This window comes from Nicotiana attenuata, unplaced genomic scaffold, assembly GCF_001879085.1.
Source record: "Nicotiana attenuata strain UT unplaced genomic scaffold, NIATTr2, whole genome shotgun sequence".
Taxonomy (NCBI): domain Eukaryota; kingdom Viridiplantae; phylum Streptophyta; class Magnoliopsida; order Solanales; family Solanaceae; genus Nicotiana; species Nicotiana attenuata.
Genome location: NW_017672870.1, coordinates 55,893 through 127,981, shown reverse-complemented (window position 1 = coordinate 127,981; position 72,089 = coordinate 55,893). Strand labels below are relative to the sequence as shown.

Below are 72,089 nucleotides of genomic sequence, written 5' to 3'. Positions count from 1 at the left end.
TTTAACAATCTTGGGCTAGCAGAAGGTTTCCAAATAATACTCTTCTTCTGTTATTCTTTACATGGTATCAGTGTCATAAGACGGCTTCTGGATTTCAAGGTCGGGTTAGTGGTTGATTCAACTAGTTTCTCTAAATTGATTTGGGTGGTCATGCTAATGGATTGGGGATTGAGTTATTGAACCAGTCCAACTACAAGGTATGGAAAACTTGTATGGAGTCATACCTTGATGGTGAGGATTTGTGGGAAGTTGTCAATGGGAGTAACACAAGTCCTCCTGCTGACGCACCGAAAAATGGCAATGCGCGTAAGAAGTGGAAGCAGATTAATGCTAAGGCGGAGTTTATCGTAAAGAGGTATATCTCTCCTAATTGATTTGATCATATTATAAGGTGTAAATCAGCTCATGAAATATGGAGGACCTTTGATCGACTGTTCAACAAGAAGGATGAAGCTCGGCTACAGATTCTGGAGAATAAGTTAGCTAACACCACTCAAGGTAATCTCTCTATCGCCGAGTATTTCTTGAAGGTTAAAAATCTGTGTTCCGAAATTTCTCCATTAAATCCGGACGAGGCTATCTCTGAAGCACGAATAAGAAGAATCATTATTCGTGGTTTAAAGCCAGAATATATTCCATTTGTTACATCGATTCAGGGATGGGTTCAACAACCATCTTTGGAAGAATTTGAGAATTTTCTGTCGTCACAAGAGCTACTAGCAAAACAGATGGTTGGTGTATCTATTAAAGAAGGGAAAGCAAATGCTCTTGTCGCCAATAAGAGAAACTATAAAGGGAAATCAAGAGATAGCATGCACTTTCAATCCTCAAGTGGTTCAAGCTCGCCAGAAAAGAAGGGGAGTCTTCTAGTAACGGTAAAAAGCTTTTACCGTTGTGGCAAAGTCGGGCATATAAAAAGATATTGTCGAGCCAAAGAGATAAATATGGCTCAAACCAATAAAGTTGCTGAAGAAGAAGAAAAAGAAGAAGACTGGGGAAAGTGCTTCGCAGTGGAGACTCGAGCAACAAATGCCATGACTTCCATAAATTTTGAAAGAGACTTGATCGTGGATTCAGGATGTGGGCACCATCTCACTGGAGATCAATCAAAATTCTCCACCTTTCGCGAATACAACGGACATGATGTCATTGTTACAGCAGATAATACAGTCCATAATATGGAGAAGAAGGCACTGTTGTGATCAACGAGAAGCAAAAAGATACTATCACCCTCAATAGTGTCTTTCATGTTCCAAGTATGAAGAAAACTCTATTTTCAGTTGCAAATGTTGTAGATGCTGGAAACTATTTGCTATTTGGCCCACGTGATGTGAAGTTCCTCCGAAATATCAAGGTGCTCAAGGCAGATATCGTTCACTCAGGTAAGAGAGTTAACAATTTATATGTCTTATATGCCTCTAATTCATATATTGAGAAGATGAGTAGCAATGATAATACACATCTTTGGCATGCTAGACTTACACATCTAAGCATGGATAAATTAAAAGCCATGGTAAAGTTGAATCTAGTAAAAGGTTTGCCTAACTTAAGAATTTTTGGTGGAGAAGAGGTTTTGTGAAGGATGTCAATATGGAAAGGCACATCGTCTTCCATTTGACAGATCCTTGTCAAGGTGCAATGCCCCACTAGAACTTATTCACAATGACTTGATGGGGCCAACGAGAACTCCTTCATTTTCAAGCTATTCTTATATGCTAAGTTTCATTATTGACTTTACTAGATTCACTTGGGTTTATTTTGTGAAGCACAAGTCAGAAGTTTTCAGAAAGTTTGTGGAGTCCAAAGAAACAGTTGAAGGTGAACTCGATTCCAGAATAAGACGGTTGCGAACTGATAATGGCGGTGAGTTCACATCAGATGAGTTTATTTCCTTTTGTCGTCAGCATGGCATTAAAAGAGAGCTGACATGCGCTAATACACCACAACAAAATGGAGTGGTTGAAAGGAAGATCTGACACTTAACTGAGACATGTAAGAGTTGGCTTCATGCCAAGAATTTACCTAGAGCCTTGTGGGCTGAAGGTATGAGATGTGCAACGTACGTGATTAACAGGATGCCGCTTTCTCCAAACAATATGAAGTCTCCCTATGACTTAACGTTTGGAGAAAACCCTAGCTTGAAACACCTCAGGGTTTTTGGCTCTATTTGTTATGTTCACATTCTGGATTCTCAGCGGAGCAAGTTAGATGCCAAGGCAAGGAAATGCATCTTTGTCGGATATGATGAAAAAAAAGGGATGGAAGTGCATGGATCCTAAAACTCATCTCTTTGTTGTCTCAAGGGATGTCATATTCGACGAAGTGTCTTTATATTATGGAGTTGTAGAAGAAGGGGCTGGTTCTAAACCCTTAAACCTTGAAGCATCAAATTTGCCCATCACAGGTACGTCCTTAGATAATGCAGTTATCGAGGAGCTAAGAGAAAGGGGGAGCCCGAGAACTCAAACAAATGAAACTCAGCAAGGAGATGCTTCAAGTGTTTTAGGAAGACCAAAATGAACTATTGTAAAGCCAGCTCGTTTTAGAGATAAACATTTCGTCAGCACATACTCATGTCTCTTTGCATGACCAACTGAAGAACCTTCAAATTTTGGGGAAGCAAGAGGAGCCGGAAAAATAGTGCTGAGATCTTCACCAAGATACGTCCTAAAGCATCGGTTGAGTTCTTCTGCAACAAGCTTGGGATTGCTTCAAAAAAATCACTTTAAGGAGAAGTGTGGAAAAAAAAGTTAGATTTTTTGGAAGAGTAAATTATAATTAGAAGAAGTTTCTAGAAAGTTATGGAGTAATATCTTGGATATTTGTTGTGCTTAAGAAATATCTAGATATTCTAGAGTCTTGGATTTTTTAGGAACATATTAGTAGAAGGTGATAGAATTCTCTATATTATTTTTGTATCCAGAATCATCCCTAGACAAGTATAAATAGGAGTAGCCTTAGGCATTTGTAACGAAGCCAACTTCAAGAAAGTCTTCTTCAATAACAAAGTTCTCCTTTCAAAAATCTCTCTTCTCTTTTCAAGCTTCCTCTTCTTTAGTTGAATCCTCCAATCTTATTTAACGATCTTGGGCTAGCAGAAGGTTTCCAAATAATACTCTTCTTCTACTATTCTTTACACTCGATGTCTCATATAATACTCCCTCCGGTCCATTTTAAGTGATTTTTGGCCTTTTTTTATGGTCCACAATATTTGATTTTTTCAAATATCACGAAGGAATTAACTTCTTCTTGAAATTACAAGAGGGGGGGTGAATGGTAGCCTTTTTAAATTTCTAATCGACTACTCTTCAGACCTAGTCAACTTATGCGGAGACAGCCTGCACAGAACTGTTAGTTCTTTCGATATAACCAATATTAATCACAATAAATAGTAAAGGAACAGAATATAGTACAAGAGCGATAAAGTAAATGACACCAGGAATTCTATACTGGTTCGGAACCAATGTGGTATCCTAATTCAGTCCTCTTGGGTTGCAAGAGTGTTATCTTTTAGAGCTCTTTGTAAATTGAATTGAGTACAGCCTTTGTGATTTTCAGCGATCACCACCAACGCTGACAGGGTTGGTTTTCACTCGCTCACCAACAATGACCCTTTGATTTTCACTCGCTCACCAAAGAAACGGACAATGACACAACCTCTAGGACACACTGCCTCTCCAATATTTTTCTGTCTCTCTTCTCTCTTTTGGGTACACAGTAAATATACTAAAGTGAATTACAATTCTTTTTAAGAGTAGAATAAAGAACTTGTAGTTAGATAGACAATTGAATAGAAGGCTGCGTGATTTTGCTGTTGCAAGTATCTTCTCTTTTATACTTGGTCGTTGAATATTCTAGCCGTTGCAGCGGTCTTTTAATTTTGGAAAAGGATTTTCTTTGCTTCTGTTCCAACTTTCCTTTACTGTTTCGTGCCCTTTTGAACATGATCACAATCTATAAGGCAGATTTGGATACCTTTTGTTAATGCAAACTTTCCTTTTGAATTGGACAATTTGAATTTCCAATCAATTCTCTCCTTAAATAGTTCCATGATTAATATTTCTCTGCAATATATAGTCTTTATGAATATCTACTTGAGAATAGTCATGATGATTCAATCAAAATCCCCGTGATTTACTTTTCCATGATTGTAGTAATTCTTGATTGATTCTAGTAACTCATGCTTCTTTCCATAAGAACAGTACTTTCCATCTCATCCGTAGTAAATAAGCTTCTTTGTGCAACATTCCTTAAATTCAAGATTTGGCCAATTCCTTGTAGTAAAATATCTTTCTTAATAAAATATTTCCTTTCTAATAGATCTCAATAAATCTTTGACTCCTTTTCTGATCTTGAAAAATAATCCCTTTCCATAATATAGAATATACTACACCCATAATATATTTTCTTTCCATAAAAATATGTTCTTCCTTTGTCTTGTAGTATCTCTTCCATATAGTATCTTCCTTCCACACGATAATAGATCTTCTCTATGATTTTAGCAACTTTCCTTTCAAGAAGTGGAAAAACATCCCATCCATAATTTTCATAGATTCCTCTTCTGATATTGTAGTAAGCCATTCCATATTTGAAATTTTACTTTCAAATATTATTCCTTTTATGGCGCTTGGAGATCAAATCTTTGAACATAATCTTCCTTGATAAATTCTTCACATGTGTGATGACCCAAAAGGTCATCACTTATTTTTAAAATGAATTCCGCGTTTCAAGGACTTAAAAAAGAACCCTTTCAGCTTCACCTCGATTTGCATGCGCAATTCGGGCGCGTAGCCGGAAAGTCTATATGTGAAAATCTGCGGAAAAAAATGATAAAATTTTGACTTAAAATGCATTTAAGTTGACTTCGGTCAACATTTTGGGTAAACAGACCGGGACCCGTGATTTGACGGTCTTGGAGGGTCCGTGGAAAAATATGGGACTTGGGCGTATGCCCAGAATCGAATTCTGAGGTCCCAAGTCCGAGAAATGAATATTTAACAGAAATTATTTTCTCAAAAATATAAAGGTTTTTGAAAGTGAAATGCTATGTGAAATCTGTGGTATCGGGCCCGTATTATAGTTCCGGAGCCCGGTACAGGTTCAATATGATTTATATGTGTTGTCGGTAAAGTTTGGTAAGAAACGGAATCCATTTGACGTGATTCGGACCTTAAATGAAAAATTTGATGTTTAAAGAAGTTTTGAGAAATTTCATCGATTTCGAGGTTTAATTCGTTATTTAAGAGGTTATTTTGGCAATTTGATCGCAGGGATAAGTTCATATGATGTTTTTGAGTTAGTAGGTATGTTTGGTTTGGAGCCCCGAGGGTTCGGGTGAGTTTCGAAAGGTTTTTGAACTCATAAAAGTTGCAGATTTTTCAGTTTCTGGTGTTCTGATATTTTCTTCTTCGCGTCCGCGGAAGGACTCTCACGAACGCGAAGGGTTTGGTCAAGCTGAAGGAAATCTCCTTTTACGCGAACGAGAGACACAGGACGCGAACGCGAAGCTTTGGGGGTGTTTCCCTTCGCGAACGCGGTCCTGCTATCGCGAACGCGAAGGCTTTGGGCCTGGCAGGGGGAAGGGAAGTTTGTGCATCGCGAACGCGGCCACTGGCCCGTGAATGTGGCCACTGGCCCGCGAATGCGAAGGCTCGAGGAGCCAATGCTCCGCAAAATCGAGCCTAATGCCGCGAACGCATAGGTCATCAAAGCTGGACTCATCTCGAACCCGACAGGCCTATCGCGAATGCGATGAAGGCCTGTCCAGTGATTTTAAAACATAAGCAAAACGGGACTTAACCAAAAATTTCATAACTTCTTCTTCCAAACTCCAAATTGGGCGATTTTATTAAAGGGGATTTCACCACCAATTCATAGGTATGTAATCTTAGACTCGTTTTCTTCAATTTCCATTAATACCCATTAGATTTCTAGGCTTAAATCATGTTCTTAAGGGTAGAAAATTAGGGATTTGGGTAGAGTTAGGGCTTTTTGTATATTTGGGATTTAGACCTCGTTTTGGGGTCGAATTTTGGAACTAATTATATATTCGGGCTCGTGGGTGAATGGGTGATCGGGTTTTGGTCCGAACCTCGTATTTTGACCAAGCGGGCCCGGGGTCAATTTTTGACTTTTTGGGAAGGATGATGGGAAAGCTATAATTAAGCATTGGAATTGGATTTTTTAGCGTTTATTGATGTTATTAATTCGATTATGTCTAGATACGATTGATTTGGAGCCAAATTCAAAAGGAAAATCGGTGTTTGAGGTTTGAGTTGGTCGTTGAAGTTCGAGGTAAGTGTTCGGTCTAACCTTAGCTTGAGGGATTAGGAGTTGTGTCCTATTTGATATTTGCTTCTTGTTGAGTACGACGTATAGGCATGGTGACGAGTATCTATACGTTTCTATCAAGCATGACCGTGAGTCTTAAATTGTGAATTATTGTGTTCTTAAGTAATACTACTGATGCTTAAATTGATGATTCTCGGTATTGAGCAAAGATTTAGATTGTTCTCGTGGAAATTACTTATGATTGAGTATTGGTGTTAGCTGAGGTAGCTAGATGTTGGAACAAGATTGGTTATAGCTATTTCTCGGACGTATTTGCTTATACTGTCGATTCCCTTACCGGGATAGTGTAGTTCCTTATTGATCCCTTGTCGGGACTCTTGTTATGATTGTTGTTGATTGTCATATTTGGATCGGGTTGCACGCCGAAACAATAATATATATGGATCGGGTTGCACGCCGCAACAATAATACTAATGGATCGGGTTGCACGTGCAACAATGATATAAATGGATCGGATTGCACGCCGCAATAGTGATATAACTGGATCGGGTTGCACGCCGCAACAGTGATATAAATGGATCGGGTTGCACGTCGCAACAATAATATAAATGGATTGGGTTGCACGCCGCAACAATGATATAAATGGATCGGGTTGCACGCCGCAACAGTGATATAAATGGATTGGGTTGCACGCCGCAACAGTGATATAAATGGATCGGGTTGCACGCCGCAACAGTGATATAAATGGATCGGGTTGCATGCCGCAATAGTGATATAAATGGATCGGGTTGCACGCCGCAACAATGATACAGCTGGATAGGGTTGCACGCCGCAACAGTGTTAAATGATAGGGATCGGGTTGCGCGCCGCAACAGTGTTATTATTGATTGTTGTAGATCTTAAATTGTTCTCTTATATTTCTCTTATATTACTGTTGGACTTGATATTTTCCCTGCAGTATGTACCCCCCCTCCCATATTTATTTGTTTATTTCTGTTTTATTTTCCGTTGCATATTATATAACTGCACAGGTTTATCTGGACTCTGGTCCTAGCCTCGTCACTACATCACCGGGGTTAGGCCACGCACTTACCAGCACATGGGGTCGGTTGTGCTTATGCTACACTCTGCACTATGTCCAGATCCCGGAGCAGCTTTTGGGTAGTAGTGCTTGGGGAGACTGCCTTCAGTCCAGCTAGAGATCCCGAGGTAGTCCGCAGGCCTGGCGTTCTCTTCTATCTTATTATGTACTCTATTTTCCTTTGATTTCGAGACAGATTGTATTTCTTTCATACATTGGTTGTAGTAATCATAGTCCGTCCGTGATATTGTGACACAGATTTCGAGTAGAGACGTATGTTGGCTGTGTCGTACTGGTTTTAGTTATTCTATCAGATTAAGTCTTCTACTTGATTTTCATTTATCGTTAATATTTCAATGTTGATTACCTGTTAATTTAAATGGTTAAAAAGGGTTAAAATAGAAGAGTTAGTGATTTCTATACTTCGCGGCTTGCCTAGCTTCTACGACTAGGCGCCATCACGACTCCCGAGGGTGGGAAATTTGGGTCATGACAAGTTGGTATCAGAACTCTAGGTTACATAGGTCTCACAATTCACGGACAAGCTTGGTAGAGTCTGAGGGATCGGTACAGAAACGTCTGTATTTATCCCCCAAAGGATACAGGGTTAGGAAAAACTTCATATCTATTCATTCCTTATCGTGCGATATTGATTCAGCTCGAAGCATGTAACTTATATCCCTTTACATCCACTCGTGTGTAATATTACGCTCTCGGTGTCCGCTATGCGCCAGTGGTTCGTGATGCTGCAAACAGGCTACGAGGGAGTCAGGGATGCTTAGACATTTTCTCAACGTGTTGTCCAGACTGGAGATATGGAGGTATTGAGAGACTATTCAGTTGTTTATATGGAGGCGCAATAGAAGCGTGATGGGTGTTGATTGAGGATAGTTGGCGGTATTGGAGTACCTTGTGATTTGTGTTGTAAGAGCTGTGAAGGTTAGCTCTGCGGATCATCAGATGTTGTTTTCTATGGCTTCTCGCCAAGTGGAGGAGTCCATCAGCGGTATTCAGATCGCATAGTCATTGCATCAGTTTCGGCCTGAGGTATATGTATGTGTGGTGTTGGTAGGTTCTCGGAATTTGTATATGACTAAGTTCTGAGACCTTGCACTGGACGATGTTGGGACTTTGATTGGGATTATTGCATATCGACTATCCGAAGAAATGGGTCAGCTCTATGGTGTTGGGTCAACATAGCAACGAGGTGATCGGTCCTTTGAATAGGAATTCTCTACTGGTATTTGTGGGAGCATTCTTGGATTGAATGATTTGTGTGACTCGGTTGAGTTGGGGAGGTGTAGTCCTGATGGCTTATTTGCGTGCGAGCGGATCTCGGAGGGTTCTCGATGGTTTGACTACGACTTGAGTTGGGTGTCTACTATGGGCGTAATGAATATTTGGTACATTGTGGCCTTCTCCTAAATAGGCATCAGAAATTAATGGGGTGTTGACATTGTTGGCTATCACATGTGAAGAGTGTGCATTTTGGAAAGTACCTTGAGGTTTGGTTTGTGGGTGCGTGGCTGGTAGTATAGTGATTACTGGGTTTGAGGCCTTCGAGGTTCACATTTTGTTACGCGGCCAGAAACTCCATATGAGTGCTTTAGCAGAATGATAGGGTGTAAGTGTTATATCAGCTATTTGGTTTGCGTAGTGGAGTTTAAGTATGGAAGTTTTGGTATTCCTGAGGTTTTGGGCTAGATGCCCTCATATGTGGACCATTTCCTATTGGCAGATTGTGAAGAAACGTTGAGGATGGGGTAATTAATAGTATGCATGATTTATGGGTCGCTGTGGATTTTCTTGGAAAGGATATTTATATATTTGGAAATAATCAGGATTTGGATTTGGGGGCTATTTGAAAGCTCCATGAGAATATGTATCTTGTATCAGATAAAGTTTGAGTGCTCCTGTGAGATTGTCATTATGATTATGTTACCGGGAAGAATGGATATTATTTATGCCCCTAGCCTATGTTATGTGCTACTCTTTTATGCTGTGTTAGGCGGTAAGGTTGTATGATTACTCCCCACGCATGTTGTAATTCTGTTCAGGCCTTATGGCGATGCGGGCAAGATAGCCCTCGTGATGTTGATTTGTTCATTGCACCTTAGTTGTGCTTGTTTCTTTCATGTTCTAGCACTTTCAATTATTTTCCCACAGTTTTATTTGCGCACTCTATAGTACTTGATATCAGTATTCATATGTTTAGTTAGCCCGAGCATTTTGGCTTGATGAGTATTTGGGAGCGGGCTGCACGCTGCAACGGAAGTTATGTGGGATACCCCTTTCCTTGTGTTATTTGGTGTTGTGTCTTCCCTCTGTGGGACGAGTTGATGCAAAACCAATACTTTTGTTGTCACATGTGTTGTACTTGTTAGATAATTCTTCTACTTTGTTTTTCTTTATTTCTGCTGCGTAATTGAGTTGTTGCTGATTTGGTGTACGAATTGTGTAGTGTAAGAATCTGTGGGGTTCCGTGATGACTTGTTAGATGGATTGCTTATATTGGCTGAGATGAGGTTCTTAGACCTGAGTTTAGTGCTATCATATTGGGGGGAGTGTTTGGAAGTGAGAGGGTGTTTCTGCTAAGATTCCGGTAATGGCCCTTGGTGGGCGGGAGAGCTTCGTGTGACGACCCAACTCGTCGTCTCATGAGTTACCGCTCCATTTTCCTCCATTTTTGCTTCTTTATGCTTCGTTATCCGTGTCTTATGTGGTCGAGTTGATTTGGTTGTGGTTGGAGTGGAATTGGTAAAGAAATAAGACACTTAGTCTCTTCTAAGAAGGCTTAAGTTGGAAAAGTCAACCAGACGTAGACTTATGAGTTAGATGGCTCGGATGTGAATTTCGATGGTTCGGTTAGCTTCGGGAGGTGATTTCTGGCTTAGGAGTGTGATCGGATGTGGTTTTGGAGGTCCGGTGTAGAATTAGGCTTGAATTGGCGAAATTAGTATTTTGGCGAATTCCGGTTGATAGGTGGGATGTTGTAGCTTCGTTATGTGATTGGGATGTGTGTGTAAAATTTCAGGTCATTCGGAGGTGATTTGGTTGGGTTTTTGATCAAATGCGTGTTTCGGAAGTTTTAGAAGAACTTAGGCTTGAATTCGATGTAATTTGATGATTTTAGTATTGTTTGAGGTGTTTTGAAGATTGGAACAAGTTTGGATGATATTTTAGGATGTGATGGTGCTTTTGGTTGAGGTCCCGGGGGCCTCGGGGTAGTTACGGATGGTTAACGGAAGTATTGGACTTGTGCAAAGTTGCAGATCCTGCTGCTTCTTGTATTTTCGCACCTGCGATTTGGGGACCCCAGGTGCGGTATCGCAGATGCGGGGTGGAGGTCGCAAAAGCGGAAAAGGCAAGGATAGGCTAGGACCGCAGATGCGGATAGGGAGTCGCACCTGCGGAGCCGCAGATGCGGCTATTGGACCGGAGATGCGGCCAGGCGTGACTTAATGAAGTTCCGCAGATGCAGAACATTAACCGCAGAAGCGGTACCGCAGAAGCGGATTTTGAACCGCAAATGCAGTTTTGTCTGGGCAGAATGTTTAAATGGGTCTTCTTCACAAATTTTGAAGGGTTTTTCATTTCTAACTTCGGACTTGGAGAATTGTGGGCGATTTTGAAGAGGGACTTCAAGGAGCTTTGATAAGGTAAGGATTTTGGACCTCAAAACACAATTCTATGATGATATTTCATGAATTAAGACTGAAAAATTAAGGAATTTATGGACTAAAAATGGTGGTTAGGGCTTGAACTTAAGAGAGCAAAAAAATTTGAGGATTTGAAAGGTCAATTGATCTCCGATTCTTGTGTTTTTGATATGTATAAACTCGTGGGGAGATAAGGAGTCTAATGATGTGAAAATTTCTGAGTTTCGAGAAGTGGGCCCGGGGCTCGGGTTTGGCTAATTTCGGGATTTTTGATATTTTTTGATTGTTTTTGATTGGATTTTGTTCCTTTAGCATATTGTGATGTATTCGCTCTGGTTTTGGCCATATTCAACGCGCGAGGAGGCCGATTTGAAAGGCAAGGGCATAGCGAGCTAGAGTTTTGGCCGGCTTGAGGTGAGTAATGAATGTAAATTATGTCCTGAGGGTTTGAAACCCCGGATTTTCACATCGTAGTGCTATATTGAGGTGAGACACGGGCTTGATGATGAGTGCGGGGTCGTTTACTATTGGGGATTTGGACTTGGTCCGTCCCGTGTGATGTTTTTTACTGCGTAATTGATTGAAGCTTATTTGATATCATCATTTTTGTGACTAATTGTCATATTTGGGCTTGTGCCAACTATTTGAACCCTTCGGGGGATTGCTATCACTGTTTTCTCACTTTTTTGACATATTACTTGAACTCAGTCCTATTGTTTCATACTGTTTTACAAACTAAACCACTTTTACTCATATTTGAAACTTAAATGATATTTCTAATGATGTTTTGGGCTGAGAACTACTATTTTACTATGGCCCGAGGGGCTTATGTGATTTCTGGACTGAGTATGGATCGGGCTGTGCGCCGCAGCAGCATTATATTGATATTGATATCAGGCCGAGGGCCTAGCTGATGCCACGAGATGGCTTGATATTGCACTTGGGCCGTAAAGGGCCCCTCCCGGAGTCTGCACACCCCTAGTGAGCGCCGTCGACGATAAATAAATGGATCGGGCTGCACGCCCCAGCGGGTACTAGAGAGTACCGTACTTTGTGCTGCATTCCTTTATTTAGTTATCATTTGTTTTGCTTATCCGTTTTAGCTTTTCCATGTTTCTACTTCATTGGTTTATTGATTTCATACTATTGGGTTTAAATTGCTGTATTATAGATTTCAATGTGTTTATCCGGGATTTCTTATTCTCAGCCTTTATTTATGTTTATTACTCACTGGGTCGAAGTACTCACATTACTCCCTGCACCTTGCGTGGAGATCCAGGTGCATCTGAGGTTGTCGAGGATTCTCAATTGGGCAGCGCATATCCGGGAGCATCGAGTTAGCTGCATGACGTCCGCAGCCCTGATCTCTCCCTTTTATCCTCTTGTTTCCTCCGCATTTTCTAGATTGCTATGTATTAGGTTAGTACTTATGTATTAGAGGCTCAGACTTGTGACACCGGATCTTTTGGGCTATGTAGTAGTATTGTTATTTTATATTCCGCACATCGAATTCACATTTTTAAAACTTCTAATATGTTGATTTGGTAATTTAATTGTGTTAGCTAAATAATGAACTGCATAATGAATTGGGTTAAGGTTGTTAATTGGTCGGGCTTGCCTAGCAGTGTGTTGGGCGCCATCACGACAGGGGTTGGGGTCGTGACAAGTTGGTATCAGAGCCTAGGTTACTAGGTCTCACGAGTCATGAGTCGGTTTAGTAGAGTCTCGCGAATCGGTACGGAGACGTCTGTATTTATCCTCGGGAGACTGCAGAACCTTTAGGAAAAACTTCATATCCTTGAAATTCTTGTCGTGCGACTTTGTTGACCCGAGAACTAACTTCCATTATTCTATTCTCTCGCAGATGGTGAGGATATGAGCGACCGGACGATGTGGACGACCACCAGTACCACCCACTGAGGCCACCAGAGGCCGTGGACGCAGGCGTGGTCGTGGTAGAGGCAGAGTAGCGAGGGTAGCACCTGTTGATCCACCAGCTGCCCCAGCTCCGGATCAGGCTCCAGCAGCACCAGTTCAGGCACCAGCTGTGCCCATTGTGATTCCGGGTCTTCAGGAGACTTTGGCTCAGATTTTGACAGTTTGCACTGGCCTGGCTCAGGCAGTATCAGCCACCACAGCAGCAGCTACTTCGCTGGCCGGGGGAGGCAACCAGACCCCCGCTGCTCGCACACCTGAGCAGGTAGTGCAGGGACTACAGACGCCAGAGGCACCCCCAGCTCAACCGGTTGCACCAGTACAGGAGTTCAGGGTTCCAGTTATGCCGGAGGATGAGCAGCATCGTCTTGAGAGGTTTGGTAGACTCCAGCCTCCGACATTCAGTGGTGCTGAGGGCAAGGATGCCCAGGGTTTTCTTGATAGGTGTCAGTGGATGCTCCGTACAGCAGGGATTCTTAAGGCTAGTGGTTTGGCATTTACCACCTTTCAGTTTACCGGGGCTGCTCTTACCTAGTGGGAGGACTTTGAGAGGCGTAGACCTGTCGGTGCAGCACCCCTTTCTTGGCAGCAGTTCTCCGCTCTCTTCCTGGAGAAGTATGTACCGCAGTCCCGCAGAGAGGAGCTACGTAGACAGTTTGAGTGGTTGACGTAGGGGGATATGACCGTGACCCAGTATGAGGTGAGGTTTTCACAGTTGGCCCGTCATGCTATTTGGATAATTCCGACAGATCGTGAGAGGATCCGGATGTTTGTGGATGGCATTAACTACCATCTCCGTATTCTGATGACTAGAGAGAGTATTGGGTGCTACGTTTGAGGAGGTGGTGGATATCGCTCGTGAGATCGAGTTAGTTCGTCGTCGAGAGTGAGAGGAGAGGGAGGCCAAAAGGCCTCGTGGATCGGGTAGTTACAGTGGTGCTCCTTCGAGGGGCTAGTTCCAGCATGGTAGAGGTCGTTCCTTCAGGCCTGCTCAGTCGGCCCGTCCAGAGTATTGTGGGGCATCTTCTGGCCATGGTCATCATGGGTCTCGGCAGGGCCAGTCTTCACTCAGCGCCCTCCTAGCTCAGAGTTCATCTCATGCCCCATCAGCTCAGAGTTCTTCTGCGCCGAGTGCAGCTGCTAGTCACTCCGGTGCGGGGGGTTCCATTCAGTCCCCATCTCCAGTACCGGGTAGTTGTTATGAGTGCGGAGAGTTTGGTCACATGAGGAGGCAGTGCCCTCGACTTCGTAGTGGTCAGCTTCAGCAGAGGGGTCAGCCCTCGACTTCTGCTCCAGTTACTTCACCACTCGCCCAGCCAGCCAGGGGTGGAGATCAGGAAGCCAGGGGTGGAGATCAGGCAGCCAGGGGTCTCCCCAGAGGGGGAGGTCGATCAGGCAGTGGCGAGGCTCATTTTTATGCTATTCCAGGCAGGACAGATGCCATTGCTTCAGATGTTGTCATTACAGGTATTGTTTCAGTCTGCCACAGAGATGCCCCTATATTATCTGATCCCGGTTCCACCTATTCTTATGTGTCCTCATATTTTGCTCATTATTTGGGTGCGTCCCGTGAGTTTCTTGCCTTACCTGTTCATCTGTCTACCCCGGTGGGCGACACTGTTATCGTGGACCGTGTGTACCGGTCATGTATTGTGACTATTGGGGGTCTAGAGACCTGAGTTGATCTATTGCTATTGAGCATGGTGGACTTTGATGTTATTTTGGTCATGGATTGGCTATCTCTGTGTCATGCTATTCTAGACTGTCATGCTAAGACAGTCACTTTGGCTATGCCGGGTGTACCGCGGATCGAGTGGCGTGGTGTGACTGACTATGTTCCGAGTAGAGTGATTTCCTTCTTGAAGGCCCAGCGTATGGTTGGGAAGGGTTGCCTCTCGTATCTTGCTTTTGTGAGGGATCTTGGAGGTGAGGCTCCTAGTATTGATTCCCTTCCAGTGGTGAGGGATTTTCCTGACGTATTTCATGCGGACCTGCCAGGCATGCCACCGGACAGGGACATTGATTTTGGTATTGACCTGGTGCCGGGCACTCGGCCCATCTCTATTCCGCCATATCGTATGGCACCAGCTGAGTTGAGAGAATTGAAGGAGCAGATTCAGGAACTCCTAGATAAGGGGTTTATTCGACCTAGTGTGTCACCTTGGGGTGTGCCAGTTCTGTTTGTGAAGAAGAAGGATGGCCCAATGAGAATGTGCATCGATTATAAGCAATTGAATAAGGTAACAATTAAGAACAAGTATCCCTTGCCTCGCATTGATGACTTGTTCGACCAGCTTCAGGGAGCGAGGGTGTTCTCCAAGATTGACCTCCGTTCGGGTTATCACCAGTTGAAAATCAGGGATTCAGATATTCTTAAGACTGCTTTCAGGACTAGATATAGTCACTATGAGTTTCTTGTCATGTATTTCGGGCTGACCAATGCCCCTGCAGCGTTCATGCATTTGATGAACAGTGTATTTCGGCCTTATTTGGATTCGTTCGTTATTGTTTTCATTGATGATATTCTGATGTACTCGCGTAGTCATGAGGAGCACGCGGAGCATTTGCGAGTTGTATTGCAGAGATTGAGGGAGGAGAAGCTTTATGCAAAGTTCTCCAAGTGTGAGCTTTGGCTCAGTTCAGTGGCTTTCTTGGGACACATGGTGTCCAGCGAGGGTATTCAGGTTGATCCAAAGAAGATAGAGGCGGTTCAGAGTTGGCCTAGACCGTCCCCAGCCACGGAGATTCGTAGCTTTCTTGGGTTGGCAGGCTATTACCGCCAATTTGTTTAGGGATTTTCATCCATTGCATCGCCCTTGACCAAGTTGACTCAGAAGGGTGCTTCATTTGTATGGTCGGACGAGTGTGAGGAGAGCTTTCAGAAGCTCAAGACAGCTTTGACTACAGCTCCAGTATTGGTTTTTCCGTCAGCTTCAGGTTCAAATACCGTATATTGTGATGCTTCGAGAGTTGGGATTGGTTGTGTATTGATGCAGGAGGGCAGAGTTATTGCTTATGCTTCTCGTCAGTTGAAGCCCCATGAGAAGAACTACCCTATTCTTCATTTGGAGTTGGCTGCCATAGTTCATGCACTAAAGATTTGGAGGCACTACTTGTATGGCGTATCTTGTGAGGTATTCACTGATCATCGCAGTCGTCAGCATTTGTTCAAGCAAAGGACCTTAATTTGAGGCAGCGGAGGTGGATAGAGTTGCTTAAGGATTATGATATTACTATTCTGTATCATCCGGGAAAGGCCAATGTAGTGGCCGATACTCTGAGCCGAAAGGCAGTGAGTATGGGGAGCTTGGCATACATTCCAGTTGGGGAGAAGCCATTTGCAGTTGATGTTCAGGCCTTGGCCAAACGGCTTGTAAGATTAGATATTTCGGAGCCCAGCCGGGTGTTAGCTTTCGTGGTTTCTCGGTCTTCCTTATATGATCGCATCAGAGAGCGCCAATATGATGATCCGCACTTGCTTGTCCTTAAGGATAGAGTTCAGCATGGCGATGCCAGAGATGTGACCATTGATGATGAAGGTGTGTTGAGGATGCAGGGCCGGATCTGTATGCCCAATGTGGATGGGCTTAGAGAGTTGATTCTGGAGGAGGCCCATAACTCGCGGTATTCTATTCATCCGGGTGCCGCGAAGATGTATGAGGATTTGAGGCAGCACTACTGGTGGAGAAGAATGAAGAAAGATATTGTGGGATTTGTGGCTCGGTGTCTCAATTTTAAACAGGTGAAATATGAGCAACAGAGACCTGGTGGCTTGCTTCAGCAGATGGATATTCCCGAGTGGAAGTGGGAGAGGATTACTATGGACTTTGTTGTTGGACTTCCTCGGAGTTTGAAGAAATTTGATGCTATTTGGGTGATTGTTGATCGACTGACCAAGTTCGCGCACTTCATTCCTGTGTGTACTACCTATACTTCAGAGCGGCTAGCAGGGATTTATATCCGGGAGATTGTTCGATTGCATGGTGTTCCGGTTTCTATCATCTCAGATAGAGGTACTCAGTTTACTTCGCAGTTTTGGAGAGCCGTGCAGAGAGAGTTGGGTACTCGGGTGGAGTTGAGCACAGCGTTTCATCCTCAGACGGACGGACAGTCCGAGCGTACCATTCAGATATTGGAGGACATGTTGCGTGCTTGTGTCATTGATTTTGGAGGTTCATGGGATGAGTTTTTGCCACTTGAAGAGTTTTCCTACAACAACAGCTATCAGTCCAGCATTCAGATGGCACCGTATGAGGCCTTGTATGGGAGACGATGTAGATCTCCAGTTGGTTGGTTCGAGCCAAGCGAGGCTAGGCTATTGGGGACAGATTTGGTTCAGGATGCCGTAGAGAAGGTGAAGGTGATTCAGGAGAGACTTCGTACAGCGCAGTCGCGTCAGAAGAGTTATGCAGATCGGAAGGTTCGAGATGTGTCTTTCATGGTTGGTGAAAAGGTTTTGCTGAAGGTTTCACCCATGAAGGGTGTTATGAGATTTGGAAAGAAGGGAAAGCTGAGTCCGCGATTCATTGGGCCTTTTGAGGTACTTAGGAGGATTAGGGAGGTGGCTTATATGCTTGCTTTGCCACCCAGCTTGTCGAGTGTGCATCCGGTATTCCATATTTCTATGCTCCGGAAGTATGTTGGGGACCCGTCTCATGTGTTGGACTTCAGCATGGTTCAGTTGGATGATGATTTGACCTTTGATGTGGAGCCAGTGGCTATTTTGGGTCGTCAGGTTCGAAAGTTGAGGTCGAAAGATATAGCATTAGTGAAGGTGCAGTGGAGAGGTCGGCCCGTGGAGGAGGCTACCTGGGAGACCGAGCGGGAGATGCGGAGCAGATATCCTCACCTATTTGAGGCTTCGGGTATGTTTCTTGACTCGCTCGAGGACGAGCGTTTGTTTAAGTTGGGGAGGATGTGACGACCCAACCCGTCATCTCATGAGTTACCGCTCCATTTTCCTCCATTTCTGCTTCTTTATGCTTCGTTATCCGTGTCTTATGTGGTCGAGTTGATTTGGTTGTGGTTGGAGTGGAATTGGTAAAGAAATGAGACACTTAGTCTCTTCTAAGAAGGCTTAAGTTAGAAAAGTCAACCGGACGTTGACTTATGAGTTAGAGGCCTCCGATGTGAATTCCGATTGTTCGGTTAGCTTCGGGAGGTGATTTTTGGCTTAGGAGTGTGATCGGATGTGGTTTTGGAGGTCCGGTGTAGAATTAGGCTTGAATTGGCGAAATTAGTATTTTGGCGAATTCTGGTTGATAGGTGGGATTTTGATCCGAGGGTCGGAATAGAATTCCGAGAGTTGTTGTAGCTTTGTTATCTGATTTGGGATGTGTGTGTAAAATTTCAGGTCATTCGGAGGTGATTTGGTTGGGTTTTTGATCAAATGCGTGTTTCGGAAGTTTTAGATGAACTTAGGCTTGAATTCAATGTAATTTGATGATTTTGGTATTGTTTGAGGTGTTTTGATGATTGGAAGAAGTTTGGATGATGTTTTAGGATGTGATGGTGCTTTTGGTTGAGGTCCCGGGGGCCTCGGGGTAGTTTCAGATGGTTAACGGGAAGTTTTGGACTTGTGCAAAGTTGCAAATCCTGCTGCTTCTGGTATTTTCGCACCTGGGTTTGGGGACCGCAGGTGCGGTATCGCAGATACGGGGTGGAGGTCGCAGAAGCGGAAAAGGCAAGGATAGGTTGGGACCGCAGATGCGGATAGGGAGCCGCACCTGCGAAGCCGCAGATGCAGCTATTGGACCGCAGATGCGGCCAGGCGGGACTTAATGAAGTTCCGCAGATGCAGAACATTAACCGCAGAAGCGGATTTTGAACCGTAAATACGGTTTTGTCTGGGCAGAATGTTTAATGGGTCTTCTTCGCGAATTTTGAAGGGTTTTTCATTTCTAACTTTGGACTTGGAGAATTATGGGCGATTTTGAAGAGGGACTTCAAGGAGCTTTGATAAGGTAAGGATTTTGGAACTCAAAACACAATTCTATGATGTTATTTCATGAATTAAGACTGAAAAATTAAGGAATTTATGGACTAAAAATGGTGGTTAGGGCTTGAACTTAAGAGAGCAAAAAAACATTGAGGATTTGAAAGGTCAATTGAACTCCGAATCTTGTGTTTTTGATATGTATAAATTCGTGGGGAGATAAGGAGTCTAATGATGTGAAAATTTCTGAGTGTCGAGAAGTGGGCCCGTGGCTCGGGTTTGGCTAATTTCGGGATTTTTGATATTTTTCGATTGTTTTTGATTGGATTTTGTTCCTTTAGCATATTGTGACGTATTCGCTCTGGTTTTGTCCAGATTCGACGCGCGAGGAGGCCAATCTGAGAGGCAAAGGCATAGCGAGCTAGAGTTTTGGCCGGCTTGAGGTGAATAATGAATGTAAATGATGTCCTGAGCGTTTGAAACCCCGAATTTGCACATCGTAGTGCTATATTGAGGTGAGACACGCGCTTGATGATGAGTGCGGGGTCGTTTACTATTGGGTATTTGGACTTGGTCCGTCTCGTGTGATGTTTTTTACCGCGTAATTGATTGAAGCTTATTTGATATCATCATTTTTGTGACTAATTGTCATATTTGGGCTTGTGCCAACTATTTGAACCCTTCGGGGGATTGCTATCACTGTTTTCTCAATGTTTTGACATATTACTTGAACTTAGTCCTATTGATTCATACTGTTTTACAAACTCAACCACTTTTACTCAGAATTGAAACTTAAATGATATTTCTAATGATGTTTTGGGCTGAGAACTACTATTTTACTGTGGACCGAGGGGCTTATGTGATTTCTGGACTGAGTATGGATCGGGCTGCGCGCTGCAGCAGCATTATATTGATATTGATATCAGGCCGAGGGCCTAGCTGATGCCACGATATGTCTTGATATTGTGCTTGGGCCATAAGGGGCCCCTCCCGGAGTCTGCACACCCCCAGTGAGCGCCGTCGACGATAAATAAATGGATCGGGCTGCATGCCGCAGCGGGTACTAGAGAGTACCGTACTTTGTGCTGCATTCCTTTATTTAGTTATCATTTATTTTGCTTATCCGTTGTAGCTTTTCCATGTTTCTACTTCATTGGTTTATTGATTTCATACTATTGGGTTTAAACTACTGTATTATAGATTTCAATGTGTTTATCCAGGATTTCTTATTCTCAGCCTTTATTTATGTTTATTACTCACTGGGTCGGAGTACTCACATTACTCCCTGCACTCTGCGTGCAGATCCAGGTGCATCTGAGGTTGTCGAGGATTCTCAGTTGGGCAGCGATATCCGGGAGCATCGAGGTAGCTGCATGACATCCGCAACCCTGATCTCTCCCTTTTATCCTCTTGTTTCCTCCGTATTTTCCAGATTGCTATGTATTAGGTTGGTACTTATGTATTAGAGGCTCAGACTTGTGACACCGGATATTTTGGGCTATGTAGTAGTATCGTTATTTGATATTCCGCACATTGAATTCTTATTTTTAAAACTTCTAATATGCTGATTTGGTAATTTAATTGTGTTAGCTAAATAATGAACTGCATAATGAATTGGGTTAAGGTTGTTAATTGGTCGGGCTTGCCTAGCAGTGTGTTGGGCGCCATCACGGCCGGGGTTGGGGTCGTGACACTTCGTGACTTGTCGACTTCATGGGCGGCTATGACTTTCCGCATGTCTCTTTATCACGGGTAGTATTGTGGAAGTCCGAAACAAGGTTGTATTCAATGTGGAGTACATTGCCGGCATCCAAGATGTTATTTGAGCAGCATCTGAGAGTAGTTTTTTTTCAGACTCAAAGAGATAGTCGGTTGTATGCTAAGTTTTCGAAGTGTGAGTTCTGGTTGAGTTCAGTTGCTTTCTTGGTTCATGTGGTTTCACCAGAGGGTATTAAGGTTGATCCGAAGAAGATAGAGGCAGTCAAGAACTAGCCTAGACCAGCATCAGCTACAGAGATTTGGAGTTTCTTGGGTCTGGCAGGCTACTACCGTCGGTTTGTGGAGGGATTTTCATCTATCGCAGCCCCGATGACCAGGTTAACCCAGAAGAGTGCCCAGTTTAGATGGTCGGACGAGTGTGAGGCGAGCTTTCAGAAGCTCAAGACAGCTTTGACTATGGCACCGGTATTGGTTTTGCCCACAGGTTCAGGGCCATATACAGTTTATTGTGATGCATCTCGCATTGGGCTTGGTGCAGTATTGATGCAGGATGGCAAGGTCATTGCTCATGTTTCGCGGCAGTTGAAGATTCATGAGAAGAACTATCCGGTTCATGATTTGTAGTTAGCAGCCATTGTTCACGCGTTGAAAATTTGGAGGCATTATCTGTATGGCGTGGCGTGTGAGGTGTTCACGGATCACAAGAGTTTGCAATACTTGTTCAAGCAGAAGGAGCTAAACTTGAGGCAGAGAAGGTGGTTGGAGCTATTGATAGACTATGATATCACCATCTTATATCATCCGGGAAAGGCCAACGTGGTGGTCGTTGCTTTGAGTAGGAAGTCAGCCAGTATGGGCAGTCTTGCGTATATCCCGGTCAATGAGAGACCGCTTGCTTTGGATGTTCAGGCTTTGGCCAATCAGTTCGTGAGGCTGGATGTTTTCGAGCCCAGTCGTGTGTTAGCTTGCACGATCGCTCGCTCTTCTTATTGGAGCGTATCCGTGATCGGCAGTATGATGATTCCCATTTGTGTGTCCTTAGAGACACGGTGCAGCACGGAGGTGCCAAACAGGTTACCTTAGGTGATGATGGAGTTTTGACATTGCAGGGCCGAGTTTGTGTGCCTAATGTGGATGGTCTTCGAGAGTTGATCTTAGATGATGCCCATAGCTCCCGGTACTCCATTCATCCGGGCGCCGCAAAGATGTATCAGGATTTGCAGCAGCATTATTGGTGGCGGAGAATGAAGAAGGATATAGTTGCATATGTGGCTCGGTGTTTGAATTGTCAGCAGGTTAAATACGAGCATCAGAGGCCTGGTGGTTTGTCCCAGAAGATTGAGATCCCTGAGTGGAAGTGGGAGCATATTACTATGGACTTCATTATTGGACTCCCACAGACTCAGAAGAAGTTCGATGCAGTGTGGGTTATTGTTGATAGGCTGACCAAGTCAGCGCACTTCATTCCTGTGGCAGTTTCCTATTCGTCCGAGAGGTTAGCTGACATCTATATCCGAGAGATTGTTCGTCTTCATGGTGTGCCCGTGTCTATTATTTCGGATTGAGGTACGCAGTTTACCTCACATTTCTGGGGAGCAGTTCAGCGAGAGTTGGGCACACGGGTTGAGTTGAGCACAGCATTTCATCCTCAAATGGACGGGCAGTACGAGCGGACTATTCAGATTTTGGAGGATATGCTCCGAGCTTGTGTCATTGACTTTGGAGGCTTGTGGGATCAGTTCTTGCCTTTAGCATAGTTTGCCTACAATAACAGCTACCAGTCGAGTATTCAGATGGCTCCTTATGTGGCTTTATATGGTAGGCGGTGTCGGTCTCCGGTTGGGTAGTTTTAGCCGGGGGAGGCTCGGTTGTTGGGTACGGATCTGGTTCAGGATACCTTGGACAAGGTCAGGATCATTCAGGATAGGCTTCGTACAGCTCAGTCCAGGCAAAAGAGTTATGCCGACCGCAAGGTTCGAGATTTAGATTTCATGGTCGGTGAGCGGGTATTGCTTCGAGTGTCGCCTATGAAGGGCGTGATGAGATTTGGGTAGAAGGGCTAGCTTAGCCCTAGGTTCATTGGCCCGTTTGAGATTCTTGATCGAGTGGGAGAGGTGGCTTATTGACTTGCATTGCCGCCTAGCTTATCAGCCGTGCATCCAGTGTTTCATGTGTCCATGCTTCGGAAATATCATGGCGATCCATCCCACGTGTTAGCTTTCAGCATTGTCCAGTTGGACAAGGACTTGTCTTATGAGGAGGAGCCGGTAGCTACTCTAGACCGGCAGGTTCGTCAGTTGAGATCGAAGAGTTTTCCTTCTATTCGTGTTCAGTGGAGAGGTCAGCCTGCTAAGGCATCGGCCTCGGAGTCCGACTCCGATATGCGGAGCCATTATCCCCATCTTTTCCCCCACTTAGGTACTTCCTTCTTATGTCCGTTCGAGGACGAACGGTTTTTTTAGAGGTGGAGGATGTGATGACCCAAAAGGTCATCACTTGTTTTTAAAAATAATTCTGCATTTCGAGGCCTTAAACAATACCCCTTCAGCTTCACCTCGATTTGCGTGTGCAATCCGAGCGTGTAGTCGGAAAGTCTACATGTGAAAATCTGTGAAAAAAATGATAAAATTTTGACTTAAAATGCATTTAAGATGACTTCAATCAACATTTTGGGGAAACGGATCCGGACCCGTGATTTGACGGTCCTAAAGGGTCCGTGGAAAAATATGGGACTTGGACGTATGCCCGGAATCGAATTCCGAGGTCCCAAGTCCGAGAAATGAATTTTTAACAGAAATTGTTTTCTCAAAAATATAAAGGTTTTTGAAAGTGAAATGCTATGTGAAATCTATTGTATCGGGCCCGTATTATGGTTTCGGAGCCCGGTACAGGTTCAATATGATTTATATGTGTTGTCAGTAAATTTTGGCAAGAAACGGAATCCATTTGACGTGATTCGGACCTTAAATGCAAAATTTGATGTTTAAAGAAGTTTTGAGAAATTTCATCGATTTTGAGGTGTAATTCGTTATTTAAGAGGTTATTTTGGCGATTTGATCGCACGGATAAGCTCATGTGATGCTTTTGAGTTAGTACGTATATTTGGTTTGGAGCCCCGAGGGCTAGGGTGAGCTTCGGATGTTTTCGGAAGGTTTTTGAACTCGTATAAGTTGCAGGTTTTTCAGTTTCTGGTGTTTTGATATTTTCTTCTTCGCGTTTGCGGAAGGACTCTTGCGAACGCGAAGGGTTTGGTCAAGCTGAAGGAAATCTCCTTCTACGCAAACGCGAGACACAGGACGCGAATGCAAAGCTTTGGGGGTGTTTCCCTTCGCGAACGCGGTCCTGCTATTGCGAACGCGAAGGCTTTGTGCTTGGGCAGGGGGAAGGGAAGTTTGTGCATCACGAACGCGGCCACTGGCCCGCGAACGCGAAGGCTCGAAGAGCCAAAGCTCCGCGAAATCGAGCCTGATGTCGCGAACGCGAAGGTCATCAAAGCTGGACTCATTGCGAACGCGACAGGCCTATCGCGAACGCGATGAAGGCTTGTCCAGTGATTTTAAAACAGAAGCAAAACGGGACTTAAACAAAAATTTCATAACTTCTTCTTCCAAACTCCAAATTGGGCGATTTCTGAAAGGGGATTTCACCACCAATTCATAGGTATGTAATCTTAGACTCGTTTTCTTCAATTTCCATTAATACCCATTAGATTTTTAGGCTTAAATCATGTTCTTAAGGGTAGAAAATTAGGGATTTGGGTAGAGTTAGGGCTTTTTGTATATTTGGGATTTAGACCTCGTTTTGGGATCGAATTTTGGAACTAATTATATATTCGGGCTCGTGGGTGAATGGGTGATCGGGTTTTGGTCCGAACCTCGTGTTTTGACCAAGCGGGCCCGAGGTCAATTTTTGACTTTTTGGGAAGAATAATGGGAAAGCTATAATTAAGCATTGGAATTGGATTGTTTAGCGTTTATTGATGTTATTAAGTCGATTATGTATAGATACGATTGATTTGGAGCCAAATTCAAAAGGAAAAGCGGTGTTTGAGGTTTTAGTTGGCCGTGGAAGTTCGAGGTAAGTGTTCGGTCTAACCTTAGTTTGAGGGATTAGGAGTTGTGTCCTATTTGCTATTTTCTTCTTGTTGAGTACGACGTATAGGCATGGTGACGAGTATCTATACGTTGTTGTCAAGCATGACCGTGAGTCTTAAATTGTGAATTATTGTGTTCTTAAGTAATACTACGGATGCTTAAATTGATGATTCTTGGTATTGAGCAAAGATTTAGATTGTTCTCATGGAAATTACTTATGATTGAGTATTGGTGTTAGCTGAGGTAGCTAGATGTTGGAACAAGATTGGTTATAGCTGTTTCTCCCTTGTCGGGACGTATTTGCTTATACTGTCGATTCCCTTGCCGGGATTGTGTAGTTCCTTATTGATCCCATGTAGGGACTCTTGTTATGATTGTTGTTGATTGTTATATTTGGATCAGGTTGCACGCCGCAACAATAATATAAACGAATTAGGTTGCACGCCGCAATAATAATATAAATGGATCGGGTTGCACGCCGCAACAATGATATAAATGGATCGGGTTGCACGCCGCAACAGTAATATAAATGGATCGGGTTGCACGCCGCAACAGTAATATAAATGGATCGGGTTGCAAGCCACAACAATGATATAAATGGATTGGGTTGCACGCCGCAACAGTGATATAAATGGATCGGGTTGCACGCAGCAACAGTGACATAAATGGATCGAGTTGCACGCCGCAACAGTGATATAAATGGATCGGGTTGCACGCCACAATAGTGATATAAATGGATCGGGTTGCACGCCACAACAATGATACAGTTGGATCGGGTTGCACGCCGCAACAGTGTTAAATGATAGGGATCGGGTTGCGCGTCGCAACAGTGTTATTATTCATTGCTGTAGATCTTAAATTGTTCTCTTATATTTCTCTTAAATTACTGCTGGACTTGATATTTTCCCCGCAGTATGTACCCCCTCCCATATTTTTTTGTTTATTTCTATTTTATTTTCCTCTGCATATTATATAACTGCACAGGTTTATCTGGAGTCTGGTCCTAGCCTCGTCACTACTTCGCCGGGGTTAGGCCAGGCACTTACCAGCACAAGGGGACGGTTGTGCTGATGCTACACTCTGCACTATGTGCAGATCCTGGAGCAGCTTTTGGGCAGTAGCACTTGGGGAGACTGCCTTCAGTCCAGCTAGAGATCCCAAGGTAGTCCTGCAGGCGTCCGCAGGCCCGGCATTCTCTTCTATCTTATTATGTACTCTGTTTTCATTTGATTTCGAGACAGATTGTATTTCTTTCAGACATTGGTTGTAGTAATCATAGTCCGCCCGGTGATATTGTGACACTAGATTCCGGGTACAGGCGTATGTTGGCAGTGTCGTACTGGTTTTAGTTATTCTATCAGATTAAGTCTTCCGCTTGATTTTCATTTATCGTTAATATTCCAATGCTGATTACCTGTTAATTTAAATGGTTAAAAAGGGTTAAAATAGAAGAGTTAGTGATTTCTATACTTCGCGGCTTGCCTAGCTTTTATGAGTAGGCGCCATCACGACTCCTGAGGGTGGAAAATCCGTGTCTTCACAACATGATGTCTCTTTTCCCATATTTGTTTGGATCTTTACCAGCATCTTCTTTCTTGAATAAACCTATACAAAAAAATAAGATTACCACAAGTAAATGTTCTTTGATTATTAATTGTATTGGTTTGTTATCATCAAAATTAATACGTGAAACGTTGAAGCTAACAATCTCCCCCTTTTTGATGATGGCAAACAATTGAGTACAAAAGAAGAAAATTTAATCAAAGACTTAATTATAGACTGGTTACTTCCCTGAAGTCTTCCTCTCGAAATGCATGTAGTACATCAAGTGTGTACTCCCCCTCACTCTATGCCCCCCTCACTCTATGCTTTCCTCAGTTATGCTCCCCCTGTCTCCTTACATTTTACCTTATTCGAAATTTTGTACACATTATTTTCTCCCCCTTTTGTCATCATCAAAAGGGTGAATTAACTTGTAGGGATTATGCAAATAAAAGTATAACTATAGCTTATAATCATCCAGGGAGTTATAAAAACATGGAGTAATAATTCCCTTTAAGGGTCGTAAACAGTAAGAAAAATCTAACAAAAGTTTTAAGCTAGTTGACAGCTTTTAATCCAACCAAGATATCCAAAGCGTTAACCCAAAGCAAAAAAGTATTGAACTGTCATTGTAGGTAGACTAGAAAGAAATTCTAGACCACAGAAGAACATCATTTCATATGATTGAAAGCTTAGCGGAGATAAAAAAAACTCACAGGATACTTGATTTTTCCAAAATATCATTTAGCATATAAGACGGTGTGATCCCACATAGTTACTTGAAAAAACGCTCGATGATTAAAAAGATTAAGAAACTTTTGATATTCTCACATGTTAAACTTTCAAGAAAAATTTGAGCAAAAACTTAAGACCCTTAGAAAGATTACAACATATTAATGCACACAAGAGTCAAGAAATGGTCATATATTCATATCACCAATAAAAATGGGATCATATCGCCAAAGAGAAGGATATGGGATCATTCTCATGAAAGTCTTTATCCTTTTCATGACATAAGAATGTTAAAAATTTCCATCCCATGTTTTATTTCAATCCACTTTGTTGCCTGCAAGGTTTACATTTGAAAATGTTCTACTAGATCAAAGCAATTAGTTCTTGCATACAATAATCCATAATTTAGAATCAACCAAAGATCCTTTGTGTCACTACAAAGAGATATTATGGGATCATGTATACCAAAATATATGTCATAAAGATGCAATAGAGAGTCGGTCATACCTTGGTACTTTATTCGATCGTTGGACTTACTAATTTTCTCCTTGGTTCGCATTATTTGGAATGTGAAGATAAAGGTAAATTCTCCATTATACTCATTTCCAACCCGATCATCCACCAGAGGCATAAAAATACTTGACATGCTTTTGGTTAGTATTACCAAAAAAAAATATGCTCTTGTAGATGCTTCTTTGGAAAGAATAATTGTCAGATGATAAACACGAATTTGTTCAAATGATAAATAGTCTTGGTCACGAGAATGTGATTAAAAAAACTTCAATTCCAGAGAGAGACTCGAGAAAATTGTTATGCAATTTTCAAACCAAAAATATTTCAACAACCACACAAAAATAGTTTACAAACTTTGTAATATGCACATGAAACATGATGCTCTAACAAAACACTCTAGGAAGAAACAAACCTTATTGTTGTGAAACCTTGGACTACAAGTTTACACATAATTTTCATAACCTTACCAAACTTATCAGGCTTTAGAAATCCATGATTGCAGCTCCTTTGCTTGGTACTGGATTTTCATACTTTTGATTCTTTCAGCTTTGCTCAACAAATCTTGCATTGCTAGAGTCCAGCATTCATCGTTTTAATGCTTCTTCATGACTGTCTAGTTCAACTAGTATAAATATGTCACTGGCAATTTATTGCAAGAATCCACTGCAAGTTCTCCATCCTTATTCACAATTTTCTTAGAAAAGTATTAGTGTAAAGAAAAGCGCGCATGTTGAGATTTCTCTGATATTCTAAATTTCATAAAATCGTAAGTAGTAATGAATAAGGAATATATCAAGAGTCTTACCAAGACAGTTGCAACCAAAGAAAATAAGATATCCATAGCCCATGCATAATTTCATTCAAAAAAAAAAATTAAAGCACATATAAGCCAATGATGACAATTTATGCAAAAATGATGCTTTCTTTTCAAGTCTGCTTTCAACTGAGGCGCCAAACTAAAAATGTGAAAGATCATGCTTGTTGCAAGAAAATGTCAAACAAACACACATCGATGATCACTGCAAATGCGTTATTTTCTTATTAAAAATATGACCTATGCAAAAGTAATGATAATCATCAACAGAAACATATATATATGTACCTCCCAAAATTTTGAGTCTTAGGAACAGTCGAGTATCTCCACATGCACAAGTTGCCGAGGCATCAAGGTTAAAAAACCTTCTCAGATTTGAATGAAATATTGAAACTTTCACTAAGAGAATGGATATAAGAAGTAATTCTCTTCGCAAATTATCATAAGCTCACAACTACATGAAAGGACTGCATGCATGAATACTTGCTTATCCTAATGCTTATACAAAAGGTATGGTTTATGCAAAATATGAATTCGTTCATTCAAGATCTCTAAGTCAAGGAAAATATTAACATTTAACACAATAGTATCATGTTGCAGCAAGTCGACTCCAGCAATAAGTAGTTGTACATATCATATTATATTAAACCAAAAAAATATTACTAGATATGTATCACCTTATAAAGCATCCGAAAGAACTTGAATAACCTTTAGTCATATCAATCACTTGAGCTTTACCATCATGTGTAATAGTTCCTTCATCATTTATAGAGAATGTATGAACTTTGAAGCATCTTTAAGCATGTTCCATGACCCACCATTATGCAAATTTTATTTATCCCTTTTTATGGCTGGACTCAGAATTCCTGCAAAACAGATAAATTTATTTTTGGTACCCAAATCTTTTTGGGTCCTTCATGGTTAGTAGATTGAATAATTCGAGATACATGTAACTGTTTTGGTCTCCAAACATATTTTGATCAAACATAGCTTTTGGCATAATTACATGCAAATACTTTATGTCCAGAATTGCCACAATAGTGGTATGTAATATGAGAAGAGGAGTGTTTACCTGCAGCTGCCTTATTAGTTGACTTGGAGCTTTCCTCAGTCAACTTGTTCAAAGTAGGACGTTTGCCAGTAGATCCCTTTTCAGTCGACTTATAGCTGTTAAGCCAAGGAGACGACTTTGATCGATCAGAGTAGTGGTAAGGGGATTTGTGCAAGCTGCTAATTCGTTTACGAAGCTTAAAATTTTCTTCTTGAAGTAAGTTGTTCTCCACCAGATATTCTTTAAGATGAATATCCCACTCATTCTTTTCATTTCTCAACTTGTTGTATTCTTCAAGTTGGATCTCCCAATCATTCTTCTCATGTGTCAACTTCTTATATTCTTCAAGTTGGATCTCCCAATTCTTCTTCTCCTTCCTCAACTTACGATATTCATTTAGAACTTTCTTAAAGTAATTGAGAACCAATTCCATATCATCCTGCAATTCATCACAATTATCGCAATACGTAATAGGAGTGTGACATACCTCGTTAATTTCTCCCATTACCATGAAACATTGATTCTCCATTCTTTCGTGATTGTTTTCTTCTTCAGATTCATCATCGTCGCTCCATGATTTGTGATTCTTTTTCTTGAGATCACAATCCAGAATAGCATTAAAGCACACCTCGTCAGTTTCCCCTCTTTACTTGACATATTTTTGTCATTTCTTCTTGATCATCCTCGTCGCTCCAAGTTGAGATTCTATGATTTTTCTTCTTGAGGCTGGGAAATTCTAATTTCATATGTCCAGGTTTACCATATTTGTAGCAGCATATGTTCTTTTGTTGTTGAACCTCATTCTTCCGATTCTTTTGATGATTCTGGATGGATTGAGATTTTCTATTTTGCTTCTTTCTACTCTTCCTTTTTCTCGTCCTGGGCATCACGGCCAAGTCTTCTCGATCTTCACCATTTTTGGATTCTTCAAGAGTTGACGTGGATTCAATTTCTTTAACTTTGTTGCCGTCCCCGTGGATATTTTCCAATCTATCCCATATATCTTTAGTAGTATCACATGTGGATATTCTCTTATATTCTTCTTCACTAATGCACAATAGAGCATGTTGATTGCTCTAGCATTTGTTTGTATAATATTCAACTGTTCTTTTGTGTAGTCAAATATGGATTCCCTTTTTACAAGCTTCTTCCCATCACTATTGTTTGGAAAAGGTCTTGGTCCATTCTGAATAACTAGCTAGGCTCGATAATCTATTGATTGGACATAAACCTTCATTCCTTCTTTCCAATGGCTATAGTATTGACTATTGAAGTATGGTGGCCTTCTTGTTGAGTATCCTTCTTGAAGTGTGGTTCCAATAATTTGATAACCTGCCATGGATCTTTTCTCACTTGTTGTTAAGCAAAAAATAAATATGTGAGACCTGCTCTGATACCAATTGAAAGTACAAGAGGGGGGATGAATTGTAGTCTTTTTAAATTTCTAGTCGACTACTCTTCAGACCTAGTCGACTTATGCGGAGACAGCCTGCACAGAACTATTAGTTCTTTCGATTTAAACAAGTATTAAGCACAATAAGCAGTAAAGGAATAGAATATAATACGAGAGCGATGAAGTAAATGACACCAGGAATTTTATACTAGTTCGGAACCAATGTGGTAACCTAATCCACTCCTCTTGGGTTGCAAGAGTGTTATCTTTTAGAGTTCTTTGTAAATTGAATTGAGTACAACCTTTGTGATTTTCAGCGATCACCACCAACGCTGACAGGGTTGGTTTTCACTCGCTCACCAAAGAAACGGACAATGATACAACCTCTAGGACACACTGCCTCTCCAATATTTTTCTGTCTCTCTTCTCTCTTTTGGGTACACAGTAAATCTACTAAAGTGAATTACAATGCTTGTTAAGAGTAGAATAAAGAACTTGTAGTTAGATAGAAAATTGTATAGAAGGCTGCGTGATTTTGCTGTTGCAAGTATCTTCTCTTTTGTACTTGGTTGTTGGATATTCTAGCCGTTGCAGCGGTCTTCTAATATTGGAAAAGGATTTCCCTTGCTGCTGCTCCAACTTTCCTTTACTGCTTCTTGCCCTTTTGAACATGATCACACTCTATAAGGCATATTTGGGTATCTTCTGTTAATGCAAACTTTCCTTTTGAATTGGACAATTTGAATTTCCAATCAATTCTTTCCTTGAATAGATCCATGATTAATATTTCTTTGCAATATATAATCTTTATGAATATCTACTTGAGAATAGTCATGATGATTCAATCAAAATCCTCATGATTTACTTTTCCATGATTGTAGTAATTCTTGATTGATTCCAGTAACTCATGCTTCTTTCCATAAGAACAGTACTTTCCATCTCATCCGTAGTAAATAAGTTTGTTTGTGCAACATTCCTTAAATGCAAGATTTGGCCGATTCCTTGTAGTAAAATATCTTTCTTAGTAAAATATTTCCTTTCTGATAGATCTCAATAAATCTTTGAGTCCTTTTCTGATATTGAAAAATAATCTCTTTCCATAATATAGAATATACTACACCCATAATATATTTTCTTTCCATAAAATTATATTCTTCCTTTGTCTTGTAGTATCTCTTCCATATAGTATCTTCCTTCCACACGATAATAGATCTTCTCTACGATTTTAACAACTTTCCTTTCAAGATGTTGAAAAACTTCTCATCCATAATCTCCGTATGTTCTTCTTCTGATATTGTCGTAAGCCATTCCATATTTGAATTTTCACTTTCAAATATTATTCCTTCTATGGCGCTTGGAGATCAAATCTTTGAACATAATCTTCCTTGATAAATTTTTCACATGATATCTCTTTTCCCATATTTGTTTGGATCTTTACCAGCATCTTCTTTCTTGAATAAACCTATACAAAAAAATAAGATTACCACAAGTAAATATTCTTTGATTAATAATTATATTGGTTTGTTATCATCAAAATTAATACGTGAAACCTTGAAGCTAACACTTCTTTCCAAAGTTGCCCTTGGAGTAAAGAGCCTATGATTAGTTCGTTATATTTCCAATTAGCAAATTAAGGTTAATATGGTCAATTTTATTCTTAATTAATGCTAAAAGGTAAATTTTTTAATGTGTAAAAAAACCAAAAAATTATTTAAAGTGGACCGGAGGGAGTAACAAATTGAAAGAATTCTATCTCAAAAGAATTAATATGACTTGATAGTCTTGAGGGACATTAATTAATTATAGAATAAGATCATAGTATAATCTGAAATTATCTTTATATAATCTGTTCCACGTACAATAATAAATTTCATCTAGCACTAGTATTAATTATAGAGTTGATACCAGCAATCTCAACCTCTCTATATATTCTGTTTCCTAGTAACAAGTTTCACATGATCACTAGAACTCAACTAATTAGCAATACTCAACATGAAGACTACTGAATCAATGATTATAATCATCTTCTTTCTTGTTTTCTCTCCATGCTTTAACTTTGGTGACTCTTCACTTAAAGACTCCCAATCACTAAAAGTGAAGGGGGTTGATGTTCAAACTCAAGAAAAGATTGGCAGCTCATTTCGTCCAATGATGTATCATAGGAGACTCTTAGAATATTGTCCTTGGTGGTGCTGGCCACCAGTACTTTGCTGTAAATCTAATGTTGTTAAAAAGCCTTAGTTTGAGATAGGTATGTAGCCTGATTACATGCTTATTGTTCTTGTTTAATCTAATGGAAACCTAATTGATAAATCAATTGTTCTCTTTGTGTTACAAATCTTATATAAAAGTGTTTGGCTTCTCCCATTTCTAAGTGGATTCATATAACAAGTTTAAATCCCATGGAATTATAAATATAAACAAAATATATCCATATAAAAGAGATCAACTTATTCATCTAAAGGACATTAACTTATCCATATCATATATGAAACGGTATACCATTTGATATACTTTGAATTTTAGTGGTCAAAATCTGTTTGGGCCAGGTATAACTTATTGTTGAAAATTGGTGAAGTTTTTGATGATTAACAAACATGGTAGATATACTGGGTTGGTCGAAGGACTTGGTGAAGGACCGCTCCTACTGGGTTGGTCTTGTATTTGCGTGAGATATTGTTTATTTCGTGATAAATGACCTAGTAGCCGCCCAAATAATAGAGAATCTTAGTAAATCTTTATTGCTGACTTAGAGACCAAGTTTGTGAAGAAGAAGAATCATAATTGGAATCTTTTTAAGGAAAGAAAAATATTTTCCTTACTTCCTTTATTCTCTAAGGTTAGGAAATATTTAAGGGATATATTCTGCAAGAAATTGGTGCAAATTAAAAAGGTTTCTTGCTAGAGAAGAATTATAATTGAAGTATGAAACAAATAGGAAAAATTGTGTGGTCAACTGGTCGTATATAGTTGTTTATGAAGTAGGCCTCTTGTTATTTATTTCTATTTATAATTTGGACTTTTTATGCAACAAATAAGGGTGGGCATACTTTGGGCAAACCTGAAACCCAATCGAAATCCAAAATTTTTGAACTTTCGGTTTGGATTTTTCAATTACGTATTGGATTATGGGTATAATTGTTAAAAATTTTGGATTTTGGATTGGATATTGGATTTGGTACTTGAACTTTCGAATATCCGAAATTCCGAAGTTTTTATACTTTATATTTAGTCCATTGTCCATACGTAAATAGTAATAAGTCTAACACCCTACCCATTAAATATTATCTCATATATTCAATACTACTTATTAAGTTACTGTCAAAATACTTTCTATTTGGACATGGTTTTACTATTGCTAATTCTTATTAGCCTTATTAATGTTTCTGTTGCATTTCCTTGATGATGATTTCATTACCTGAATACTTTATTTGGATGATTGCGGTGAGAATATGAAACTTTTTACACAATTTAACATGAATACCTCATTTGGATGTTATTTTTGTGAGAAGAAGAAGCACCTCAACTTATAGGCTCAAAACCGAAAATTCGAAATAACCAAACCGATTAGTTCGAAACCGAACTTAAAAGATGCGATCCAATTCGAGCTTATTTGGATTGGATATGGATTGTTATTTCTTCAATCTGAAAACCGAAATTTTCATATCCAATCCGAACTGCCCGAATGCCCACCCCTAGCTACTAATGTGTTACCTATATGTAGTCCAAGTTTACTTCATTGTAGGTATGTACTTCTATTATGTTTCAGAATAAACTGAGAGACAAGTAAGAAAAAACGAGTTCAAAATTCTGAACTAGTTATTGAAAGCTGGAATATGTAGAAGAACCAGTTCCTTGATACAATGTCAAATTCATTGTGTTTAGTCTAGTTCAATGTATTGGGCTTATTGAGTTGTAATCTTATTTGCTTATACAAGAAGCAATTCGAGGGGTTTTTCTCTGTGAGAGAATTCAAGTCTTAGACTAGAGTTAGCTTGAGCATTTTGCTACGATCAAAGTGGTTGTAGGTAATCAAGTGGCTAGGATTTAGTCTCTTAGGTTATACGAATTTTGTAACCTGAAACTGCTCCTTGTTTTAGTGAAGTTTTTGTGAAAAATTTCAGAGCTAGATCGTGGTTTTTACTCCCTTAAGCAATGAGGTTTTCCACATAAAAATCTCAACAAGGGAGCAGATATAAACATCAAGTTCTTATACGGATGTCTAAGTGGTGCACCAAACTATGACACTTATCAATCTGTTGCTTCGGCTCATTTGCTTTTATTTATGGGTTGATGTCGACCAAACGAGTGATTTTATGGTGTGTTATCTCACATATTTGTGGACCCATATTTTACATATTTGGATCAACAAAATTTTGAGACAACAAAATTATGAGACAAAAAAGATGGCTCATACAACTAATATCAGTTGTGCGAGGCACAAAATAAAATTTTTCTCAACCAAACCAATATGCTTTCTATCGAGTTTGGGAATGGGAAAAGCAAGAGCTGATGTAACGTATATTCCAGTACTGCATGTACTGCAAATAAACTGCCAATCATGTACTACTACTGACTATATTCATTAATCAAGCAGAAACGAAAACAAATTAAGACCACAAATATTTTATATTTTATAGCATTCTTCAATATACACGGTAATTAATTAGCTACTGGCGGAGCCAAGAAGTTTATATAAGAGGGTTTTTTTTTTTTTTTAAAAAATGCAAATTTGAACTTGTCTTTTATGTCAAAGGGATTCAATTACCCTAATTGAATTGAACCCTTTACCTATACCCAACTCCCTTGACTGTACATTAACCTTTAATATGTTCACATAGTGAAGCACCCTTTACTAAATCTTGTCACCGACTTTACTTCTGGTGCAGATTGAGTAGTAGTATAATCAACGGCTTCCCATCTCCGGCGAGTCACCGGCCTCGGTAAGTTCTCCGGCACGATGATTTCTAAAGAGTTCCCGTTCCACGGCGGGCACGATCTTTTCTCGCTCCATTTTTGTATTGGTTTTCCGGCAATAATTTGTAATTGCATGTCCCCGGCGATAGCACTAATTTCTTGATTTACTAATATTGAGCTGTCTAATTCTAATCCAATTACGATACATGCCATCCCTAATACACATTGACTTTTCCATGATTTTTCTTTTCGTTGCCTGCGTAAATTAAAAGAGAGCCAAATTATGACATTTTAAATAAATACCAAGGAAAAAGGTACATGCTTTTATGGAATTAGTAAATAAAATAAGGGAGTTCGTGTCAGACATAAGAAGATTTTTTTGGGATAATATAGATGGATGAAAAGTTAAAGATGTTGACTGTGTCACACGTTATTCATATTGCACAATAATGATTCTTGATTTTTAATTACTACAGAGTACAAAGATCAAGGGCACTCGGTATAATTAGTTTACAAGACTAATTCTTTGGCAGGATAATAGTTGCTTTTGAGATAACATTGACAATCTTCCAAATTTGCATAAAAAGGTAAGATTAAACATGTACTCTTTCCATTTTATTTTAGTTGTGATGTTTGACTAGTCATTGAGTTTACCGGAAAAATTAAAAAGACTTTAACTAGCACATTTAAAATATTTTTAGATTTGTAGTCGTAAACATGTCATGACATTTCAGTAGGTATAAAAACGTACAGTAAAAAGTTTAAAATATAGAGTGCCCAAGTATGATATATAGAAAATAGAAGAGTGTGCCACATATGATATAGTACAACGTAAGGAGAAATTGTACCAAGAAACTTGAGTAGTCTTTGAAGGTGGAGGAATTGAGTTAGAAGGAGGAGGATGAGGGGAGAGATTGAGGCACAACTTTGTTGCAACGGCCATCTTCTACGGCAAATGATCAAGAGAAGAAAACAAAGAGTAGTAGTAATTCTAGGTGCTTAGTTTTCTTTACGATCCCTTTTGGTAAGAAGAGTAGTACGTACTAGCTTCATTAGATATTTATAATTTGTACTTTGTTTTTGTTGAATGAGGTTTGGTGGATGGGAGTCATTGGTCAGTTTACGGTAGCTGACCAAAACTCATAAGGTGTCCCGTTTCCTTTGTTATGGACACGTGGCCTGTAGGACCCTTAATTATTTAGCTAATTCTATCAATCAATTTGAAATACTTTTGAGGAAGATACTTTAATATAAGTTATTTTCAAATACCTCCCCTGAGGTTAGTCTACTTAAAAAATGCTTTTTGAAGTTTCAAAAATTGTAAACTTCTATTTAATATATACTGAAAGGTTCTTAAAATGTCTTCATTTTTGAAGTTCTTTGGATGTATCACACCTTGAGATTTTCTCATATTTCTCTCTGCTTATAGCATTATAGAGTAAATTCCGTGCCTTAGCATCGACCTGAACAACTGTCATTTGCTCGTATGTGTACTCATCTATATCTACTGGATCAGTGGGTGGTTGAGCTGCTGCTGGTAGTGGATAGTTCCCCTTTTTGATAACGCGCCATACTTTGACATCATAGGATTTTGCATATATTTCCATACGCACTTTCCAGTGAGAAAAGCGTTGTCCATTGAAATATGGTGGCCTAACTTGCGATTTTCCTTCTTGAAAGAGTGCTCCAACAATTACTTGATTTTTCATGATCTTTTCTCACAAGTTGTTAAGCAAAAAGTGTGAGACTAGCTCTGATACCAATTGAAAGCATTGTGGGGGGTTTTTTTTGGGGGGGGGGNCCAGTGAACAGCTACACACAGTCTTGTCAACATGGTCGTTCATAAAGGGGGGATTGCCTATTTAAAAATTATATTATAAGTAGTTGACTAGTTTACCAATTAGTCGACTAGCGATAAGATCAGAAAAATAATAATGCAAAAATAAAATGCAGGAAATAAAGACACCAGAATTTTATACTAGTTCAGATTCAATGTGAATCCTACTCTAGTCCCCTTGGGTTGCAAAGGTGTTTTTCTTTCAGTGATCCAAGTTTCTTGAGTACAGAATGGTTGATGTAGCTTTACACCAACAATTTAATCTCTATATCACTTTTCTCTTCTTGATACAATGCCTCATTAGTGTTTGTCTCTTATTCTTCTCTTATTAATTACACATCAGATCTAAAAGAACTGCAATGCTTATTTGGAGTAGAACTGAAGGAGTGATAATGGTTCGTTCAAAGTATGTCTNAACATATATATATATATATATATATATATATATATATATATATATATATATATATATATATATATTTCGTGAGGCCTTCTTACTCTTGAACGACGTGAATCATAAGAGATTGCAAACCCAAGGGATTTGATCCTTGAAAGGAATCATAGATTGATTCTTTCCAAGAATAAAGTCAGTTTCCGTTGATCTTCCTTGATTTGTGGTCTTGATGAGCTTTTCATCCGCTAGGCATATCGTTTCGTTACTTTAGTGATTTGAAATAGATCCCTTGATTTCTGGCTTCCACGATCTCCAGTGCACCCCTTTGCGATCTCGATTTCCTTTGATTTGGGACCTTCCTATAATAGCTTCCGTCAATCATTTATAGAATTATTGATTGATTCTTCTTCTGAATTTCCGTTGCTTTTTCCTTTTTCAATGATTCTTTTCCTTGTGTTGCTTTTAGAGCTCCCGTTAATAGATTTTTTCCTTAATCTATTCTTGAATGGTATTGCTTCTTGATTTCTTTGATTTATTCCTTGTGATCCTGCACTAAATGTGATATAATATTTTTCATCATTGAAGCTCATAATTAACATTCTCTCCCTTTTTGATGATGACAAAAATAATATATATAAACAACAGTTTACTTCCTTGTAGTCGACTCCCCCTCAATAGGTACTGCATATACTTCAGGCGAATCCCCCTCCACAGGTAACATATACTTCAGTCAACTTCTCTTCAACAAGAGTTGCTATCTGTCCTACAATGTACAACTTCTTTCTCCCTCTTTTTGACATCAGCAAAGAGAGGATATGCATATATACAAATTATAGGCAAATAAAGTAGAAGTAGGCAACTATTTGCAAAATATAGGAATACAGAGTTTAGCAAAAGTAAAGAAAAACATCCAGCGACTGGTTATCTGGTCCAAAATAGCGAAATAGCAAAAAATGATTGTTTGAAACTTCCACAACTAACAACGCAAGAAGTAAGTAAGAGTATTGCAAATCGCCCCCTTCGGACGTTCAAAGCCGGCATTGGCTGAAACTGTCACCCCATCAATCCAGTCATGTACATTCTTGAAGCTTTGACTGCATTTTCTCCAAGTTTGAGAATTCTGACCCTTATTTTTGAAATATCAGACCCAGTCTCTTTGGAGATTGCATGGATGTCCCCAAAAGTGGATTGAGTTGCAGCAAGAAGGTCCTTTCAGATGGTCAACTTGTTGTCAATAGCAGTCAGTTTCTCCATAAGGTCAGGATCACCTACACTATGATGGGAAACGGAGGCTTTGATCTTGGGATCAGGCTGAACGTTCTTGACTTTACCTTCCTATTTCTTCACCTAGGAGTCGTTAGCACCAGATACCCTATACTAGCGAAAGCTCTAGAACTGTAGGACTTTGAAATAGAGACAAAGGGGTATTCAGAGATAGAGATGTTGTGGGCTTCCAAAATGTGGGTGACAGCCATACCATAGGGCAAACTGGTGGGATCATCAGCACTCTCAATCATAAAGTTTATGAACCATGAGGATAGTTTAACCTTAAGTTTGGTCACAAGATAGTAGACGAGAAAGGTATCTCGTTGAGAGAAGGTGGAGAATGATCCAGTATGTGGAATAAGAGCAGTTGCAACAATGTGGGCCAGAACTCGGGTTTCAAAACTAACATCACTGGGATCTAACTAGTTAGGAAGGAAATTAGATGGACACTCAGCAATACAACGTTTTGCTTGATCAAAAGAAATTTCAAAATCATCAGGCTAAATATTCTTGAAAAGCATAGGAAAACCGGAGCACTTACACTGAAAAATTGAGTCAAACATGGCACAATCAAGGACAATGCATTTTCCTAGAACTAGGGATTCCAACTTATCAAGCTTGCTAGAGCGAAGATTGGCATAAAATATTCTCACTAAAAGTTCATAGACTTTGGGAGGGGGTACAGAGAGGAATTTAGACAATCCTTAAAAAACAAACAGATCCTTTACCTTACAATTGAGGGACTCCATATCATCAAGGTTGACTATTCTACCATGAGCAATGGGCTTGTCTTTCAAAGCAACAAAGAAAGTCCTATTTGGGGTATCCCATAAATTGAGGTCAGATTCAAGAGAACTCGAGAGGTCTACTTTGGATTTCTTGGGGGTAAAAGATTCATGAGGGTCTTCCATAGGCCTTTTTCCATGAGCCTTTTCTCCTATTTGGTGAGAATGGTATGATAGTTCTGCCAGAGAAGAGGCAAACCCTTTTGAGTGGTCAGACCCTAGGTCTACTTGTTCTAGGGGCTGAGGAGAGGGTTTTTCTTTAGAATGAGTAATTTTTGTATTAGAGGTAGACGGATTCTTGGAGTGTTTAGCCATTGAAAATTTTGGAGGAAGAGGTTGAGAGATTTTTTAGGAGGGTTTCCGAGCGTTAGTAACAATGAAGAAAAAGAAAAGTGGTTTAGAGGATTAAAAGAGAAGGGATTTTGATGGTTGAGTGCAGGAAAGGAAAGAGTGTCAGTGAAGAGTCATGATGATTGATTTTCCTTTCTTGAAAGCTGCGATTGATGGGAAAAGAGAGGAAAATCGGAGGCGCTAAACTAATGCGTACTAATAGATAAAATAAAATTAAAAACATTAGACACACAAGAATTAAAACTAACACATAGGTCCTAATCTTTATGATCAAGCGAAATAATACCAAGTAGTTCTCTTAGGGAGCAGAATCTATCTTCAAGTAAAGGCTAAGGAAAATGTCTGCTAATTGATTAGTGGTGCCAACAAATGATAATTCTATATCTCACTCGAGGACATGATCTCTAATGAAATGATGTTTGATGTCTATATGCTTAGCCCTAGAATGATGCACATGATTCTTTGAGAGACATATAGCATTAGAGTTATCACAAAATATTTGAATAGGTTTAAAAAATAGTTCATAGTCACCTAATTGATGAGACATCCATAGTAACTATGCACAACATTGCCCAATGGCAATATATTCTGCCTCCGTTGTGGATAATGCAACTGAGCCTTGTTTCTTATTGTTCCATGATATTAATGCATTTTCCAGTAATTGACGTGTTTCGCTAGTGCTTTTTCTGTCTTCCTTATCACCTGCAAGATCAGTATCTGAAAAATATTCTAGCTTAAAATTTTTAGAACGTGGGTACCATAGTCCATATGAAGTAGTTCCGATGAGATAACGAATTATTCTCTTTATTGCAGTCAGATGCAATTTCTTAAAAGCTGACTGAAACCTGGTACATTTACATACACTAAACATAATATCTGGTTGACTGGCAGTCAAGTAAAGTAAAGAGCCAATCATTCCACGATATTTAGTTTCATCAACTGGATTTCCTTTTTTGTTCTTGTTAAGACTTGTTGACGGGCTCATTGGAATACCAATTACTTTAGCACTGCTCATGCCAAAATTCTGAATTAACTCCTTTGTATATTTTGTCAGGCACACAAACGTTCATTCTTCAGATTGTTGATTTTGAAGTCCAAAAAAAACGTATGATTTCCCAACATGCTCATTTCAAACTCACTTTGCATAAGATTTGCGAATTCCTTGCACAAAAGATGGTTAGTACTTCCAAAGATAATATCATCAACATAAACTTGAATAATAAGATTACCTCCTGATGATCTTTTGATAAATAGTATAGTATCTACTTTACCTCTTGTAAAGCCATGATCAAGTAGAAATGAACTAAGCCTCTCGTAACAGGCTCGTGAAGCTTGTTTGAGTCCATACAGAGCTTTAGTTAACTTATACACTTGGTAGGAAATTTTGAGTCTTCAAAACCAGGAGGTTGTTTTACATATACCTCCTCATCAATAAAGTCATTTAAAAGGCACCTTTCACATCCATTTTAAAAAGTCTGAATTGTTTAAAGGATGTATATGCAAGAAGAATCTATATAGACTCTAGTCGAGCTATTGGTGCAAGGGTTTCATCGTAGTCGACTCCTTCCTATTGCGAGTAGCCTTGGACTACTAATCTGGCTTTGTTTCTCACAAATTTTCCATCTTCATTGAGCTTGTTCTGAAATCCCATTTTGTTCCAACTACAATAGCATCTGCAGGCTTAGGTAGTAGTTTCCAGACTTGATTCTTATCAAGTTGATCGAGTTCTTCCTGCATTGCTTGTACCCAGCTGGAGTCTTTTAAGTCTTCCTCAACTTTCTTTTGTTCAATTTGAGAGATTAGTTCTATATTTGACTTCTTCTTGAGGGCTCTCCTACTTTTCATTCACTTGGATCTCCTATGATAAACTTTTGAGGATATTCCGGTTCACATCTCCACTAATTTGGATGTGTTTCAATCGTATGAGTAGTTGACTCCTTTTGTGATTCTGGTTGACTGTTGACAGGCTCATTAGTTGATTATGTGATACCATCTATCTTATCAGTCGACTTTTGAGGTTTGCTTGACTGTGATGTTTCTTGACTGATATCTTCAGCACTAGCAATAATTCCTTTATCGGCCGTAGTGTTATTTTCATCAAATATGACATGTACTGATTCTTCTACCGATAAAGTGCATTTATTATATACTCTAAAAGATCTACTGTTTATGGAATAACCCAGAAAAATACCTTCATCACTTCTTGGGTCAAATTTTTCAAGATTTTACTTATCATTGTTGTGGATAAAACACTTGCTGCCAAAAGGATGGAAATAACCTATGTTAGGCCATTTACCTTTCCATAGTTCATATGGAGTCTTCTTCAAGATAGGTCTTATAAGACATCTTTGAGAATATTCTGCCCAAAAATGGTTTGGCAAGGAATATTCCACTATCATTGTTCTAGCCATATTTTGTAAAGTTCTATTTTTCCGCTCAACTACTCCATTCTGTTGAGGTGATCTTGGAGCTGAGAAATTGTGAGTATATACTTGATCATTACAGAAATCTTCAAATGCTCTGCTTTCGAATTCTCCTCCATGATCACTTTGAATGGTTATAATAAGGTACCCCTTTTCTCTTTCAACTCTCTTGTAGAAAATCTCAAAGTACTTCAAAGCTTCATCTTTGTGAGATAAGAAAATCACACATGTAAGTCATCGATAATAACAAAAGCATATCGTTTTCCTCCTATTCTAGCAATTCTGGTGGGTCTAAACAAATCCATGTGGAGCAATTGTAAAGGCTTGGTGGTAGACACAATGTCTTTGCTTTTGAAGGAATTTCTGGTTTGTTACCAATTTGACATGCATCACATACATGATTTCTAGAAAAGTTGAGTTTAAGGAGACCAATAACTAAATCATGCTTGGAGAGTTTCTCAATAAGATGCATGCTTGCATGACCAAGTTTCTTATGCCACAATCATGGATCATCAAATATAGATGCTAAACAGATGTGACTATCTAGATTTTCAAAGCCATCAAAAATATAAACATTTTCATACCTTTTTCCTGGGAGTATTATTTTACCCGTCTCATCTTCAATGGAACAACCTGTATTGAATTTAACTTCGTACCCTGAATCACATAGAGGACTTATACTCAGGAGATTGTAGTTGAGTCCATCTACAAGATACACTTCAATAATATCACAATTGTTATCGAATGGAACTGTGCCAGTGCCAACTATCTTTCCTTTTGAGTCATCGCCAAATTTGGCACTTCCTCCATTTATCTTTGTAGCTTCTTTGAACAGGTTTTTGTCACCTGTCATGTGACTGGAACATGCACTGTCTAAGTAACATTTTCCATTGCGGCTCTTCCTGTGGTTTTCCTGCAAAACAGAATTATCACTTTTTTTTAGGTACCCAAGCTTTCTTGTGTCCTTGTTGGTAAGTTCTACTAAGATTAGGATTGTTTTTGGGTTTTCAAATCCATCCTGAAATATTAGATTTACAAAATCGACAGAAAGAATATTTATGTCAACTTTTGTTACAGTAGTGACACATAGGGGCTGATCCAATTTTTGATCTACCACTTGTGTTAGTACTTGTGGACTCAGTTCTAACCGATCCTTTTCTAGTTGAGTTGTAAGTCGCCTAGTTAGATTTGACAGAACTGTGACTGGTGGACTTGCGCATGCCATTAAGTTGCATTTGCAATTCCTGAACTTCAACTTGAAGTACATCTCTTTCAATTTCACATACTTCAAGCTTGAGTTTCCAGTCTTTCTTTTCTCTATTGAGTCTCCTTAGTTGATTCATCATTTTTTGAGACTCTTTTAGAGTAAGGTTAAGAATATCCTGCAATTCATTACATCTATCACAGTTATAAGATCTTACCTCGCTTGTTTCACCTCGTGCCATGAAACAATTGTCATTATCTTCTTTGCATTCATCGTCTAATGCATCTTTATTGGTCCGGCAACCGGAGTATTTGTTCATGTCATTTTCCAGAATGGTGATGAAGCATAGATTTGCTATTTCCTCGTGTTCAAAACTGTCTTATCACTCCAGCTTCTAAAAGATTTATTTTTATTTAATCCTCTTGAAACCTTTCTTTTAAGATCTGGGCATTTAGCTTGAACATACCCATATCTTTCATACTCATAATATTTTCCATCATTCTTGTCTTGCTCATTGTATTGCCTGGTTTGTCTGGGGGAGCATCCTACCTCTTCTTGTGTTTCTATATCTTCTCATTAAACCATCCATGTTCCTTGATACTATGGCAATCTATTCTTTAAGAGCTTCTGGGTCGTCATAAATATTATTTTCTGGTCTTTCAGTTGTAGCTTTGAAGGCAACTATTTTCTTCTTTTCTTCCTAGTTTATTTTCTTGAGATGAATTTTCTAGAATGCTATAATATCTCCTCGAAGCTCATCATATGAAAGTTTTGTTTAGATCTTGTGATTCGAGTGCAACTATTTTTGTCTGCCAAGTGGTAGCTAGATTCCTTAAAATTTTCCAAACTTGAGCACCACTGGAGTATGGTTTACCAGAAGCTTAGATTGCTAATAATTTTGTTGAACCTTGCAAACATTTCCTCAAAGTATTTTCCTTCTTTCATCTGGAAGAGTTCATAATCATGAACCAACATGTTAATGTGAGTTTCTTTCACTTTGCCGGTTCCTTCATAAGTAACTTCCAATTTATCCCATATTTTATTCGTTGTATCATAGCTTGAGATTTTCTCATATTCCTCTCCACCTATAGCATTATAGAGTAATTTTTGTGCCTCAGCTTGTCTGTGTACTCATCTATATCTTCTGGATCAGCGGGTGGTTGAGCTGCTGCTGGCAGTGGATAGTTCCTCTTTTTGATAACGTGCCATACTTTGACATCATAGGATTTTGCATATATTTTCATACGTATTTTCCAGTGAGAAAAGTATTGTACATTAAAATATGGTGGCCTAACTTGCGATGTTCTTTCTTGAAAGAGTGCTCCAACAATTACTTGATTTGCCATGATCTTTTCTCACAAGCTGTTAAGCAAAAAGTGTGAGACTAGCTCTGATACCAATTGAAAGCATGGGAGGAGGGGAGGGGGGGGGGGGATTGGCTATTTAAAAATTATATTGTAAGTAGTTGACTAATTTACCAATTAGTCGGCTAGCGATAAGATCAGAATAATAGTAATGCAAAAATAAAATGCAGGAAATAAAGACACTGGAATTTTATACTGGTTCGGATTCAATGTGAATTCTACTCCAGTTCCCTTGGGTTGCAAGAGTGTTCTCTTTCAGTGATCAAAGTTTCTTGAGTACAAAATGGTTGATGTAGCTTTACACCAACAATTTAATCTCTATGTCACTTTTCTCTTCTTGATACAATGTCTCACTAGTGTTTGTCTCTTTTTCTTCTCTCACTAATTACATAGCATATCTAAAAGAACTACAATGCTTGTTTGGAGTAGAACAAAAGGAATGATAATGGTTCGTTCAAAGTATGTCTTCTTTAATTCTGGAACATATGTGTGTGTGTTTGTGTGTATATATATATATATATATATACATTCGTGAGGCCTTCTTCACTCTTGAACGTGAATCTTGAGAGATTGCAAACCCAAGGGAGTTGATCCTTGAAAAGAATCATAGATTGATTCTTTCCAAGAATAACCTGAAGTTTCCGTTGATCTTCCTTGATTTGTTGTCTCGACGAGCTTTTCATCCGTTAGGCATATCTTTTTGTTACTTGAGTGATTTGCGATAGATCCCTTGATTTCTGGTATAACGACCCGGCCGGTCGTTTTAAGAATTAACGCCCCGATCCCCTATTAACTGCTTTCCCTGTGTTTGTTTCTACTATTGTGAGTTTCCGGGAGGAATTATTTAGAGTTTCGGAGAGTTTTGGGAATGGAATTCTGATGGTTTCGTTAGCTCCGTTGGGTGATTTCGGTCTTAGGAGCGTGTTCGAATTGCGTTTTAAAGGTCCGTAGCTAATTTAGGCTTGAAATGCCGGAAGTTGAATCTTTGAAATTTACCGGTTCGATAGTGAGATTTAGATCCGAGGGTCGGAATGGAATTCCGGAAGTTGAAGTAGCCCCGTAGTGTTGAATGTGACGTGTGTGCAAAATTTCAGGTCATTCGGACGAGGTTTGATAGACTTTTTGATCGAAAGCATATTTTGAGAGTTTTTGAAGTTCTTAGGCTTGAATCCGATGCTAATTGGTTGATCCGATGTTGTTTTAGGTGTTTGGAAGATTTGTATAAGTTTGGATGGTGGTATATGACTTGTTTGTGCTTTTGGTGGAGGTCTCGGGGGCCTCAGATGATTTCAGGTGGTTAACGGGAAGTTGGAAACTTAGAGTTGCAGCTGAAGCTCTTTGGGTTGCTGTCATAACCGCATCTGCGGTTGAGAGGCCGCAGATGCGACTCCCGCAGATGCGGAATTTAGCCACAGAAGAGGCCAACTGAGGAAAAGCAAGGAGCCGCAGGTGCTGAAGGGTTCACGCACCTGCGTGACCGCATATGCGGTGAGTAAGTCGCACGTGCGGATTTTGGGACTTTAATGAGTTTCGCAGGTGCGGTCGTTTTTTCGCAGAAGTGGGACCGCAGGTGCGGTCCCTTGACCGCAGAAGCGGAATTGCTGGACAAAAAATAGGGATTTCGAGGGTTTAGTTTCAAAACTTGGAAAAACTCAAATCGGAGCTCGGGAGAGGGCGATTTTGGGAGGAAGTTGAAGAGGAAATCATTGGGTAACAATTCTTTATCCCTTTCTAGTTGTATTCCATTAATCTATTGCTAGTTTTGTCATATAATTTCGGATTGGAGGTGGAAATTGGGGAAAAATTGGAAGAAAGTTCTTAGACCTAGAATTCGAATTTTGATGGGGAATTTGACCTTGGATTTGGATAATTTTGGTATGCACAAACTTGTGAGAGTACGAGGATTCTAAAAATATATATTTTACCCGATTCCGAGACATGGGCCCGAGGGGCATTATGGTCATTTTACCTAATTTTGTGTATTAGCTTAGAATTTATTTGTAGAATCAATTTCTTGAAGTGTTATTTATATTATGCAATTGAATTGAATAGATTTGGGCCATTTGGTGTCGAGTACTCGTGGCAAGAACGTGGTTTCGGGTTGATTGTGAGCCGGTTCGAGGTAAGTGACTTATCTAACCTTGTGTGGGGGAACTTCCCCTTAGGATTTGGTTTGTTGATAATTGAAATGCCTTGTACCTGAGGTGGCGAGTGCGTACTTGTGCTAATTGTTGAAAATCCATTTTTCTTTAAGTAACTATAATTTGATTCTTTTCTTTTTCATGTTCATACTGCGTGTAATTTAAGCATGCTATTAGCCTAGGAAAGCATGTTTAATTGACTTAATTGCCTTACTTGCTCAATTTGCCTTATTTGGATATATGTGCAGCATGCTAGGTTAGAAATATCTTTTTACTTTGGTATGGAAAATTGAATTGAATTGAATATTCTTCGTGCTGCTGTTGTGTTTACTTTAGGGACTACGGGCGATATCCCGGTAGATCCCCCCTACACATATACATTTGGGGACTACGGATCGAGATTCCGGTAGATCCCCGGCGCATTATGAGTTGGACTACGGGACGACACCCGGGAGAACCACTGGACATTTACATTTGGGGGCTACAGGACGGTATCCTGGTAGATCCCCGGTTTGCTGGTATTTACATTTCGAGGGTGACAGGACGGTATCCTGGTAGATCCCCAGTTGCTGCATATTTACATTTGGGGGCTACAGGACGGTATCCTGGTAGACCCCCGGTTGCCATTTCTGTGTTGAGTTGTATTCTTTCTGCGTTATTTTCTCTGTTGTAATTGTTGTTATCTTTATCACTATACTGTGTTACTTCATACTATTTCACTCTTGAATGAAACTCTGGGTACTTTCCTTGCTATTGTTGTCTTTCTTTTATTTTGGGGCTATGGATGGGTGTTTCGGGAGATCCCCTGCACATATATTGAATTTGAATGTAGTGCGGGATACCAAAAGATCCCCAGCACATATATTGAGGATACCAAGAGATCCCCGAGATACCAAGAGATCCCTAGCTCGTATATTGAGGATACCAAGAGATCCTCGGGATACCAAGAGATCCCCAGCACATATATTGAGGATACTAAGAGATCCTCGGGATACTGAGAGATCCCCGATTGTTACCTCTGCGTTGAGCTGTATTTGTTTTTCCGTGATTACTTGGTTTCTGTTAAAGTTACTGTTGTTCTTCTATCCCGTGTTACCTTTTTACTGTTGCACTTAAGTATACTGTCTCATTCTATACTGTTATTGTATCTTGTATTTCCTTTAACCTCAGTAGGGCCCTGACCTCCCTCGTCACTACCCGACCGAGGTTAGGCTTGGCACTTACTGAGTATTGTTGTGGTGTACTCAGTCTCTTCTTGCGCATGTTTTTCATGTGCAGATCCAGGTAATGCGACTCAGACTTACCATGCTTGAGGCGAGGCGCTTGTAGAGACTCTAAGGTATATCTGCCGCGTCAGCAGACCGAAGAGTCCCTTTCTAGTCTTGCTTTAAGTAATAGCCCTTATGTATTTCCTTTCTTGTTAGATATTCTGGAGTTGGATACTATTAGACATTCAAAAGCTTGTGATCATGAGATTCCGGTTTTGGGAAATGTTATTAGTTTCGAGAGTTGATATTGTGTATGCCGAGCGGCATTTCAAACACTGTTTTATTTTACCATTTTGGTTTTTTAGTTATTTCTTCCGCAAATGTTGTTATTTTTCGCATTGTTAGGCTTACCTAGTCGTAGAGACTAGGTGCCGTCATGATTCTTCATGGAGGTCGAACCGGGTCATGACAAGTTGGTATCAGAGCTCTGGGTTCATAGGAGTCATGAATCACAAGCCGGTTTATCAGAGTCTCACGGAACGGTACGGAGACGTCTGTACTTATCCACGAGAGGCTATGTAACCGTTAGGAAAATTCCACTTCATTTGATTTCCTTGTCGTGGGAGATTTTTGAGATCACAATCCTAAACTTCTACCTTCCATTCTCTCACAGATGGTGAGGACACGTGCTACTAGAGGTGACCGGACACCCGCGTCCCTTGCGAGAGCCGTCAGAGGTTGGGGCCGGGGTAGAGGCCGAGGACGCACATGCGGTGCAGCCAGAGCACCCGCACGAGCTGCTACAGAGGAGCCACCAGCAGTTCCAGCTGGAGCCCAGGCACTTAATACGCCTACTACTACTACTACTCCAGCACTTCAGGAGACCTTAACACAGTTCCTGAGCATGTTTGGTACATTGGTTCAGGTGGGATCAATTCGGGTTGTACCAACTACTTCACAGATCGGGGGAGGGACCCAGACTCCCAGCATCCCCACTCCAGAGCATCGAGTTCCCATTGGTCAGTTTCCAGGTGTCATGGCGATACAACCTGTGGTCCAAGTTCAGCGGGTGGTGAGGATCTCTCGCCGAGTAGAGGACAGGTGGGTCCAGGAGGGAGAGACCAGACGAGGTCAGGAGAGAGAGTATAGGGAGGTAAGGAGACCTCGTAGACCGGAGAGATCCATTGGCCCTTATTTTGGAGGAAGAGTACGGCATGGTAGAGGTTTTGTGGGTCAGCCAGCTCAGTTTGCATTTCAGGCTTCGTACAATGTTTCAGGTGTTCAGGGGTCTCAGAGTACCCGTACCGCACAGTTTCCACTGCCACGTCAGGTGCGAGGTGTTTTGAGTGTGGTGACATACGCCATGTGGTAAGGTATTGCCCTAGACTAGGGGGGGTGCGCCTCCACAAACTTCTCAGCCACAGCATGCTCCGCAGAGTTTCCAGGCAATGATTTCAGCACCAGTTGCTACCCCACTTGCCCCGCCAGCTAGAGGTGGAGGTCGGAGAGGTAGAGGTCACCTTAGAGGGGGAGACCAGGCCAGATACTATGCCCTTCCTTCCCGTACTCAGGTTGTCGCCTCCGATTCTATCATCGTAGGTATTATTCTTGTCAGTCATAGAGATTCATCGGTTCTATTCGATCCAGACTCCACTTATTCTCTGTGTACTCTCATTTTACCCCGTATTTGGGCATATATTGGGATTCTTTGAGTTCTCATGTTTATGTTTCTACTCTTGTTGTGGATCGCGTTTATCAGTCGTGTTTGATTGCTCTTAGTGGTTTTGAGACCAGAGCCGATTTGTTATTGCTCAGCATGGTAGACTTTGATGTTATTCTAGGCATGGACTGGTTGTCGCCCCATTATGCTATTCTTGATTGTCATGCAAAAAAACCGTGACGCTAGCTATGCCAGGTGTACCGCGAGTAGAGTGGAGGGGTACCTTAGACCATACTTCCAGTATAGTTATTTCATTCCTTAAGCTCAGTGTATGGTGAGAAGGGGTATGACGCATATCTAGCTTATTTGAGAGATGTCAGTATTGATACCCCCTCAGTTGATTCTGTCCCAGTAGTACGGGATTTTTTTGATGTGTTTCCAGCTGACCTTCCGGGCATGCCGCCCGATAGAGATATTGATTTTGGCATTGATCTGCTGCCGGGCATTCAGTCCATTTCTATTCCTCCGTACCATATGGCTCCTCCTGAGTTGAAGGAGTTGAAGGAGCAGTTGCAGGAATTGCTTGATAAGGGTTTCATTCGGCCCCAGTTTTGATATTGCCTATGTGTTCGGGGTCTTATACTGTCTATTGTGATGCATCGAGGGTTGACCGTGGAGCAGTATTGATGCAGGACGGTAGGGTGATTGCCTACACGTCCAGCCAGTTGAAGGTACATGAGAAGAATTATCCTGTCCACGATCTTGAGTTAGCTGCTATTGTTCACGCCTTGAAGATCTGGCATCATTATTTGTACGGTGTGCCTTGTGAGATTTACACTGATCATCGGAGTTTGCAGCATCTGTTCAAGCAGAAGAACCTTAATTTGCGCCAGAGGAGGTGGTTAGAGTTGCTGAAGGACTATGATATCACTATTTTGTATCACCCGGGCAAGGTCAATGTGGTGGCCGATGCTTTGAGCCGCCGGGCATAGAGTTTGGGGAGTTTGGCTTATTTCCCAGCAGAAGAGAGGCCTATGGCGATGGATGTTCAGGCCTTAGCCAGCCAGTTTGTGAGGTCGGACCTTTCAGAGCCCAGTCAGGTTCTAGCTTGCGTGGTCTCTCGGTCTTCCTTGTTTGATCGTATCCGGGAGCGTCAGTTTGATGACCCTCATTTGCTTGTCCTCAAGGATAAGGTGTTGCATGGCGATGCTCGAGATGTGACTATTGTTGATGACGGGGTATTGAGGATGCAGGGTCGAGTTTGTGTACCCAATGTTGATGGGCTTCGGGAGTTGATTCTAGAGGAAGCCCATAGTTCGCGGTATTCCATTCATCCGGGTGCCGCGAAGATTTATCAGGATTTGGGACAGCACTACTGGTGGAGGCGGATGAAGAAATATATAGTTGGGTTTGTAGCTCGGTGCTTTAATTGTCAGCAGGTGAAGTATGAGCACCAGAGACCGGGTGGATTGCTTCAGCAGATAGAGATTCCGGAGTGGAAGTGGGAGCGGATCATCGTGGACTTCGTATCTGGGCTCCCACGGACGTTGAGGAAGTTCGATGACATTTGGGGCTATTATGGATCGGCTGACCAAGTCCGCGCATTTCATTCCTGTGTGTACTACCTATTCTTCGGAGCGGTTGGCGGAGATTTATATCTGGGAGATTGTCCGTCTGCATGGTATTCCAGTTTCCATCACTTCAGACAGAGGTACTCAGTTCACATCACGGTTCTGGAGAGCCGTACAACATGAGTTAGGTACTCGGGTGGAGTTGAGCACAGCATTTCACCCTCAGACTGACGGACAGTGCGAGCGCACTATTCAGATTCTCGAGGATATGCTCCGTGCGTGTGTGATTGAGTTTTGAGGGTCTTGGGATCAGTTCTTACCATTGGCGGAGTTGCCTACAACAACAGCTATTAGTCCAGCATTCAGATGGCGCCGTATGAGGCTTTATATGGTAGGCGGTGCAGATCCCCGGTGGGTTGGTTTGAGCCAGGTGAGGCAAGATTACTGGGCACAGACCTGGTTCAGGATGCTTTGGAGAAGGTTAAGGTGATTCAGGATAAACTCCGTACAGCCCAGTCTAGACAGAAGAGTTACGCGGACCGGAAGGTTCGTGATGTTTCCTATATGGTTGGAGAGCGGGTTCTGCTTCGGGTATCGCCTATGAAGGGCGTTATGAGATTCGGGAAGAAAGGAAAGTTGAGTCCGAGGCTTATTGGTCCTTTTGAGATATTGAGGCGTGTTGGGGAGGTCGCCTATGAGCTTGCCTTACCTCCCAGCCTGGCAGGAGTTCACCCGGTATTTCATGTCTCGCTGCTCCGGAGGTATCACGGTGACCCGTCGCACGTGTTGGATTTCAGTTCAGTCCAGTTGGACAAGGATCTATCTTATGTTGAGGAGCCAGTGGCAATATTGGACATACAGGTTAGAAAGCTGAGGTCAAAGAACATCGCATCAGTGAAGGTTCAGTGGCGGGGTCAGCCGGTCGAGGAGGCGACTTGGGAGATCGAGCAGGATATGCGCAGCCGTTACCCTCATCTTTTCACTACTTCAGGTATGTCTCTACGCTCGTTCGAGGACGAACAAATGTTTAAGTGTGGGAGGATATAACGACCCGGCCGGTCGTTTTAAGAATTAACGCCTCGATCCCCTATAAACTGCTTTCCCCGTGTTTGTTTCTGCTATTGTGATTTGCCGGGAGGAATTATTTGGAGTTTCTTTGGGACACTTAGTCCCTAAATGAGAGCTTAAGTTTTGAAAATTTGAACGTAATCAGAACAGTGTGAAGACGGCCTCGGAATGGAATTTCGATTGTTCCGTTAGCTTCGTTGGGTGATTTCGGGCTTAGGAGCGTGTTCGGATGGTGTTTTGGAGGTCCATAGCTAATTTAGGCTTGAAATGCTGGAAGTTGAATTTTTGAAGTTCACCGGTTCGATAGTGAGATTTAGATCCGAGGGTCGGAATGGAATTCCGGAAGTTGGAGTAGCCCGTAGTGTTGAATGTGACATGTTTGTAAAATTTCAGGTCATTCGGACGAGGTTTGATAGACTTTTTGATCGAAAGCGTATTTTGAGAGTTTTTGAAGTTCTTAGGCTTGAATCCGATGCTAATTGGTTGATCCGATGTTGTTTTAGGTGTTTGGAAGATTTGTATAAGTTTGGATGGTGGTATATGACTTGTTTGTGCTTTTGGTGGAGGTCTCGGGGGCCTCGGGATGATTTCAGATGGTTAACGGGAAGTTGGAAACTTGGAGTTGCAGCTGATGTTCTTTGGGCTGCTGTCATAACCGCATATGCGGTTGAGAGGCTGAAGATGCGACTCCCGCAGATGCGGAATTTAGCCGCAGAAGCGGCCAAGTGAGGAAAAGCAAGGAGCCACAGGTGCGGAAAGGTTCACGCACCTGCGTGACCATATATGCGGTGAGTAAGTCGCAGGTGCGGATTTTGGGACTTTAATGAGTTTCACTGGTGCGGTTGTTTTTCCGCAGAAGCGGGACCGTAGGTGCGGTCCCTTGACCGCAGAAGCGGAATTGCTGGACAGAAAATAGGGATTTCGAGGGTTTAGTTTCAAAACATGGAAAAAATCAAATTGGAGCTCGGGAGAGGGCGATTTTGGGAGGAAGTTGAAGAGGAAATCATTGGGTAACAATTCTTTATCCCTTTCTAGTTGTATTTCATTAATCTATTGCTCGTTTTGTCATATAATTTCAGATTGGAGGTGGAAATTGGGAAAAAAATGAAAGAAAGTTCTTAGACCTAGAATTCGAATTTTGATGGGGAATTTGACCTTGAATTTGGATAATTTTGGTATGCACGAACTCATGAGAGTACGAGGATTCTGAAAATATAAATTTTACCCGATTCCGAGACGTGGGCTCGAGGGGCATTTTGGTTATTTTACCTAATTTTGCGTATTAGCTTAGAATTTATTTGTAGAATCAATTTCTTGAAGTGTTATTTACATTATGCAATTGAATTGAATAGATCTGGGCCATTTGGAGTCGAGTACTCGTGGCAAGAACGTGGTTTCGGGTTGATTGTGAGACGATTCGAGGTAAGTGGCTTGTCTAACCTTGTGTGGGGGAACCTCCCCTTAGGATTTGGTTTGTTGTTAATTGAAATGCCTTGTACGTGATGTGACGAGTGCGTACTTGTGCTAATTGTTTGAAAAACCATTTTTATTTAAGTAACTATAATGTGATTCTTTTCTTTTTCATATTCATACTGCGTGTAATTGACTTAATTGCCTTACTTGCTCAATTTGCCTTATTCGGATTATGTGCAACATGCTAGGTTAGAAATATCTGCTTTACTTTGGTATGAAAAATTGAATTGAATTGAATATTCTTCGTGTTGCTGCTGTGTGTTTACTTTGGGGACTACGGGCGATATCCCGGTAGATCCCCCCCTCCCCCTGCACATTTACATTTGGGGACTACGGATCGAGATTCTATTAGATCCCCGGCGCATTATGAGTTGGACTACGGGACGACACCCGGGAGATCCACTGGACATTTACATTTGGGGACTACAGGACGGTATCCTGGTAGATCCCTGGTTTGCTGGTATTTACATTTGGGGGCTACAGGACGGTATCCTGATAGATCCCCGGTTGTTGGATATTTACATTTGGGGACTACATGACGGTATCTTGGTAGACCCCCGGTTGCCATTTCTGTGTTGAGCTGTATTCTTTCTGCGTTATTTTCTCTGTTGTAATTGTTGTTATCTTTATCATTATACTGTGTTACTTCAAACTATTTCGCTCTTGAATGAAACAGTGGGTACTTTCCTTACTATTATTGTCTTTCTTTTATTATTGGACTACAGATGAGTGTTCCGGGAGATCCGCTGCGCATATATTGAATTTGAATGTAGTGCGGGATACCAAGAGATCCCCAGCACATATTTTGAGGATACCAAGAGATCCTCGGGATACCAAGAGATCCCTAGCTCGTATATTGAGGATACCAAGAGATCCTCGAGATACCAAGAGATCCCCAGCACACATATTGAGGATACTAAGAGATCCTCGGGATACTGAGAGATCCCCGATTGTTACCTCTGCGTTGAGCTGTATTTGTTTTTCCGTGATTACTTGGTTTCTGTTAAAGTTACTGTTGTTCTTCTATCTTGTGTTACCTTTTTACTGTTGCACTTAAGTATACTGTCTCATTCTATACTGTTATTATATCTTGTATTTCCTTTAGCCTCAGTAGGGCCCTGACCTCCCTCGTTACTACCCGACCGAGGTTAGGCTTGGCACTTACTGAGTACCGTTGTGGTGTACTCATGCCCTTCTTGCGCATGTTTTTCATGTGCAGGTCCAGGTACTGCGACTCAGACTTACCACGCTTGAGGCGAGGCGCTTGTAGAGTCTCCGAGGTATGTCTGCCGCGTCCGCAGACCGAAGAGTCCCTTTCTACTCTTGCTTTAAGTATTAGCCCTTCTGTATTTCCTTTCTTGTTAGATATTCTGGAGTTGGATACTATTAGACATTCAAAAGCTTGTGATCATGAGATTTCGGATTTCGGGAAATGTTATTAGTTTCGAGAGTTGATGTTGTGTATGCCGAGCGGTATTTCAAACACTGTTTTATTTTACCATTTCGGTTTCTCAGTTATTTCTTCCGCAAATGTTGTTATTTTCCGCATTGTTAGGCTTACCTAGTCGTAGAGACTAGGTGCCATCACGATGGTTCACGGAGGGCGAACCGGGGTCGTGACATTTGGCTTCCATGATCTCTAGTGCACCCCTTTGATTTGGGACCTTCCTGTAATAGCATCCGTCAATCATTATTTATAGAATCTTTGATTGATTTATCTTCCGGATTTTCGGTGCTTCTTCCTTTTTCATTGATTCTTTTCCTTGTGTTCTTTTAGAGCTCCCGTTAATAGATTGTTTCCTTAATCTATTCTTGAATGGCATTGCTTCTTGATTCCTTTGATTTATTCCTTGTAATCCTGCACCAAATATGGTATATCATTTTTCATCATTGAAACTCATAATTAACAGTTAATGTCTATTATAAGGAAATTCGTTATGGTCCTAAAATCAGCTACTTTAAACTTTCGGATTGACTTTGTAACGTCAGAAACTAGTGGGATGGTCTTCGTAGTTAGAAAAAATGTTGCTGAGATTTGTGTAATTAGTCCAATTCTTCTGGCGTGTCAGCTTGTAATGCTTCTTTCTATGCCTACTTCAAATTTCAAACCAACAAAAATCTGAAAGCTACGGCTTTTAACATCTTCTCATACCAATTGCTTGCACGCATTACACAAGAGCTCAAATTTAGAGGGATAACTCAACCAATTTTTTATTTTGTATGGACAAATTTCATGTGTAGAAAATTAATACAATTGGAGCACGCATTACACACGAGCAATGCAAGTTTAATGGAACCATACAATGTATATCAATATCGTAAAAAGAAACTATATTGAACTACTTCAAATGGTAAAGACAAATTTATTAAAAAAAATTCATTTAGTGGCGATTTATTTCAGTTAACTTTGCTATGAAAATTAGATCATATGTGAAAATTATTAAATTTTCAACAAGTATTAAATTCTAAACTCATAATCCTCAAAGTGAAACAAGTATCTGCCTAAGTATATTATGATTAACACTTACTTCTAATTTATAAAACTAAGGCTGGAACACAATAATTAATTGCAAGGGGCATCTATTATCAATAAATATTATCACGTGCTTACGTCGCGACTGCATGTGACTCCAAATGTTTGGGAGGGGTTCCCTTGCTTAATTTATTTTTCTTCTGAGGAAACTTCAACGTTAGACTATCAATTTCGTTTGTTGTACCTAAAATTCTAAACAACTTTCCTTTGAGCAATGTATTTAATTTTATGTGTATCTTGTTATAATTTACTGTATGTGCATTTTACATGGTACACTTTCTTTTTTATTTTACCTAAAAGAAAATATCTTTCTATACTATATAAAAACAATTTAACTTTAATATTCTTTTATCCACAAAATTTCAAACAATGCCCACTTTTCTCAGTTATTTAAGAAATACGCCTATACTTTCTTATTTTAGTTGTGGATTTCTCTCCTATAGAAGGCCACAAAAATTAAAATATAGCAGTAATTCCGATCTTCCCCAACTACCTAGTGTGTGAATTTTACAAGTAAAAGAAGAAAACGGAACTAGTACGTATGTTGTGTTCCTAAAGAAATCGAACCCTACTAGTGATTCGCTTCCTAGTACATTTTGTGGTTAAAAAAAAAAAGAATTAATATATTAATGAGTATTCTTGGTGAATCTTAGTGTAGTTCAGTTGGTAGGTTATATGACCTTTCACTTTGTTGGCAAAGGTTTGATTTTCCATCTTATAATCCCATCAATACTGAAAAAAGAAAAAAAAAAATACATATAGTTGGAAATCGAATCCTTGCCAATCAGGTGAAAGTTTTATGGGACTATTAAGATTCATCTTTTGCAGATTTAATATTAAACCAGAGACATCCGACAACTGCATGCTAAGATGTTTTACAAAAGAAACTCAAAACTTTTTCAATATATACGAATGTGTACAAGGTTGTTCTTAGATACAGGAAACATACTTTAGTTCTTCTTACTATTACAAAATTGAGAAAATCATAAAAAAAAAAGACAAAAGAGGAAAAAGAACATTACATTATTGCCTAAAATATACACATTTCTTGATAAAACTCTTTTCAGGTCTATACCTGGACCAACCTATCTTTTCTGAAAATTAAATGCTTTAATTGAATACGCAAAAATGAAGAGGAAAACAACGGATATTCCAACAAGAATTACTGCAACATATCCTACAAAATCATATTTGAAATCAAAGAAATTCTCTATGAATTCTTCCACTGTCTCATTTGTGTCAAGTTTGTCTTGTAGGTCTCCAAACTGTGAGGCAATTAGTCCATATAATGTCCAAGAAACGGGGCAAATGTAATAATACCATCTCCACCACACTGGCATTCTCTGTTATAAACCAGGAAAAAAAGAAGAGAAAGAATTATTATAGTTAACTTTCTATTTTTCAGATTTATCATAGAGCCAAAAAAGTTAGTCCAAAATTTCCAAAAAATGTTCCAACATGGAACTTACTGTTTTTGGAACGACGAATCCACAGAAAAGGTTCCATATTGCATAAAATGCAGATGAAATAATAGCTGCAATGCTGTGATTAGGAGTAACAGCTACTGTCATCATCCCATACAATGTGAAGTATAACAAGGTGAAATACATAAAGAACAGATACCAAAAGAATTTGGCAACTGTCCATTCAAATCCGATCATGACATATACTATAACTCCATATATGATCGTCTGGATGAAAAGGTACGGGAGCTCAATCATAACCTGCATAACAAAAATTTATTCAATGAGCCAACAGCCAATGTCAACAAGTTCTCAAGGATACAAATTTGTACCTGTCCGAAAGCATATGGAAGAGCTGAATACATTCCAGCCGCTCTTTCCCTATAGAAAACTGTCCTCTCAATGGCAATAACTGGCTGCACTGAAGTAGCATTTTGAACGCCAAGAAACAAGACAGCAACATACATTGAACCTATAGCATTCAAAAGATCTTGTTGCCTTTTCCTGGAATCGGTTCAAAACCATTAGACTTGTGACTTAAAAAACACGTCGAGGGAAATATATCTTGAAGATGAAAAGCAGTTTTTCTATTTACCTTATGGAGCCAAGATCCCAGAATATCGTTCCAAACATGAGAGCAATGAAGAACGTAAACATGAGCCTGACTGCTGTGTAAGGTGGATTTCGCCAGTATGACAAGTGTTGTTTCCAAAAGCAAGCCATGCATTGGGTGAAGAAAGATTGGGAATACTTAGTTGGAAAGTAGAGGTCTTTTGAACAAGGGGCTGGTACACTTAGTTCCTTGATTAATGCTTTGTTTCTCCTGAATATTTGCTCCATTTCAGAATTCAAGATTATGTATTTGTATAGCTCTATATATAAAGAATGTGGTAGCGTTCAACTCGATGATTCATACCTATACAATTCTGAGTTCTTGTATAATTCTGTAAAGTCAATTCCGCGAGCTGCTTCTTGTGCTGCTGAAGTTATCTCCAACATCCATGTTGCTGGATTATAACCATCTTTGATTTTTGGCACTCCATCAATTCCCTGAGGCAAATGGTAAAAAGAATCATTACTTTGTGTACTTGGCCAACATAATAGGATTTCTAGTTCCTTTATCTAACAGATTCCTTACCTCAAAATACTTAATAAGATGAGAAGAATGGCGTCCTAATGGGCCGACATATATTTCTTCACCTCCTCGTTTCAGGAGTAGGAGCTGCGAAATATTAGTAGACTGAGAATGTTTTTCTCCAAATGAAATTATACTAAACTGAAAGATTTTGGAAGATCAACTGTTGCTCACCTCATCGAAAGCATCAAATATGTCGATGCTAGGCTGATGGATAGTGCATACCACTGTTCGGCCTGTATCTACCGTGTTTCTAACTGTTCTCATCACTATTGCAGCTGCTCTAGCATCTAATCCAGAGGTTGGCTCATCCATGAATATTATAGAAGGGTTGGCAACAAGTTCAACTGCAACTGTAAGCCGTTTTCGTTGTTCAGTTGAAAGACCATTCACTCCAGGCAATCCAACAAGTGCTTCTCTTAGAGGGGTAAGCTCTACGAGTTCCATGACCTCTTCAACGAACATCTGCAATGCTACATTTTGATATAATATCCATTTTCATGTTATATAAGCAAACATAGCAGCCAAATTCCAGACTGATTTACCTTTCTGGTTTCAGTGTCAACTTCACGAGGCAGTCGAAGCGAAGCAGAAAACTGCAATGATTCATATACTGTAACATGAGGTGAATGAATGTCAGTTTGCTCACAGTATCCAGCTATCCGAGCAAACGTTTCTTGTTGCTTCGGGTACCCTGATATACTGATGGTTCCGTCAATGTATCCGCCGGTTTTCCTACCAGCTAAGACATCCATAAGGGTGGTCTTACCAGCTCCACTAACACCCATTAGAGCTGTCAAAACTCCTGGCCTAAAAGCACCACTCACACCTTTCAAGAGTTCAAGCCGGTCCTCGGCCACACCTTGAGCTTTCATTTCCTGAAGTCAAACCATAGATTTGAGAATTTAACTCAGACATGTATAGGTCAGTTAATTTTCGTAGTTCAAGTTTTGAATGTATACCTGTGGCATATCTACTGTGTATCTGATATCGTCAAAAGTAATAGAAAGGGGCTCAAAAGGGAGAATCATTCCCCTTCTCTTTTTTAAATCAGCCTCAGTAATGCTGCCTACCCTTGAGGACATAGACCTGGAAGATGCACTTCGCCGAATATCATTTCCTCTTTCTGCATATATGGCGTTGATAGCGTTAGTAGTTGGTGGAAAATCTTAAACTGAAACTGAAGCTCAAAGGGAAGAAAGTGTTACCGGAAGAGGGCTTTTCTATCGGAGCTAGTTCAATAACCTCGCCCCTTTTGCTTGCATTCCTCTCGGCAACAGTTTCTTCTGAAAGAACTGCCTGAGATTTACCAAATGCTGCACCAAAATTACCCACCTTGTTGATATGATGCGATTATCCTATAAAAGGAAATGAAGACTAGATTGCATAAATGAAGTTGGCGGATCCTTACGGTTGAGATAAGCTAAGGCCACCGTGAACAGGAAATTGAAGAGTAAAACATATCCAAGAAGAGCTCCTGCTCCAATCCAATACCATCTTGCTTCTGGAAAGATTCCACGCGATTTCAAGAATGATACCCCTAATGTCTCCGTCCCCGTGGAGTTAGGAGGAACCTGTAAAACAAAATCCAGATAAACTCTCAAAAGGTTACCTTAACAACCTGTCCTTCCCAAAACTGCAGAAGCTTTAACTTACATGTGCCCAACTCTTCCCTAGAAATTCATTCACAGCGATAGCATTCTGTGCGTACATCATAGGCGAAATCCAGTAACCCCATATCCACCACTTCTTCACATCATCTGATAGACAAATTGTTCCATGTTAAATGAAAACTAACAAAAGGCGAAGACTACATATACATGAGCATTTTCCTTGTGATTTTTTCCAAAGTTGTCAGTAATTTTACCTCTTGACACAATGAATCCACCCATTACAAGAACTGTGAGTAGTGCACATGATCCAAATGTATTTGCAACAATGACATTCCTTCCAAGAGCTCCTAAGAATCGAAACAGCCCCGAGGCCATCTGGTTAACACATATGAGCAGAAATAGCTGTTTGAAGAACCTGCAAATAGTAAATCAATCTATATCAGATTTAACAAACCACGAAGTTCCACGCCTAGAAAAAAGTTTAATCTGATCTTCTACCTCCCAACATCCGCCTCGAATCCAATAACATAATAAGTCATACACACCCAAATGGCAACTTCTACAAGTGTGACCGGTATCTTGAGGATCCAAGTAGGAAGAGCATATGCCCAAGCAGGAAAGAAAAGAAGATCACGTTGTTTGTAAAAGGAAGGAAGCTTCATAATACTGAGGGCAAGCTCTGAGAATCCATTGAACATAATCATGATAACTGCAAAGAACAGTGCACCCAAGAAAACAGCACCATCTGTTGTTGTATTTCTGTGCATCTCAGTTCGTAGAAATAGTGTCATTGTTATAGAAGCCATCAATGTTAGCTGAAATGGAAAAAGAGAGAGAATTGATTTATTTCTAAACAAGCATTTAGGAACTTGAAAGGGCAACCTGTTTTTGTTATTACTTGCTACTTACTTGTATCATCTTGAATATATAGACGAATGAATTCCTCTTCATAAGAAGGTATTCTCTAGCTGTGCAGGCTTTTAAGAGTTCTTTCTTGCTAACACCATACCTCTTTGTGGTTAGAGCGGCGGGGTGGCTCTTTGATTTATCAAAAGGAACAGCAAGCTCATCACCAAGCTTCCTTCCAATGTGAAATGATTGAAATGATTCAGAAAATTCGCGCACTGTGATAAACTTATATGGTTCATCACGACGTGCCCAGTATTGCTCTTGATCCTTCCTTGATGTCACCTTTTATTAACACATAGTAGTAAAAAGACTTAAATTAGAAACATGAAATGATCCACGACTAGAATGAGTTGAGGGAATAATATTCCAATGAGGTTTACTTCTTGTAAGAAATCAGCAACTCCTTTCCTCTCGGGACACATGAAGCCCATGTACTCAAAGAACTCAAGTACATTTTCCCTGGGACCTTGGTACACAATCTGACCATCTGATAGAAGAATGATATCGTCGAACAAGTCATAAGTTTCTGGTGCAGGCTGAAGAAGTGAGATTACAGCAGTTCCTTGAAGAATGTGGATTGATTGCCGAATTGAATTCACAATCTGATAAGTTGTTGAACTGTCTAAACCAGTTGATATCTCATCCATAAAAAGTGCTCTTGCTGGTCCAACCATCATCTCCCCTGTATTACAAATTATCAACAAGTTTAGTATCCTAAATTAAGCACGATAACTTTTTCGCCCAACTCTTTGTATATGCTTATGGTTTTTACAGTATCTATTACTATTACAGGTTATAAGATGTTTCTGTTTGACCTAACCTGTAGTTAGTCTCTTTCTCTGCCCTCCTGAAATTCCTCGAATCATTTCATCTCCAACGAGGGTATCAGCACAAATGTCAAGTCCCAATATCTGAAAAAAGTACACAGATAGAGAATTGTTGCATAGTTTTCTAGTTTCTGCATTAGTGTTCTTTAATGCAAAGCAATTACCTTGAGAGTATAGTCTGTTACAACATTAGCCTCCTGTCCTTCATTCCATGCTGACTGTTCAATAAAAACCCGTCGTCAAACCATGTTTTTTATCATAGTTCATAGAAAGAAAAAACAAACATCAATCTGAATTCCTGTCTACTTTGTTTTCACCTTCATAAAGATATCGACATCAGGATCTGGCTTAATATTTGCTTCCTTCTCTCTTCTAGACAGCTCTGCCAAAATTTCTGCACATTCATAAAAAATTAATAAAAAAGTACGCGATGTCCAAAACAGATTGGAAATGCAACATGTTCATTGTGTCAGATCCCAGAGATAAAGGGAATCTCACTGACCATATTTAGCTCCAACTCCTTGACATCTAGCAGAAAATGCCAGTGTTTCCCTAACTGTCATTTCTCCAATATGAAGATCATTTTGGCTTATATAAGCAGATGATCTTTGTGGTACAAACTCATCCATTCCATGGCCATTATATGTAACTTTCCCTGAAACCTGAAAATGCATAAAATTATCGACTGCCAATGCAAAAAACCTCAATAATCTGAAACTGTATTATATGACTTATGTGTCTTACTTTGAGATCTTTATCCAATTTTCCGGCCAAAGCTAATAACAATGTGGTTTTTCCAGAACTTGGTGGTCCTAAAAGCAGTGTCATTCTGCACAACAAGAATTGAAAATGAATGAATAAACATGATTTTTTTTTTTGATTTGTCTAAAAAATGACTCTTTTGACAGAAGTGTTTTTTCTCACCTTCCTGGTTTGATGATTCCACTAACTTCATGAAGGATAGGCAATGGTTTCTTTCTACTTGGAAGAATATGAAGATAATTCAAGAAATCCTTTACATACAAAGTGAAATGGAGATAGAAAATGAGTATATTGCATGTAAATATATGGCATAACTTAAGTTATTGATGATGTACTAGAAAAATCCTGTATATTATTACCTCTAAGATGTTAACTGTGAAGTTGAATATTGTAGGTAGAGCTCTACTACCAACTCTAGCTTCTGCATCTACACTCACATGCTCAAACCTGACTTCAATTGTAGGAAGATCAAGACCAACTCTGCATCATCCAAAAATCACAAAAAAATATCAAAAACATAATCATCAAAATTCAAAAACTAATCTAACAATTAACTTCTATATCTGTAAGAGTGTTTAATATAACGAAAGTCATTTTCTATGGAAAAAATTTTCTATGAAATTGTCAGATACTTTGGGGAGTGAAAATATTTTGAGAAAACATATAAAGATTAATAATAATAATAATAATAATAATAATAATAATAATAATAATAATAGCAAATCGGAGAGAGTTCTAATGAAATTTGAGTAATAAAATTTAATAATAACGTCTAAGTGCTGGTTGAAACAAGTAATACGAAGTCAAAAGTTAAGATAGTAGTAAGAAAATGACTTTCGCCGCTCATAAGTGAGTGAAGTCATTTTCCCTTGAAAATATTTTTTAATAACTACAATGTCAACTACAAACCCAGTAAAATCCCACAAGTGGGGTCTGGGGAGGGTAGTATATACGCAGACCTTACCACTATCCTGGGGAGTTAGAGAGGCGGTTTCCAAAAGACCATTGGCTCGAGAGGATGAATAGACACTAGAAAATGACTTTCGAAAAACATTTTCCTAGAAATTGACTTCAGTCATACCAAACACACGGGAAAAAATTTTACCTATCAATGCGCTTTTTGAGCTTCAACAAGAACTTCTCATTATCTTCATCAGCAATCTTGACAAGCCTCTCTAATAAATTCCTCCTTTCCACCAAATCAAGTTTAGTTATATCAACTTCTCTAGATTGACCTTCTTCTTCAGTGAGAATACCTCTCCTTATACGAAGATAAGTTGGTAGTTTCTCAAGAGCAGCCCATTTTAATGCCTCTTCATCATCTGCTTCTCTTGAAGATCTTGAGAATACGTCCATTGCACTATTTCTCCATACATTTGAGCTATTCAAACGTGCACTACTTACCCTAAAAATGTCTTCACCACCCTCCATTTTTCTCTTCTTGTTTTGTTCACTCACATTAAGCAACTGAATGAATGAGACCAAAATATATAAGTCAAGAAGAAACAAAGGTGGAGCTTTTGTAACTGCTCAATGAGACAAAAGACAAATTTAGTATTTAAGAACTTTGTGAGTATATCATAAAATGGGAATCTTTTTGCTCATTTCCTGCTCCTTTTCTGGTTAGAGGGTTCTTTGATTCTTGAAAGTTTTTGTAAAAGGGTGTCATTTATATATAATTATATACATGTAGAGAGATGTATATGAACTTCTGAACGTATAAAGAATAGAATAGAGTGGAAGGTCAACTTCGAGATACTATTTTAGTGATTTGACGTAAGAGTTGATGCAAACAAAATCAATGATGCCAAATTTGTTTGACCAAATACTAGCTATTTATTTCATAATTGAAAATTTTGAGTTATGGTTCATAATCATCTTCCCACTACTTAGGTCTTAGTGAACAAGAATAAGGTAAAATTAGAAAAGGTAATATTAAAAATGTAACATTAAAAAAATATATACTACTATATCTTTTAAATATTGAACAACGTACTTTTAGTGTGGTTTAATACTAAATGTTCCTTTCCCCTTAATCAGAGGTTCTAATACTACAATACGGTCCATTTTGATAGGGAGTGTAATACCCCTCTAATTAATAGATTATCGATGGTGTAAATCTTGAATTAGTTGGACCAACGAGTTTCAAATATGAACTAAAGGTATAGAGAATAAAATCTGCATAGGTTTGGGTAAATGATACTGGTTAGGACTAACCAATTAGGCATCCTCAACAACTCATGATCCTGTCTTACTTGCTTTTATCTCAACCATTATATTGATCATTACATGTAAATCCGATTCTTAAATGCAACTTGAATTAATCCTCATTAGGAATAAAGCGATATCAGTCTAAACTCCAAAGTAAAATAAAATCCTATATAAAGTATGATGTATCCTATAAGTTTAAGCAATGACAAGAAAGTAGAATAAAATTTTTAACCGCTATTATTTTATTTTATTTTTCTTTTAAGTAACATGTTGAGGAAAACGGAAAGAAAGAGCAAATGTAAGAGCTTGATATAAGGGTTTTAGCATTACGCGTTCGGATTAGTTGGGATTTGTTCTCTACTTTATTTCATGATTTGATAAATTCGGTTGAAGATTTTTAAATAATTAAATATTTGTAATATTAGATTTACAGCTTAAAATCTCTGTATTAAAATGGATCTAACCTTGTAAGGCACATGCAAAGCATCTTAATCTTGTTCTTGCATTTAAAATCAAGCTAACACCCCACCCCCACCCACCCTTTTCTTTTTGTGTGGTTGTCAATTCTGCCTGAATGTCATTATAAAAACAAATTTTAAAAAAATTCAAGACAGACCTTTTTTTCTCATAATTTCATAATTATATTGTCGTCGTCCATAACAATGAAACTAATAAGGCCACAACAATAATCATCTTCACATATTAATATTTTGGGAGTCGAACAAGGTTTTCTTTGACTATATTTTTTGCAAATAATTTTTAAATAGTTTCAATTATTAACTGTTGTTGCTTATAATACTTTAATATATGTAGTTTTTAAATATGTAAATGTTATTTCAAAAAACTTAAAGAATTTATTTCCGAATTCACACCAAAAATTAGTCAATTTAACTGTCGTATTCCAAAAAAGTTCAAATAAATTGAAACATAGAGAATAGTTGTGAAGTATAAAAGGTTTTTGGTAGGATAATTTTCCTCGGTGAAAATTCTGTTAAATGGAGTAATAATCGTAAACTTATTCGATACTTTCATTTTGATATTTGAACTACGACTAATACTATCTATTGCCCCTGAAATACTTATCCACCATCCATGTAATATTAATTCTATTATTTTTCAAGGGTATTAAAGAATGGCACCGCCCCTGAAAGACAGAAAGTTGGGAGTTTGAGGAATTCTTAGTATTTGTATCGAAATCACTGCATTAGAGTCAGTATGCCATTAATAAACTTATTGCCACAATTGAGGAAATCATGAGAATATTATGTGCAGTTGTAATAACCCCAGCTGTCAGTTTGGTTAAAAAAATATACTCGTATTACCTTTTCATAAAAGTAATTTTAATCTTTTTTAAATATTTGGTTACAATTTTTCTTGCATGAGACTGTACATATTTGTGGGGAAAAAACGTGCTGAACAATGCAGATAATTTAACGTAGTTTGTTAAAAAAAAAATAGTAATTTCGAGGGAAAAATATGTGGTTTTCTTTCTTCTGAAATAAAGGATGAAAAATTGGTGAAGTTGCACAAAATATGTAGGATTTTATCATGGTTAATGTAGAGAACTCTAGGTGTGTGGGTGTACAGCTGTCAATGAGCTGTAGTTAAGTTAAGAAAGGTCGGTGGTTAGTTGTATAAGTAGCAGTTAGTTAGTTAGTTATGTACATTGTACATATTTCATTTCTTACTATTCATCTAACGTAATAAGTTGGGAACTTCTCTTCTATTCTCTCTAATTTCTTCTGTGCATGCTCTCGTCGGACTTCATAGCTGAGCTCTTCAACATGGTATCAGAGCTGTGAGCTAGATCCTTCAGCTCAGCAAGTAGTAGACGAGCGTCAAACAGCAGTTGTTGAGTCGATTTCTCAGCTAAGAGCAAAAGTACCAAAATTAGGGCTTTTCAGTATCTGGCTGGAACTCAACGAACATCTTTGTTCCTTTTGAGAAATTGCGAGTACAATCCAGTGCTCGATTGTGATTTTATGAAGAGATAAGGAAGTGTTTCTACTGAAATTGCATCACAACGATGTCAATTAATGAAGAAGTGTTGTTTGCTCAAACCTCAGGTACACCAGTTGCTCAATCGCACAACACTCAGAATCTCGAGCTTGTTCATCACAATAATCCGTTATACATTCATCCTTCAGACAGTCAAGGTTCTATTTTCATCTCAATTCAACTTCAAGGTTCTGAAAATTACTCGATTTGGAGTAGATCTATGAAAATTGTTCTTCACGGTAAAAACAAATTAGAATTTGTGCTAGGAACCTGTAGAAAGGAGATGTATGATGTTAGTTGTAACGACCCGACCGGTCGTTTTGAGCTTTTGCACTTCGCTCGCCAGTTCTGGGGCATGAATAGCCCCGTGTGATGTATTATGACTTATGCAAATCGTCTGTTTTGGTTTTCAGGGTAATCGGAATGGTTTTGGAAGAACAGTTCTCAGTTTGAAGCTTTAAATTTAAAAGGTTTGACCAAGTTTTGACTTGTTAGTATATGATCTCGGATTGGGATTTTTATGATTTGGTTAGCTCCGTTAGGTGATTTGGGACTTAGGAGCGTGATCGAAATGTATTTTGGAGGTCCGTGGAAGGTTTAGGCTTGAATTGGCGAAATTGAAATTTGGCGTTTTCCGGTTGATAGGTGAGATTTTGATATACGAGTCGGAATGGAATTTCGGAAGTTGCAGTAGGTTTGTTGTGCCAAATATGACGTGTGTGCAAAATTTCAGGTCATTCGGACGAGGTTTGGTAGATTTTTGATCAAAAGCGGAATTCGGAAGTTTTTGGAACCTTAGGCCTGAATCCGATGTGGTTTGGTTGATTCGATGTTGTTTGAGGTGTTTTGAAGATTGGTATAAGTGTGGATAGTGGTATATGACTTGTTTGTACTTTTGGTTGAGGTCCCGGGGGCCTCGGGGTGATTTCGGATGGTTGACGGAAGATTTTGAGTTGGGTTTGGCAGCTGAAGTTTTTCTATTGCTGTCATAACCGCACCTGCGGCTAGGGGACCGCAGGTGCGGACTCGCAGAAGTGGCCTCAGGCAAAGTGAGAGAAGGCGCAGATGCGGGATGTGATCCGCACCTGCGGGCCCGTAGATGCGGAGCCTGGGTCGCAAGTGCGAAAATGGGACTTAAGTGAGTAACCGTAGAAGCGGTGCTTTGACCGGAGAAGCGGTAGCGCAGATGCGACCATTTAACCGCAGGTGCGGTTTTGCTGGGTCAGAAACTATAAATTCCACCCATCGCGATTTTTGGCCATTTCTCAATATTTCATCAGGGAAGAAGCTTTTGGGAGCAATTTCAAGGGAGATTTTCAGAGGGATTCATTGAGGTAAGGTCCTTGGCTCTTAAGCCCGTTATTATGATGATTTTTATCGTTGTTAGCATGAAATTTAAGGGAAAATCAGTGGTAAATTTGGGGGTTAGGGCTTGGTTAATAGGAGAGCTTTGAGTGGTGTTTTGAGGGGCCATTTGAGGTTCGATTTTGATACTTTTGGTATGCATGAACTCGTGCGGAATAAGGAGTTTATTGATGTAATTTTTATCGGATTTCGAGACGTGGGCCCGGGGGCCGGGTTTGGTCAATTTCGGGATTCTTGATGTAAATTGGTTATTTTTGAGTGGGCTTTGTTCCCTTAGCATATTTTGATGGTATGGTACTATTTTTGGCTAGATTTGGAGCATCCGGAGGCCGAGTCGAGAGGCAAAGGCATCGCAAGCTAGAGTTTGGACGAATTGAGGTAAGTAATGATTGTAAATACTGTCCTGAGGGTTTGAAACCCGGGATTTCACATCGTTGTGCTACCTTGAAGTGACGCACACGCTAGATGACGAGCGTGTGGTCGTGCACCGTTGGGGATTGTGACTTGGTCCATCCCGTACGACTATTAAGTCGCGTATTCTACTTGAAAACTAATTGATATTGTTATATTTTGGAAAAGATTATTGTATTTGGGGCTAAATACCGTGTCTGGGCCTTGTGCCGATTGTTTGGGCCCTTAGGGAATTTTTACTACTATTCCTCACTGGTTTGACTTCATATTTGTACTCAGTCATGTTGTATTCTTACTTCTTTCATAACTCGGTTTTATTCACTCCTTTTGATTTCATAAATAATTTTGAGCTGAGTACTTGTTTTACTTTCAGCCCGAGGGGCTTGAGTGAGATATGACTAAGTGAGGCCAAGGGCCTGTGTTGTGAGGATATCATGGGATCGGGCTACGCGCCGCATCATGTGGTACTGATTTGTGATATATGAGAGGCCAAGGGCCTGATTTATTATGCCACGAGGTGGCTTGTGATTGATATGAGGCCAGAGCCTGTTTGATTATGCCACGAGATGGCTTGTTATTGCGCTTGGGCCGTAAGGGGCCCCTCCCGGAGTCTGTACACCCCCAGTGAGCGCGGGTACCCAGTGTGAGTGATGTGATGTAGCCCGAGGGGCTGTTGGTGTTTCATATTGTTGCCCGAGGGGCTATTCTTGATCCATGTATTGCCCGAGGGGCGGTTCTTGATTTATGTTATGCCCGAGGGGGTGATTACGAGTGATTGTGAGGTAGCCCGAGGGGCTGGTTCTGTTGATATTGTGCCGCCCGAGGGACAGTTTATGGTACATGTTTCGCCTGAGGGGCTGTTTACGTTTCTATCATTTTTACTCACTGTTTTATCACTCGTCTGAAACAATTGAAAGTTCTTTTAAAAGGTTTTACCGAAACTGAGCATGATTTACGAAGTAAACGATTTCTATATTATTTTAGAAATGAACTGCATTTGCTGTAGCGTTATGACGTGGCTTACGTATTTTCTTACTGCTCAGCTTTCATTTACTTTTATTACTTACTGAGTTGGCGTACTCACATTACTCCCTGCACCTTGTGTGCAGATTCAGGTATTTTTTGAACCCGGTAGCGGGTGTTGATTGCTCAGTGGCAGAGTCATCAGAGTTAGCAAGGTAGCTGCCAAGCGTTCACAGCCCTGCTGTCTCCCTCTTATCTCTCTTAGCTTGTTATAGTATATTTTCAGACTCTTCGTTGTATTCAGACCTTTAGTAGATGCTCGTGACTTGTGACACCCCGATGTCGGGCTTGTGTATTTATTTCGCACTGTTCATTTAGACTTACATTATGAGATTATTGATTAATTAATGGCTTAAAAATGACTTCTATTGAATACTGGTTGAATTCGGGAATATTGTCGGCTGGCCTAGTTTCACGATAGGCGCCATCACGACCGAGTTGGTTTTAGGTTCGTGACAAGTTGGTATCAGAGCCTAGGTTACATAGGTCTCACGAGTCATGAGCAAGTTTAGTAGAGTCTCGCGGATCGGTACGGAGACGTCTGTACTTATCCTCGGGAGGCTGCAGAACCTTTAGGAAAAACTTCACATTCTCGAATTCTTATCGTGCGTCCTTGATTCAGCTTAAAATGTAACTCTTTGAATTCCTTCCACGCATTCGTATGCGCGCATGAGCGCTCGGTATCAGCTGTGCATCAACGGCTTGTGATTCCCTGATCGAAGGGCGAGACGTGATTTCTGTGTGTTGATGTTTGGCCAGTCTGGAGGACTTGAGGCTGGACGTTGCCTGTAGCTTAAGCCTTGAGCTGTTGATTGTGTAAGCGCGTGTTTTTGGATTTATATGTTCGATAGTGTCCCTATTAAGGGAAGTGATGACTAGATAGCCACGTGATGAGTATGATGTGATTGCGAGATGTGTTCATATGATTTGGAGGAGACGAGAAGGGTCTGCTTTGGGGCAGCAAGAACTATTTGGTGTTTGATTTCCATCGTGATTTGATGTATAGCCCCGAGTTGTGGGTGTTATGAATGATCTTTCCATGTTGCATAGTTGGCAAGTGAAGTAGATTTCACGTTGTGATATGAGTTCAGACTCAGGAAGATTAAATGACTCCGTAATGTTCATGACGGTGGAAGGGTATAAAGAGATGTTAGTTTGAGGCGAAGCAGGTGGGTTATCTCCTGCGGAGTGTTCTGAAGTTTGTGTGATCCTTATGTTGTTGTTGGAAGATCTCCTTTACCAGTGAAGTATATGTGTTGCAATTTAAATTTGGGTCGCTTAAGAGAGTGAGCTTGACTATTACGAGGGTGAACGCGAGATTTGCGGAAGATTTAAAGTACTAGATGGGCTATGTTGCACGAGCTTATGAAGGATTGAGTTCATCTCACTATGGTATTATGGCAGTAATAGAGTATATT

The 72,089-nt window shown here is 40.0% G+C and overlaps 2 protein-coding genes and 1 long non-coding RNA gene across 5 annotated transcripts; 1 reads left to right on the top strand and 2 right to left on the bottom strand.

The window, feature by feature from the left end:
• Positions 1–35,369: 35,369 nt before the first annotated feature.
• On the bottom strand, positions 35,370–36,952 carry LOC109214776. The gene is made up of 2 exons (XM_019378724.1): positions 36,525–36,952; positions 35,370–35,932 (listed from the first exon to the last, which is right to left on the bottom strand). The coding sequence occupies exons 1-2, from the start codon at positions 36,617–36,619 to the stop codon at positions 35,593–35,595; spliced, it is 435 nt and encodes a 144-aa protein (XP_019234269.1). The 5' UTR covers positions 36,620–36,952; the 3' UTR covers positions 35,370–35,592.
• Positions 35,618–48,759, top strand: LOC109214778. Of its 3 annotated transcripts, none has more exons than XR_002066242.1 (3): positions 35,618–35,702; positions 36,153–36,263; positions 48,720–48,759. It is a non-coding gene; the product is annotated as an uncharacterized LOC109214778 (long non-coding RNA). The 3 variants fall into 3 exon arrangements; XR_002066240.1 differs by lacking the exon at positions 48,720–48,759 and adding an exon at positions 47,353–47,390; XR_002066241.1 differs by lacking the exon at positions 48,720–48,759 and adding an exon at positions 41,364–41,482.
• A 9,068-nt stretch (positions 48,760–57,827) lies between these two features.
• On the bottom strand, positions 57,828–65,320 carry LOC109214775 (pleiotropic drug resistance protein 1-like). The gene is made up of 24 exons (XM_019378723.1): positions 64,769–65,320; positions 64,023–64,143; positions 63,826–63,914; positions 63,646–63,730; positions 63,404–63,563; positions 63,219–63,295; positions 63,066–63,119; positions 62,895–62,985; positions 62,455–62,756; positions 62,075–62,356; positions 61,664–61,980; positions 61,420–61,580; positions 61,209–61,312; positions 60,964–61,126; positions 60,761–60,868; positions 60,515–60,678; positions 60,098–60,430; positions 59,727–60,017; positions 59,556–59,639; positions 59,334–59,467; positions 59,013–59,240; positions 58,750–58,921; positions 58,424–58,678; positions 57,828–58,297 (listed from the first exon to the last, which is right to left on the bottom strand). Exons 1-24 carry the CDS (start codon positions 65,092–65,094, stop codon positions 58,040–58,042), a joined length of 4,359 nt encoding a protein of 1,452 aa, XP_019234268.1. The 5' UTR covers positions 65,095–65,320; the 3' UTR covers positions 57,828–58,039.
• Positions 65,321–72,089: the final 6,769 nt, after the last annotated feature.

Coding starts and splice junctions, on each gene's coding strand:
- LOC109214776 (XM_019378724.1), bottom strand. CDS start 36,619: ATGGCCGTTGCAACAAAGTTGTGCCTCAATCTCTCCCCTCATCCTCCT. Junction 35,933..36,524: donor AAGACTACTCAAGTTTCTTG/GTACAATTTCTC, acceptor TAATTTACGCAG/GCAACGAAAAGAAAAATCAT.
- LOC109214775 (XM_019378723.1), bottom strand. CDS start 65,094: ATGGAGGGTGGTGAAGACATTTTTAGGGTAAGTAGTGCACGTTTGAAT. Junction 63,731..63,825: donor GGAATCATCAAACCAGGAAG/GTGAGAAAAAAC, acceptor CTTGTTGTGCAG/AATGACACTGCTTTTAGGAC. Junction 63,564..63,645: donor AATTGGATAAAGATCTCAAA/GTAAGACACATA, acceptor ATGCATTTTCAG/GTTTCAGGGAAAGTTACATA.